The 72,089-nt window shown below is 46.6% G+C and overlaps 2 protein-coding genes across 2 annotated transcripts; one reads left to right on the forward strand and one right to left on the reverse strand.

Moving 5' to 3' along the window:
- Window positions 1-968: 968 nt before the first annotated feature.
- On the forward strand, window positions 969-56,362 carry Dhrs4 (Dehydrogenase/reductase 4). Its single transcript, XM_037431351.2, has 9 exons — window positions 969-1,324; window positions 45,443-45,620; window positions 51,057-51,134; window positions 51,826-51,849; window positions 52,018-52,088; window positions 52,512-52,563; window positions 53,102-53,236; window positions 54,801-54,856; window positions 55,703-56,362. Exons 1-9 carry the CDS (start codon window positions 1,179-1,181, stop codon window positions 55,815-55,817), a joined length of 855 nt encoding a protein of 284 aa, XP_037287248.2. The 5' UTR covers window positions 969-1,178; the 3' UTR covers window positions 55,818-56,362.
- Window positions 56,363-61,606: 5,244 nt separating this feature from the next.
- LOC142767359 (uncharacterized) lies at window positions 61,607-64,908 on the reverse strand. The gene is made up of 2 exons (XM_075868862.1): window positions 64,771-64,908; window positions 61,607-64,101 (listed from the first exon to the last, which is right to left on the reverse strand). Exon 2 carries the CDS (start codon window positions 64,041-64,043, stop codon window positions 61,755-61,757), a length of 2,289 nt encoding a protein of 762 aa, XP_075724977.1. The 5' UTR covers window positions 64,044-64,101; window positions 64,771-64,908; the 3' UTR covers window positions 61,607-61,754.
- Between the last annotated feature and the right edge of the window lie 7,181 nt (window positions 64,909-72,089).

Here is a 72,089-nt window from a genome sequence, read left to right on the forward strand (position 1 = left end):
TTCCCGAGTGTAAAACAAAGTCACACGAACTTAAATTTTAATGAGACCTACTTCAAATATTTGACCGCAAAGTTTATTGCAAAAAGTTTTGTGACCAGGCGGCAAAAGTGAAACCTGGGCATATTCAACCATCAGGGTATGCATCACTCTGCCACTGCGTTCTAGATTTGGCATCAAGATTCATTAAATTATTTTTTACAACACTTGAAAACCAACATGCTTGTTTTCTGTCAAAAGTCTGCATTATCTATTTATAGAAATACCAGTACAGTAGTAAGTGAGAAACACTTACTGTTTCGTCTTCTGCGACGCTAGGTGCGTCTGTCCCAGTGGTCCGTCCCCAAGGCACCCCTGGTTTTGTTGTGAAGCCGAGTAAGCGAAGTCTGACGGTGCGTCTACTTAGCTTCGTCATTGCTTTGCAATCCATTAAATTGATTTCAGGCAAGACGCGCTCGTGAAAAACATGAATTCGAGGCAATATCCTGCACTGGCATGAGACGCTACATCTATGCGCAGCGGTGAGTGGACAACGCTTCATTTAAACTGTCAAAACGACTCGTAAACCTCCAACATCGCAGCAAACTAGGAGATCTAGTGGTCGTCAGCCGCTTCGACCAACAGAGACACTGCTTCAGCCTTTTTCAGCACCCCGCTACTCGCGCTGCGCGCAGAACGAAACTGAAACTGTAGCAAAACGTTTCTAGACAGTTTGCTAGCTAACCTTATCCAATCCGAAGCCTGTACTTCCCATAATTTTTATGAAGGTACATGACTGCAGTGCCAAATTCCTCTATAGAATTATTGCATGAAACTCTATGTACTGCCTCTTCCCAAACGAGGCGCGCTTTCAAACAAAACTAGAACAAGGTTTTCTTTGTCTCGTTAGTTCACAATTTCTCCACGCAAAATTAGAGCGGCGCTGCAAGCGGCAAAGCCTTTCCGACGCCGTTTATCTTGCGCGAATCCAACGCGTTTGTTTCGCGAGTGTATCGAGTGGATCAAGGCGAGCGAGTGGCGGCGAGTTTCTCTCCACTGAACTTGACAAAAAGAAGCCTCGTGACTGCTCCGCCGGCGGCAGGAACAACGAAAGACGTCAGCCAGCGGCGTGTGTCCGTGCAGTCGTGCTACCGGAGCGCTCTGTGATACGCGGTGACTCGATCGTCGACGAAGCTCGCAACATGGGTACCGTACACATGCTGTCGACTCTGACTCGGATTTCTTCGTCCAGTTCGACGCCGATCGTTTCGAGGGCTGCGATGTCGACCGCTTCTAACGCGAAGAAGCTCGCTGGAAAAGTTGCCATTGTGACGGCATCGACGGAAGGGTGAGTTTTCCAACTCTCGATGCAGTACGACTCGCGATAGAATGCGCGCGAAACCCGCTCAGACATCGGATCGGGGAGTCAGCTGATCTCTCCTTATCGCCGGCTTGGTCAGTATTAATAATTGTTAGGCTTTTACGTTCTGAAACAGCGATACGATTATGAGGAACGCCGCAGTGTAGGGCTGTGTAAACTTTTACCGCTTGGGGTTCTTAAATCATACTCGGGTCTCTAGCATTTTCGCCGCCGTCGAAATGGGGCTTGGATGTGATCGAGCGACCTTCGAGCCTAAAGTCGAACGTCATAACCATTACCATCATGGTAATTTAGGGGCATTGTTTGTTGCCTTCGAGTGCCATTAGGATACGTCCGTTAATTAGTTAAAATACACGAAAAGAGAAGTTGCCGCTTGTGGAGACCGAACGTAGCAGCGTCATCAGACACGCTATCCGAAGGTTGTAGGCTCCGTGCCTGCAAGCGGCACCAATGGAGTGCCGACAAGTCCCACCTTTCACGGTAACTATTAGGCTGTAGTACACACCGAAGTTTCTTTCGTACTACTTGGGATAGAAGGCGGGTAAAACCCGAGCAGTCCTTAGATCAGGTGTCAGCTGACATCATAATGCCGGCTATAGGTTTTCCGGCTTGGTTGACGGCGGCCACTTTTTTTTTTTGTATGATCAGCTGACGGGAAAAGAAACGATTGAAGGACGTGTTTCTTGCAGTCGCTGCCTGAACAAACTCGCTACGTCACATACTCAGAAGCCATGTATAGGAGTGGTCGTACTATTCCCGTTTCGTCATACAACGCAGCGATCCGTGCGATTTGGCAGCTGTTTTTGTGGTGCAGGTTTTTGTTCGCGACCGTTGGAGTGCATCATCACTTCGCTTGACTGACGTAGGCGTCGGCTTGCTGGGAAACTTTTTTTTTTTATTTTTGGGGTGTGTGCGTGTTTACTGAGGAGAGGTTCCGAGAGTGAAAAAGTGGGCGCGCGTGTGTCACGGCCGGCGCTTTCTGGCTTAAACGTTTTCGACACGATGGTGTACTGTTCGATCACCGTTTGGTATTGTACAATCGGCGTCAGGATTACGTTACAAGCCATTGAGATAAAGCTCCGGATTTTCGTAGCAGTTGATGCCGGTGTAGATCGTAACTGTGGAGCCCTGCGTTGTTTGCACTTCCGGACATTCGTAGAATTACGAACCGATTTAGAGAAGAGAGACTGTAGCCTTCACTACGAGGCTTACGAATAGATCGCTGCTTTGGTTCTCACTAATGATGTCTAGTTTGATTTAGTGTAACATTGTAACCATTCCCTCCCCGATTACGAGATTAACCACACTTCGTTATTTTCGGTATTATGACATCCTAGTGTGACTCCTTGTACAATGTATACTTCCCTTGTGTATCTCTCGACCCACTACCTGTAATGACGTGGTGCGACTTGCAGAAATCGGTGCCTTTGCTGGTATGACAATTCTTGTGGCACCATACAGCAGTACAGCGACTGTGCCTACAGCATTCACTTAAAGAAGCGAATAAAGAAAAAATACCAGAAAGAAAATGGAACGCCGAGTACCGCGCCAAGCTACGGATGAAAAATAACTGCGGATAGGTGTGTCATCTGCCCCGTCGAACAGTGGTAGCGCTGATGATGATGTTGACGCCTTAAAAATGGCTCATACCCTCTCTGGGGGATCGGTCAAGAGCTGATTGCATAAGTTAGACATTTTTCAGTATTGAATATTCACTAGAAGAATAACGTACGTAAAACGAAAAGAGTGCATTAAGTGTTTTTCTCCCATTCACACCAGACAGTATAGTCATTATCTTGACCACAAATTAACGTGATTAAAAATAATTCATACTAATAATATTAATAGTAAAAAAAGATAACTTTCTTCAAGCTAGGCTTTTGCTGTACTAGTAAGACACAACTAGCCAGTTCCAATCTCGTTTGTTTTGTTTGGCACAGGTAAGCACAAACGGCATCAAAAACGTTCTTGTGGCTGAAGCCCAAAGTCGGAGCATATTCTCACTTGACAATTTCAGTCACAGCCTATAGAACGGGGTAACAAGACGTCTTTTTCTTAGTAACCTGTAGCGGCAGCGCATGTTATCCGCTTCGTCACCGATAAGAAAATCCACAATAACTCGCATAGCATGGCGATCACTAAATAAATTTTGTGCTCAGAAGTACTACGCACAACGCGGAATTCAAATGTTACCCTTCAATTGCGTAGAAAATAGCACTTTATTTTCCAAAAATCCTCGCTTCAAAGCCTTCAAATTTTGAGCTTACTATGCACGGAGCTTCTAGCGAAATTTTTGGCGTCCCCGATGGCAGATTTGAACGGAGCCAGTATGGTACTTCTTTTACTGCCTATTTTTGCGTTCGTTTGGCGATGGGTGAAACTTTTTTCGATGCCTGGGACATCTGAATAGCGAGTCTCGGAGCGACTGCATTCGTTTTACAGTGTGTTCAACGAGTGAGTGCTTCATCCGTTGAATTTGGATAGTGACACTTCAGATACGACGACTTCTGGTGAGGCAGACGACGTTAGTTCAAAGGGGAAGACATTGGGTGAAGCGGAGTGCAGTCGTCCGAATCGTTATCGTGAGCGAGCGGCAACATTTTACACGTGCCTTCGCTGTATGACTGAATTAAGTTCCGAAAAAGGCTCAGGACAAGTGCATGTCCGCATACGACATGCCCACAGAACAATTTTTTTTAGGTACCTCGTTCCATCATGTGGCGCGGACACAGAGAAAAGTTGCCACTGAGAACGATATAGTTAGAAGGTTTGCAGACTGTACTTTCGGCGAAGCAGACGACGATACATATATAGGTTAAACGGGCGACTTTAGGAAAAGACGATCACTTTTTTTCAAAGCAGACGACGTTAGATAAAAGGGGGGACTTTAGGCGAGACGAGATTCTTTCGGTGAAGGAAACGATGTCGGCTAAAACGGGTGATACGGGGTAAAACGGATTACATTCGGAGAAGCAAACGACGTCATGTAAGTCGGGCGACTTTAGATGAGACGACATGCTTGCGGTGAAGTAAACGATGTTAGATAAAACAGACGACTTTATGTAACATGAAATGCTATCGGGGATGCAAAGGACGTCAGGTGTAGGGGTTTACTTTCGGAGAACTAGATGGTACAGTAAAAAGAAGACTATAGAATTGTTTGAAAAGCGTAGTTTGAATCAGCGAACGGGCGCTATAGAATGAACGGACATGGCTCCACAACTGCGCCGGCAGAACCCATGGAGTGTAGCCGTCTCTGGACTCGTCATTGCGACTGTGGTGCTACTATGTTTGTGGCTGGTGATTTAGTGAACCACGTTCATGAAGGTCTAACAACGGACACGCATTAATTGATCAGTCGATGATACGACAGAAAAAAAAAAAAACACTGGCATGCACACATGTGAGCAATCAGCCATTAATGTCAAAATATATGGTACTAACAAGAGTGGAAACTTGGGCTAGTTGGTGCGTAGTCATATTTGCAAGATGTTTCAGCGCGCGAACAAAGGAAAAAGGACAGGGTAGACAGAAAGAACGCAGCGCTCTTTCTGTCTACCCTGTCCTTTTTCCTTTGTTCGCGCGCTGAAACATCTTGCAAATATGGTACTATTTATGATCCAAAACACGTTTACTTACATGACATAAGCAACGCAATAAAAAAAAATAAGTTATCAGTAATTCGTATTTACTTGCGGTACCATCACGGCCCTATGAACATCGTTTGCAGCTTTCCCAAGAGCTCCGGCGCAGTGTCGTGATTCTCACGTGCTGAGAAATGCTGTTGTTTCGTTGTTTTGGATCTCTAGAAATTTTTTTTTTACTTTGGTTTTGTTTTGCAACGCATTGTGATCATTCGGGCCCGACTTCTGCGTGCAGCGATGAAAACCAGGTCCTCCCAGCTGGAATTAACTGTTGTGGATACCCACGCGTTCGAATTATAGGGAGTTTCATTCCATAGATTTAACCTAGTTCTAATTAACGAGCTTTTTACTATATTGGGTAAATCAGGCGATTTTGAATAAGACTGGATGCATTTCGCAAAGCAGACGACAGCAGGATGCAACTTTGCCGAAACCGGATTTCTGTTGGTAAAAACCAGACGGCGTTTGGTAAGAACAAGCGACATTGAGCGATGCTGAATACTCTCGGCAAAGCAGACGACGTTGGGCTAAACGAGTGAGTTCGGGTAAGACGAATTACTTTCAGCTAAGCAAATGACGTCGGGTAAAACGGGTAACTTTGGGTTGCATGCGTAAACTTTCGGTCACAGAGCGGGAATCGGTGCTTTCGGGTGAAGCAGGCGCAGTTGGGGTAAAATTGAATACGTTTGGCGGAGCAGACGACACGAAAGACTGCATCTATCTTACGCGACACGCAAAAGAGAGCGAGCAACGATCTTGCTCGGGGATGTGCAAATCTTGAACGGCAGTTCTTGCGTCATGCTTAACGCCTTCGGCGGTTTGTGAGCTCGCCTAAACTGAACTTGACCTGTTTGGCATTTTTCCCGTCGAGTGTCGGCTTAGCGCGTAAGACAAATCGATAACCGTATTACCGGATTAGAAAAAAAAAGAGAACAAAAGGAAGGACATCGCCTTTTGAGATCTTTGTATAGTGACGAAGCGAACGTATTTGGCCGGCCTTGTTATTCAACCGGTATCAGTTTGACGATCTGAGATCGAAAACGTTTACCAAGTCTCCAGTCGCGCCCCGCCGTGGTGGTCTAGTGGCTAAGGTACTCGGTTGCTGACTTGCAGGTCGCGGGTTCGAATCCCGGCTGCGGCGGCTGCATTTCCGATGGAGGCGGAAATGTTGTAGGCCCGTGTGCTCAGATTTGGGTGCACGTTAAAGAACCCCAGGTGGTCGAAATTTCCGGAGCCCTCCACTACGGCGTCTCTCGTAATCATATGGGGGTTTTGGGACGTTAAACCCCACAAATCAATCAAGTCTCCAGTCGCGCGGCGGCGCGAAAGCGCCGCAGTGGATTTTCTTACATATCAGCTTGGCTGTTTGATATTGAAAACTAAAATGATTGATTGTTATGCGAGGCTTAACGTCCCAGAACCACCATATGATTATTAGAGATGCCGTAGTAAGGGGGGTTTCGGAAATTTCGACCACCTGGGAGTCTTAGAGGCCCGCGTATACTGTGCTACGTCAGCACGCGTTACGGAACACCAGATGGTCCCAATTTCCGGAGCCCTTCCCTATCTATGGTCGTCCTCATATCGTAATCATATCGTGGATTTGGCGCGTCAGAGTCCACATATTGTCATCAGAAACGAAATAAACCTGCAAACGCTGTCGTTGAAATGTTTGATGTTTAATCACATTGGATAGTGACTTACGATCTACAAGCGGCTAATATTTTGCAGAATCGTCGTACAATGACGCTGGTTAGTGCTTGGATACACGACTGGGGAGACAGTACCTTGTCGTAGAATTAATCCCTGCTATACGGTTCATCTTAAAAAGTGTTTTTTAACAATGCTGCATTAACTAATTAACCATTTTAGCAATACATTGCACCTTATGTGATCATACATGTTGTCACTAAAGTATTACAGACTCTCACGTTTTCATTGCTCCCCCTATACACGATTCGGCCCCTAGGTGTTCTTAAATAAATAAACCATAATAGAACAGACCAGCCATTTTCGACACTTTATCGCTTGTTGAGTTAAAACGACCTTACGCGATAAAAAAAAAAGAGTTTCCGACCTTCTTTTGCCAATATCCGCGTGGGCGTCTTTTATAACGGCCTCTAACGTCGCCCTTATCAGTCGAGTGCCTTCGACGGGTCGTGGTCCTCGGTCGAAGTGATAGGGCCTGTATACGCTCTGTACACCGATCTACTAGACGATAACGTAAATGCAGTATTCCTCCCTGTGTGGCCTCGGATGGCATCTTTTGCGGCCCTTTCGCATTTCGCGCTGAACTGTCATCGCCCTTCGACTCGGAGTGTGGTGGTCTATAGATGGTCCGTACACGCCTGGACTATGTATGCCATGTAAAGCTATAGTACCCTCCGTCTCTGACCTCGAAATGCAGGCTCTGACCTTCGATATCTTTTTTAAAGACGATAGTCTTTCTTGGGAACCTATAGGCGGAAAATTTTTGGTCTATCTGTCTGTACATTTGTCTGTTTGTCCGCCCTAACGATACCACAAACGGCCAACCCCATCCGCAGTGCCCACCAATATTGCTCAAGGTTTAGCGTTCATAGTTGTGCGATTGTCAATTACAAAAAAAAAAAACAAATATTGCGCATATCTGAGGTGCCATAACAACATGCCTATGTTCTGTACGTCTGCCTTTATACTAGAAGAGGCGCACACAAGTAACTTTAAGGACTGTAGCGTTTAACGCGCTGCGCTGACAGTGCAACGCGATGCTCAATAAGGTGTTTCCAACGCTTTGCTACGACGGCACGGTGGTGGCACCTGCCCGTCGCTTTCCATTCTACACCTTATCACCTCCGTGACTGGCGCGCATCCTTCTCCGCGGTCGCGCACGCCTTCGTTTTCGAAGATAACTGCCAGATGGCGCGCGTGTCTAACGTGCCTAGATGCGCTTGTTCGCCTCCGTTACACGATTGAGGCACTCTAACGCAGTGCCTTCAGAATACCATTCACCGATGTTCTTGCGCAGAACATAAATAAACGTTTTGTTCACTCTTTTTAGATGCAAGACTGGCGTCTTTCGACGACATTTACAGTGTAACATGTAGATTCGGGCCAATTTTTTTTTCTAGCGATCCAGAGTGTTTTGGTAAATGGATCGTCTTTCGACTGGAGCTTGAATGGTCTGTATGTTATATACAAGGTTTCATGACGGCGTGAATGCAGTGAGTTCTCTGCCACCGACATCGTAAGCGGCCCTCGTGCGCATCGTACTGAACTGCTAATCTGCTTCGGTTGTCGGTGCTGTTCAAGTTGAGGTCTTGCCGCCTGTCCAGGTGTCCTCGCGTCCAGGCAGGCTGTCGGAAACCTCGCCTTCTCGAAGAGCTGCTGTGGGAGGGAACTAAGAGCAGCTCTTCGAGGTGAGCTCTTCATCGGCACTGAAGGGCCGATAAAGAGTGCGAGAGGTTTACTTACATATTTACAGAAAGAGAATTCGAAACGGGAATGTGAATCTCTTCAGGCATTCGCCTGCCGCTTCTTGTCCTTCCGCAGTCCCTATAGACGCCAGGCCCAGCGAAACAGGGTACGACGTTTTCACCCGATCAGGTCGCCATTGCTGAGGGTCCTTTTGCCGGCACCGTCCCTAACACACACACACACGCACACACCGCAAAACATATATTGTATCGGGAACGCTGTTGCACGTGGGAAATCATGCTGCCAGCAAACGGGATGTGCCCACTCCGCCGTGTCGCTGCTCGGGTCGACCACCCACGCTGTCAAACGGTGGTCGCAGGCCGGGCAACTCCAATGCCATGTGCCTGGACATCTGGCGATGCTTTGAGCGTCGGCGGCCTATCAGCCAGAGACGCACAGCGCGGTCATCTGAGGTGCGCCTTCGGCGGAAACTCGGCGTCGATGGATGGATGGATGGATTGATGTGGCTGTACCCTGTAGATCGGGCGGCGGCTAACGCCACCTAGCCGTAGTACTTAGTGAACAAAAACTAAATTTATTTTTTTTTCCTGAAGCACTTGGGCGCCACGTTATAGCCACCATAGCCACGTGTTGCATTTCGGCGCCGGCACAGCAGCGACAGTGCACTGCTTGCCGTGTCGAGTAATTGCAACCATGCACACACCTCCCATTACATGCAAACAGCCGCGGGCGTCTTTCGCGCTCCTCCTTATCGCCACAAAGTGAGCCGGCTTGCCTTCTTCCGTCCCGGCGCCCGCGGCAAAGGGTGTTTCGATGATTGTGGTTATGAAAGAGAAAAGAAGAGGAAAGTGAGCCCCGTAACTGTCTGCATCAGCGTATGACACCTCAACAGTAGCTCACGAGGGATGGGGGTAAGCAGAGATTAAAAGGAGAGTACTATATATATATATATATATATATATATATATATATATATATATATATATATATATATATATATATATATATATATATATATATATATATATATATATATATATATATATATATATATACGACGGAAGAGAAGATAGGAAAGATGAAACACGATCACTGGAGTCGCAACCGAGTGCGTGCCTCGACCCGTGCCGCTAGTGGACGTACGACGGTGCACTTAACATTGGCCGTTTTCAAAGTATATACATTGGTTATCTATTGTAAGCACAGTTAAGTGCCCTTTACGTTATATAGCTATTTGCTTTTTGCGAGTCAGCTAAGGGCGTCACCGCTATACACTCCAGAATGTGATTATAAGGAGGGTAACGCCCCCCAACGGGGAGTGATGCGTCTATTTTGCAATCATCCTTAATGCACTGCACGCACGTCTTACCCCCTCTTTCAGCAACTGTACGTGATTACATAATAGCGCCACAGACGTCTCCGTGGTGCATGAATTCCCATGTCTTTGATTTTATTTATTATTTTTTTTTGGACCTGATGCGCTTTCGCCACCTCACGTGCCCTCCGTTTTTTTTGTTTTGTGTGTGTGCGTGTGTGTGATGAAAGGTCTCACCAAGGAATTTTGCGCATGCGCAACTGCTGCAGTGCATTGCCTAATGAGCTTATATAAGGTGCGCCTTTCAGTGAGCTACAAGGTGCTCGCGCAGTATAACATTGAGGCATGCCCATCCAGTCTGGCTTAGGCGTTCCCGCAACTGGTTGGCAAACCGTGCGCCGCCCCGCACTCGCGTAGAGAAAAATTTGATGTTGTGCTTCATACTACGCGCCGCGCGCTCGGATAAATCCTGATGACCTGTCCTTGATACTGCGGCACAATTGTTACTAATTTTCTGTGACGTCAATACCGCGGTAGTATTGTATTTACTTGGAACTTTTTTTTTGGTTATTAGGCGGTGAGATAGCACTTAAGGAACCGGTGCCCCTTGCTTGGTGTTGCCCTTGTGGATACCTACCTTTTAATATTTTTACACTATGAGCGTGGCGCAGCGTACTGATGTGAATTTTTGAATTTACTTACTGAAAGGAAAAAAAAGCATTTTCAAGGCTGGAAGTGGGGTATAATAGTGAAACAAAGTATAGCTATAAAGACTATCGTTTTGAGCTATAATTGAGGTGAAATGTGTAATCCGACATTGGTTATTCTTCAAAGAAACTACATTAGCTAGCCGTTGCGGGACTTCAGAGTGACATGCCCTTGATCGCACAGTGACCGTTCCTTGATGCTCAACTAGCACCGGCGAATGCACAGTGTCGATTTGTATGAACGGGAACACGGGAGCGCGTGGCCAGCGCGGTGCGGCGGCTGCTGGCAGCGCGTTCAAGCGGGAGCGACAGCAACCACAGTCTCTCTTCGCGTCATCTCGCGGCGAGCAGAACAACCATTCGTTGCTGATATGGAACCAGCGGCAAGAATGCAACCCCCTCCCCCTTTAAGGTGATCATGCGAGAGCCGGTAATCGCCTTGAAGGGGGAGAGGTTGCAAGCAATCTCGCCGTTCTATATCAGCAACGAATGGTTGTTTTGCTCGCCGCGAGATGACGCGAAGAGAGACTGTGGTTGCTCTCGCTGCCGCTGGAGTGCGCTGCCAGCAGCCGCCGGAGCGTGCAGGCCACGCGCTCCCGTGTTCCCGTTCATAAAAATCGACACTTTACAGCCGCGGCCACGTCTGCGTTGAGCATGCGAACAGCCGGTTTTCGCTCTGCGGGGCGAAACCCTAGGACAGTATCTGGTTTCGACGTGGTCAGCCCGACAACTAGGCCGTGCATGCCCCTGATACACCACTCCAGAGCCCAAAACTGCCTCAAGGTTTCGGCTCCGCAGAGCAAAAACTGGCTGCTTGAGCAATTGGCTGCTTGGCCGCAGCTTTGCAGTATAAAGCTCTATCAAGAGAGAACGCTTAGATTGCCTTCTAAGGGGTCAGAACGGCTAAACGCCAGTTTGCAAACGCGGAAACTGTTGGTAACACCATAATGACCAGGTGAAAGGGTATAGGTATATATCGCAGTTCGGTGCGTACCGTTCATATTGGCGCGTCACAGGTGATCGCCGATTAAACGCGACTTCCCCGTTCCCTTTCAAATCGCTCGCGACTGTGTACATGTAAGTGTTGCCTATTGTTGACTTCGCTTATAGCGTAGATCGGTGAGCGTGTTGGCTTATGTCTGCTACGGTGATGGTTGTACACGCTGCCCTGCTGCTGACCCGAATGGTCGCGGGTTCGATTCCGGTCATGGTGGCAGGATTCCGGCCGAGGCCATGCTATATAGAGGTCCGGGTATATCGTGCGATGTCGGCAAACACAAGATTGTTGAAAAAATTTCGGAGCCTTCTGTGCCGTACGGGTGTGCCTGATAATCGCAACCTTGTCTTGGCGTGTAAAACACTGCAAATCGTATTAGTGTCGGCTTGTGTCGGATTATGTTGGATATAACCAAGTGCTCGTCGATGCGTTCGGTGACGTTGTCTGCGCTTGGCGCGGAATAGCCTGACGCGATTGACAGTTCATTTATTTCCTGTGCGAAAATTCGCCGGCACGTTTTTTTTTTTGTCGAACCGCACGAGGGTGTTGCGACCGGTTATGTCGCAGCACGGGTTTCGTAAAACCGCTCAATTGATCGCGTACAACCAACCAACCGATCGCGCAGTAAAGACTGCGCCTGCCGTAATTTTATGCAATATCGCTCCCTGATTTGATTGATTTGGGGGGTTTAAGTCCCAAAACCACCATATATGATTATGAGAGACGCCGTAGCGGAGGACTCCGGAAATTTCGACCACCTGGGGTTCTTCAACGTGCACCCAAATCTGAGCACACGGGCCTACAACAGTTCCGCCTCCATCGGAAATGCAGCCGCCGCAGCCGGGATTTGAGCCCGCGACTTGCGGGTCAGTAGCCCAGTATACCTTAGCCACTAGACCACCGCGGCGGGGCAATATCGCTTCCTGGTATGGTGGTGGTGGTAGTGGTTAGAAGGAAGAGGAAAAAGGCACCTAATTTCTGTCTGCCTTCAGGCGACACGGCGCAGTGCCTTATAGGGGTGGGGGGAAGGAGGGATAAAAAGAATAGAAGGAAAGTAGAAGCAGAAGAAGACAGCCAACGAGAGGAAAAAAGAAGGAGATAGGAAAGTGGGGATCCGGTCGAAGCAGTTCAAGGGCGGGGCACCACAATGCGAGAGCTGCACGGCGTCAGGAGACCGCGGAGGGCGAACCAGTTGGCGGGAGCTACGCTGATGCCGGAGATCGCGAGGGCACAACCGTCCAGCTTGAAATCCTGCGAGCGAATCCCCTGGTTTGGTGGTCGTTTGTTCAAACGTTTCCGCCGGTTCGGTATGTCCCACTCTCCACATCGCATTCGAAACGTCCTCAACTACATCGTTCCGCGGCCTTGCGTAAGCCTTGTGCTGGGCGAACTTCGGCACGTCGCACAAAAGCCCTTGAGCAAAACGTCCCCAAAGTGATATAACAGCCTTCAGGGGTGATTAGGATCGTGGCTGCATCGATTGCTTCGGCCGGGGAGGCAGTCTGAAAACAACTCCGTCATCACCGTGCAGGTACTCCTTTTTTTGCTTATGCAACGATTTGAAAGACGTCCTTGAAAGTGAGATTTGTGAAAGGAGAGGATGAGCATTGCGATGCAACGGCGCCGAGAGAATGTCTGCCGCAGTTTCGCATTCGCTTTTACGATTTTCGCGCGCGCATTTTTTTAATCGTCTCTTTTTTTTTCCCCTTTCTGTGGCAATTTTTTTTTATACACGCGTCGCCTGTAGTGCATTGGGTGTGATGCTTCGGAGGGAAATTTCTTTTCCAGGAAGTTCGGTCAGCGCGCAAAGAGCCGAGAGGTGGGCTGATGGGGGAAGTAAAGTCAAAACGAGCAACAAAAAAAAAAAACACACAAATAAAATTACTTGGTACGCCTCGAGACGGTGAACTGAGAAGAATAGCAGACGACGGGCGGGTGGGCAGACGACAATACCCGCTTGGGACGGACCGTGACTGAATGACACACCGTAGCTACGTTAGACACCGAGAAACCGAGACCGCGCAGGGTTTTTCGCACCCAAAAAACTCGCTGATGTTCTGCGCTTGATATCGATAGAAAAAAACAGCTTCATTAACAACATGCGAGACTGTGCGTTCCCCCAAAAAACACGATATGATCACGAGAGACGCCGTACAGTGGAGGGTCCCCCGGAAATTTCGAACATGTGGTGTTCTTCAGCGTGCACTTACATCGTGCAGTGTACACGGGACTCTATATACCGTTTCGCATCCATCAAAACGGGACGGCCGAAGTCGAACCCGTGACCTACCGGTCTTCTGCCGATGCACCTTACCCCCGTATTCACAAACGATCCTCGACTCGACTTTCGCCTTTCACTTGACAGAGTTGATCACTGCGCCGCCGCTCGGCTGAAATTGACGCTGTGCCGCTCGAGAATCGCGCCACATTATCGCCGACATGCAGTGACTCGCCGTGCCTAGAGAGGGCGCTTTCATCGGCTTTCTCGGGGTTTAGGGACAGGGAAGCACTGGGGTTTACGGACAGGGAGGGCAAAAGAGACTTTAAGCGGGTAGACGTAACTAGAAGGTGGTTATCTGATTTGTGGCTAAAGTCAAGGCACGAGTGAAAATTAAACCCTTCACTGCAAAGTACGAATCCTCAACCTCACTATTTAAAGGAAAAAAAAAGAAGTTAAATCTAATGGTTAGTTCACTAAGTATTACGGCTAGGTGGCGTTAGCCGCCGCCCGATCTAAAGGGTACATCCACATCCATCCATCCATCCATCCATCGGGTGAAAGTGAAGAGTGGAGTGCAGGGACGTTCTAGAATACGGTGGTTAGTCGTCGATCCAAAGAGGCCGGCGGACAACATCTTCATCGATCTCTCTGCGAATCGCACCGTATGGTTTCTGCCGGATATGTCGCAATAGTTTTGTATTTTCGTTCTGAAATCGACTACCGGCTTCACGTGCTTCCTTCCAGCTTGTACTTGTAGATTCCGTAACTCTCTTTACGCCCGAAGCTGTCAAGGTACAAAGCTCGTTTGGTTGAAATAAAATTGCACGCGTCATAGTGACGATAACGATGTACTAGCTTGAAAAAAAGTTTCGAAGGCCGTGGTCGTATGGGTGATTACGTAGCTATTTGCTGAAGGTCTGTATACCATGAGCTACTCGCATTATTGTGCAGTCTTTAGCGTAGCCAAGCTATTTCTGAAGGAACGATTCACCGCTCTACTTTATGTATATCGCCCCCTATTGCCCAGAACCACACGTCACCGTAGGAAAGGTGCATGAACACCTTACTTCGCGAGAACGAACACATTTAATAATTCTGTTTTCCCTCGTACTATTACCGAATGGAATTGCATAATTGAATCGACATTGTAGTCTTCGTTATAATTGATTTATTTTGTATCGTTTTGCCAAAAGTATTAGCTCGAGTTGAACTTGAACTTTATTATGAATAAACAACATACAAGAAAAAACATGTTAGCAACATCTGGATCCTTAGCAGAATGCTAGTATGGATCCATGCAATTATAACATACATTAATTAGAGGCAGGAGAAAAAGTTGTATAATGAACGACATTTTAGTTAAAGATGCAGATTGTTTTGATAAACATATCACTTATACACAGATACCGAACACATTGAAGAGGAAAAATCCAACTTATACACTACACTTTGAACACGTTTTTGGTTTGCATACTTAACGTAATACATCTAATGTTTCTGTACATCCGGTAATAGCATTCCTGGTCAGCATACAAAACATTAGTTTAAAATCATGTCACTTTTCATCATTTCATGAAACTTATCAGTAGTCTAATAGAGCTCTTCGTAATGACGTTTGAGCATTAATGCGAAAGCATTATGTTGTTTCACTTCCACAGGTAGGTTATTCCACCATGACGTTCCAACACTATAAAGTCGTCTTTTGCCATAAACATTTTTAACCAGTGGTTTTAGGAAGTTACCACAATGACGGGCTCTTGTTTGCAATTGTGAGGGAATAAAAAGGGAGCGGTGAAGAGGGATATTGCATGTTAGAGACTTGTACATCATTATTGTTGTTTTATAATTTATTACTAGTTGTAGAGGCATTACCTGGTACTGTCGAAAGAGTGGTTTAGATGAGGCCATATAGTTTGCGTTTGATATAAATCGGATAGCACGTTTTTGCAGGACTATAAGTGGCTTTAGGTATGAATCGTATGTATGGCCCCGTATGTATGTATAGTTCTGTAATGTTTTTGTTTTCTTTATTATTGTTTTTACAAACGTGTCCCATGTTTGTACCAATTTTATTGCACCCCCCCTCCTCCTGTTCTAACTACCTGTCTGTAGTATTGTTCGCCTGGGTGGATTAGCCGCTTCAGCTCGCGAATAGGACCGTTATGAAAGCGTGTGATTCGTGAGGCGAAATGATCGCGGCTACGACTTTTTTTTTGACTTAGTAACCATCACTTATACCCACGTTAGTATAACCATTACTAACTGCTTTTCTAATGACGAGACGAGGCTAGTAACGGTTACTACCCCCCCCCCCCCCCCCGTTGCTAACTGCACTGACTAATCGGTTCGTAACATATGTGACGAGTAGTAGTAAACCGAAGTTTGTAAGTATACTGCAACCTTTGTTTTTTAGGGGCGAAGCTCCTTAGGGCGTGGGCTGTGCGTCCCCTGTATGTAGCCACCTCTCGTTCAGTTCTTGCAGTGTTCACTAGATGGCGGTACTTTAGCTGACGGCATTAAGTATTACGCTAGCCACCGCCCGATCTAAAGGGTACAGCCATATCCGTCCATCCGTCCGTCCGTCCGTCCAAAAGATGCAAGATGTTATAAACTAGACGGCGGTACGTGTAGTTGATTATGAAAGATGCGAGGTGTTATAAAATAGGAATGATGCCACATATGGCGCGTGTCATCGTTCGATATAGTGCGGCGACGTACGCTAGGGGGAGCGTTGCAATAAAATCGAGTGGGCAAAATGTACGGAGGATTCATGGTTTACCAGGTTTACCTCCGGAGCTTCGCCCACTCATCATCATTCACTTCGTGGATATGGCGGCACTTTTTACGAGGGCAGATGGTCAGAATTTCCGGAGCCCTAAGGCGTCTTTCATAATCAGATCGTGGTTTTGAGACGTTAAGCCAAATAATAATAATAATAATAATAATAATAATAATAATAATAATAATAATAATAATAATAATAATAATAATAATAATAATGTCTGGAAGGAAAGTAGTATCTAAATATAAACCAACGGTATTCCCGTCGACAGCCTGGAAAAGTCGCCAGACAAGACTAAACGTAACCACAACGCAGTCGAATGGTGCGCCCGAGTATCTCGGAGGCATTTTGTTTTTGTTTGCTCGTTTTTACCGGTATACGTAAGGAAAGTGCGTTTAAGTCCTTCCTTTTTCATTGTTTAGTGCAGGGTGCGACCAGAATCTCCGAAAGCGCCTTAAACCGTATTGCTGCAACCCTTTTCCTTAGCGGGTGTCATGCCTGGAATGCTGCGGAAAATGCAGTGACGGAAACGTACGAGCTGGCCAGTTCCAAAAAACAATAAAATATAAACGGAGAGCCTTTGCTATACCTAAACCTTTTTCCTGGCTCGTTTAGTTTTACTATTAATAGCGCGGTGGTACAGCCTCGGCTTCTCACCCGGAAGTCGCGGGTTCGATTCCTGCTGTGGTGGTTGCAGGGTGGCGTGGTGTGCGGTGTCAATGCAGGTTAAAGGGCCCCTACACCACACACCGAGTTCAGAGGCAAAGAGCGGTAGTTTCTTTCTCGCCTATCAGCGAGACGACATCATCATCGTCGTCGTCGTAATTAAGCCTAGTTCACACTGGAACATCCGCTTTGTACAGCGACCGAAATTCCCCTGCTGCCGAAACGCAGGGTCGTTCGCACTGGACGCGCCCCGCGCCGCCGAATATGCCATCTACTACGGGGCGAACGCGGGATGGATGCGCTGTCACCCGGTTGTTGTCGCGGCTCGAAAACGCCACTACGCTATCCGGTGGTGTATACTTCGACGATTCTCGTACGCAAGAAGCAAGAAAAGACAGTACTGCTTACTTTGCTGGCAAGTGGCTGTCTTGTAATGCACGAAGAGCAGAAAAACCACCGACGCCAGCGGCGTTGGTGCGTTCGTTTTGCTCTGCAAGACCGCAACAAGCTCGGTCACGCCAACAGCAAGCTCGGTCACCTCTTCCACGAAATATGGACGCGAAGTAGGCACAGAGTAGGTTAAACTCCCGTTGGTTTCAACATTCAGTTACGTGCACTGCGGCATAACAAGTGAGTAGGGCTTGGCCGCCATTTTTCAAAATTCCTTGACTGGCGCTCCTATTGGTCCGCGGTGACCGATTCGGCGGCAGACGCCGCAAAAATCGGTCCGAGAGCGATCGGCGTAGAGAGGGCCCTTTCGGCGGATCTCGCCGCCGCCGAACCGGATTCGGAGCACTTTCGGCGGCTGGAATGCTCAGTGTGAACGGGGCCTTATAGCGGCTTAGGCTTGGACGAGTAAAGACGTATTTTTTTGGCGCCTCGGTATCGTCTCTCTTAAAGTCTTCCATTTTCTTATTCCAAGACATATACATATTATTCGCTTGGTGTGGGCATCTAAAACTGCTGCTTGGGAGAATTCGTTTATGATTAAGGTGGATTTACTGGTGCAAAAAAAAAAAAAAGAGAGACGGAACATTCAGGAAGGGAACACACACACAGCTGGGTACCAGGGCGCAAAGGTATGTATTCCAATGAATAGGCGGATGCACTCGCGCTTGCATCGCATAATGGTCCTATGATGTCTATTTTGCCGACGTCGGGATTCGTAACTGCGGCGTTGATTTGAAGAATTAGCCGCGACAGACAACTTCGCCAAGTCTGCGCTGTCAGCCTCTTGAGTTCCCTCACCTCAATTATCGTTGGAAAGATGGATGGTGCTCCTCCAGAAGGGCCGAGATATCAGCTACCAGAATACGATGCTGAGTTCCCCCCTGCTGAACTTTTACCTGCACACTGGTCTGGTCTAGTGCAGTCACCTTTATTCCTCCTTTGCAATGAGAGTGGATCCCTGGATCATTTCTTTCTGACGTGCATATGATTTACCAATCAACGAAACATACTTCCAGAAGAACCGCTTCCAAGGTTGAGGTTAAATTTATCCTTTCCGGGTACTTCTTTCCTTCGGAGCTACCGTGCTGGCTTTTAGCCGCAGGAGCGTTTGCGAGACCGTATGCGATTTCCTACGAGAGGCGAGACAAATCGAATGCTAAGTTCATCGACATGAAACATATTTTTCTAAAAGAAATAATCTTTCTTTTTTCTTTGTCAAAATCAGTTGAATTTTAAGGTTATCAAAATCAAGCATGTTCAATAAAATCTTTACTATTTTTCTTTTCTTCTTTTTTTCTTGTGAAATAATCTAACAAGTGAGTTCCAGACTATCTGCTTCACATTTTAAAATAGTGAACAAATTATTTTATATAGCAAGGCGCCACTAGTTCGCGGCAAATAGAGGCCTTCTGATTTTGTGGCGATTGCAAAAAGATTGAAGTGTTGGGGTTGATCAGCCCGTTTTCACGGTGCCGTCCTTTTTCTTTTGGCATCTATAAAGTCGCGAAACGCGTTCGGGTCTCCGTGCACACCTGCTTTGATCGGTGGCTTTTGTTACGGCGATCCGTAGGACGTCCCGAATCGCCCAACAACTTTACTTACCCTACCAAAATGGCGGAATACATCAGAACGGGAATGATAAAGGAAAAAAAAGAGAAAAAAAAAGCTGATTACGAACACTATAAAGTCGATCACTCCTGTCATTTTTCGAGCCTTGTACAGGGCGTGAGTCCGTCACGAAAACCAATCTTTACTTAAGCAAGTAGTGTACAGATAACCAAAACATACGGTCCATATAGTTGTTGCTGCTTCGTGTTCTGCGACTAATATCGAAGATGTTTGGGTTATTGCAACGGTAACTATAGGGTGTGTTTCAACGCTCACCGTAGGCGGCTAAATAGACAGCTAAATGGACGTGTGGCCATCTTAAGTCTCATTCCTATTCTCACGTAGCCGGCAAAATATGCAGCCCCCAGAAGCCGGCATCCTATAGACAAATACGATGCAGGCTACTTTGCTTTGCTGTCCAAACAAGATGGCGGCTCGGCGTGCTGCTCGGAAAGCTCAAATGTCGCCCAAGCTGTGTGTCTGCGATGGGGCAGATGCTTCTGCGGACGCTCAGTGTGAGTAACGTTTCATTTTTTTCTGAGATTTGAACGCCAAATGGGCTATGGAAGTAAAAGTTACGTTTGTTTACTATGGCTTTCTCTTCTCGACGCGAGGTGGCGGCTCGTCGCGTAGAAGCCGTTTTAGAGGTTCTATTTCTCGGACAGCATGAGCTCGGTGCTGTCTTTTATGCTGTCTTCGTAGACTGCTTACGAGCTGTCTAAGATTTGGAACACAGCCGTACCACCTCCGTATTCGGAAACGCTACTTGACTTGACTTGAAACCGCCTTCAATGAAGGGCCTTCGCAACGTGTCTGTGCGTTTGTGCTGCCTTGGCACGGCCTAAAGACAGAGCGTTCGAAACGCGTTTGTGCTGCATTGAAGTCGGTGGCAAGTCAAGATCCAAGTCAAGCAGCGTTTCTGAATACGGGGGATAGTCTCGCCTTGTACGTATGCTTTCTTCCTCCCTTGCGTTTCCGGTTTGGTTGCGTGTATATGCTTGTTTTGCTTTCTTGCTCGTGTCGGCGCCGTACCCATTAAAGTATCGTCAAGGTAACGTGACGCCCTCGCTATGCAGCGTCGATACACATCAAGCCCATAGAATGACCTTGTCCGGCAATTGCGTCTCGTATTAGCGTATTGGGCTCCACGGTTAGTTTCGTAATTCGGATCGTGAGCGTTGCCTTCTGATCGTCGTCTCTCTAGTTTCGAATCGTTTTATGTGAGCCGTTGTTGCCATGTGCGTGTTTTTCTTTTGCGGTACGGAGGAATCACTACTCACTTTTACAGTCCGTAATTTGGCGGCTTCCCGGCGACGTTTTGTTGGCGTTCGTGGTTTGTTCTTTCTTGGGGGCTCCAGTACCGAGCAACGTGCTTATATACAGTATTATTGTGTGAAACTCTAGAGGCCTATTTTTTCTTCCAACCACTTTCGTCGGGCATTTACTTCCGGTTTACGGAAAAATCAGAAAAAAGAAAAAGTCTTCCCCGAAATGAAACTGTTGCGAAATCGAAGGTTCTGGTTCAAGATAAAAGCTATATTGGATACACTGGGGACGGCATTGTGCGTAGTAAACGAACAAGAAGTAAAAGAGCACAGACAGCTATTTGTATACGCGTCAAAATCAAAGCAAGATATTTTATGCGTGTTGTTGTCTGGCTACGACGGGCCGAGAGCGTTGACAGTGCATACGATGGAAGCGAAATATGTCCTTTTTTGTGGGGGGGGAGGGGGGGACTTTAAAATCGTGTCACTACATTTTTTTAGGAGATTAGGGTTGCCTCCATTTTTTTTCTCTACTACTGGTGAGCTCAGCATTGTGGATCGTTTAGCTGCATACCGAATTCATCGTATCGTTGTACGTGGCTACTCTATTTGCATATTCAACGTGGCTACACTATTTGCATATTCCTTTCCGGTTCTCTCAAATTATCGCCGTGCACGGAAAACTGTCGAGGACAGAAAGGCCACAGGGGATGACTGCACGGGTCAGGCTAGCTTGAGATGCAGATTTTCGTGAAACTGGCGCGAGATGCACATGTTAAATGAGCGTTTAAACCGTACTGTGGAGCGAGCATTACCTAATCTTTGCACACCTTTCCCCTGCCCTTTGGCCTTTTTGTTGTTTTAAGTCTGTTTTTTTTTGCACGCTTGGAGCATTGAAATCTAGAAGAGGAAACTGGTGCTCTAGATGCCGACGATGAGTTGCTTTGCGAGATTTTTGTTTTTTCTTTTTTGCTATGAACACTAGTTTTCACGTATATGTCTGCATCATGCGTGTGCTTCATAAGTGTGTTCTCTGGTACGAAGAACTTGTAGGGGATGCTGAAAAGCGCCGCCATGAGAAGTAAAAAAAACGATAGCGTTTTTTTTTGTTAGTGGCATTGGCACATTGGCGTCCGTGTTTTCTGGTGCATTTCTTTGTGTTTACCTTTTGTGTTTCAGCGAGCTGCCGAAGTCGATCTCGGAGGCCACGCCAAGATTAGCACGTAGTTGAGATATGCCCCACCAGGTGGCGCAGTGATCCCAGCCGTTTGCAAGAAAACCGCCCACATACGGCGCCTCGGCATGCGCACTCGGGAAACTTTGTATCCTCGTAACGAAGCACAAGACATACATCTTTGCACAACCACGCCTCGTTTTATAAGAAAATAATAAGTAAAAAAAACTATGCTCTCCTGAACGACAAGCGCCTTGCAATAGCGGCACACAAAAATGTGCGCCCGGTTTTGTGCACGTCGGGCATGTTGTAATGCGGTGGTCCGATGCGACGAAACGTCACCGTTCCGGCGCGTCGGACGTCGCATCGCGTGGAAAATCGTACCGCCTGTCTCAGCCTTTACTTCGTGTAACTTACCAATTTGTTGCTATCGTATTTATTGCTTCGCCCTTAAGCAAAACGGAGTTTTTTTGTCCCCCTTATCTCGCGAGAGTGGTTTTAATAGCACACGCGCTCTTCGAATGCAGTGATTCTATCTCGATTCGACGCGCTAACTCTCAGATCTCCTGTAATATGTCGATCAGGCTGCATCCCTAAAGCGGTCAACGACGCATTGCCCCGGGCACTCCTTGAGACAGCGAACGGAAGACAGAAGGGCAAACAACAACCACATAAGAAATAAAAAAAGTGCCGCCATATCCACGAAGTGAATGATGATGAGTGGGCGAAGCTCCGGAGGTAAACCTGGTAAACCATGAATCCTCCGTACATTTTGCCCACTCGATTTTATTGCAACGCTCCCCCTAGCGTACGTCGCCGCACTATATCGAACGATTGCCTTCAACCAATGACACGCGCCATATGTGACATCATTCCTATTTTATAAGATCTCGCGTCTTTCATCAACTACAAGTACCGCTTTCTAGTTTATAACATCTTGCATCTTTTCATCATCAGCTACAAGTACCACCATCTAGTAAACACTACAAGAACTAAACGAGAGGTGGCTACATACAGGAGACGGTACCGCCATCTAGTGAACACTGCAAGAACTAAACTAGAGGTGGCTACATACAGGGGATGGTACCGCCATCTAGTGAACACTGCAAGAACTAAACTAGAGGTGGCTACATACAGGGGACGCACAGCCCACGCCCTAAGGAGCTTCGCCCCTAAAAAGATTCAGGCGGAACGCCCTTCACGTGCATGTAAGCACACGGGAACGATATGGATCACGCGCGTCACAAAACGCCTTGATACGTATAACGCATGCGTCAGGCCGGCAGAGGAAGGCCCCTCAGCTCCACGTGTGGCCTTGCGGGTCGAGTGCGGTAGGGAGTATCGACCTTGCCTGGTCGCTTTGCGATGGGATCGCTTCGTGATTGGAACGGTGTCTTTTCGTTGCCGCGCTGGGTATTGTCGGTGCAGGGGCTGTTGCAACGGGACCGACAGTCGCTCGCTCACTCATTCACTCACTCACTAACTCATTCACTCACACACGCTCACACACACTCACTCGCTCATTCATTCATTCACTCATTTACTCGCTCACTCATTCACTAACACATTCAATCACTAACTCATTCACTCACTCATTCACTCGCTCACTCATTCATTCATTGATTCACTCACTTATTCACTCGCTCACTCATTCTCTCGTTCAGTTATTCACTAACTCATTCACTCACACTAACTCACTCACACACACTCGCTCACTCATTCATTCATTCACTCATTTACTCGCTCACTCATTCACTAACTCATTCAATCACTAACTCATTCACTCGCGCATTCATTCACTCACTTATTCACTTGCTCACACTCATTCACTCTCATTCATTCGCTCACTCATTCATTCACTCACTTCACTCGCTCATTTATTCACTCACTGACTCATGCACTCTCATTAACTCGGTCAGTAACTCACTCACTCACTCGCGAAGTTAATTCATTCAACCACTCACTCAGTTCATTCATCGGTTCATTCATTTAACCACTCAGTCATTCATTCACTGATATAGGGAGCAGTCAGTCGATCACACCTATTTATTCACTCACTCGCGCCGTCATTCACGCGCACTAAACTCATTCACTCACTCTTTACTATTTTGCGCGCTTATTTACTCACTCATTCGTACACTAAGCTAACTCGCTCACTCATACAAGCTCACTCATTCGTTCGCTCGCTCACTTACTTATTCATTCACTCATACTCACACACTAAGCTAAATATCCACTCACTTACTTATTTATGCTTAAGCTAATTCACTCATTCACTAGACCATTGACCTAATAAACCAATCACTCGCTCTCGCTTGTGCACACTCACTCATCGTACTCTTTCTTTAATCGAATCGTGCATGGAGACCGAGATTTTTTTTTTTTTCGTTCGTTCTTCAACTTGCCGAAAAGTCCGAAAGAGATTTGAAATTTCGGACGTTTGTAGAAAATGTCGGAATTACCCTTACTGAGCACGTGACGTGAAGAGTGTTAGGCGTTTTAACTTCGCGTACGCTTTTTTTTTTCATTTCCTATATCTAGTTTTATTGGTAATTAAAAAAAAAGGTGGGGAGGATGGAATGGTATGGAAAACAGCCTTATTGCGTCCTGCGGAACACGACTGGGTCACGCACCCGGCTCAGTCCCACAATAGGACTCGGCTCAATCCCACCTATAGGAACCGGCAAGCCGAGCCCACCGGCCAACTGGCGGGCCTGCTGGGGCTATTAGGTTTGGCTGTTTGGTTTGTTTCTTTTTTGGAAGTGAAGAGGAACGCCCGCCTAATGCGATTCGCGACGGAAAAATGCTGTTTCTTTTTTTTAACTTGTTCAGTATGAACGGAGTCCTTCGATGTTTCGAGAGGCTGTGGTGACCGGGCCCGTGCGATCTCGCACGATCTCGCACGGTCTCGCAAGGCGGAACGTGGCGGCCCACAGCGTAAAGAAAACGCTTCCTTGTCGCGTGGCGAAAATAATAAGACGCCACCACCACCACCAGTCATTTCTCCGAGCGCTCTTTTCGAGTTAACTGCGACGCAGGCGGCCGCCGGCTCCAATAGACCAAGGTTACTGACCGCCTAACATCTCCCGCTTCGAAGGTCTCACACCGGTTTCGCCGTGTGTGTCTGTTTATTTGTGCGCAGTACGTCCGCGTTTTGTCCGGACTCTTTCGTAGTTTTTGTTCTGTTATCATTGTTCTCGTAAATATTCGTGATGTCATTTACTCTTTCGTACCTGGCATAATTTGAGAGTGCTTGCCGAATGTGCTTCACCCCATTCTTATTCTTCTATATTTACTTCAATCTCGTGGTTCGGCTCTGCGGTTATTACCTGTCCTAAGTAGACATAGTCTTTTACAATTTGAAGTGCACTTTCGTAGTTTTTATTCTGTTATCATTGTTCTCATAAATATTCGTGATGTCGTTTACTCTTTCGTACCACGCATATCACACATGTATACATAGCCTTTTGATGGGAACTGCTGTGTCTGTTTTCGTTTAGATTATGTAATTATATTGATTGACATTACCATATTTCTGTATAGTATGTTTTTTTTTATTTGTACGCCAATGCTTTCGACCCATTCATTTTAGGTGGTGGGAGCTAGTCAAGCTGTTTCGATACAGCTTTTACTCCCGCCATTCTTCACGTAGTCTCAAACATGAAAATAAAGATTCATATCAATTCAATTCAAACACGTTCAATATCTTTCGCCCTTCTACGCGATAGCAAGGTTATCACTAGGCTCCCCGGAAGTAAAAACTGTATTTCTTGAATAATATTTCAACGCAACGAAGGTTGTTCGAATTGTTTCAGTGGTTTTCTACTTCGAACATTTATTTTTAGCGCTTGTGACGAAGGCATACGCCTCAGAGAGGGCAAAATTAATCCTAAATGTAGTCACGTTACTGTCCACGTTTTTGAATTTTCTCTAATGTAAATTCAGCTACACTACCTATTACAGATGGCCGAAACCGATGTCATTACATTACCCTTACTTTTGGGAAGTAATAAAAAGGGTTACTTGGAAATTACAATACTGAAACTTCATCTATTCAAAACTCTTGTACACTTTGACTTTTTTTTTTAATGCACCATATGTATTTGAAAAGCTCACAGATCTTTGTTCATTTATCTATGCTTGAGGAACGTCTCTCGGGTTAACTTGCCTTTGTTGCGCCCTTGTTGTATCTCTTTTCTGTCAATTTCTCTGCTATAAACAATGTATGAGGTACGTGGCTATATGCGTTGCAGTAAAGCAGCAATCGGGAAAGGAATCCGTTTTTTGTCAAAACGCTTGTCTAAAGGAACTCGCTACCCCCCCCCCCCCCCGCTAGATTACTGGCCCACAAAATTTTTTTTATTTTTTATTTGTGAAATACTGCAGGCCAAAAAGGCCCAAGCAGGAGGGGCACAAACACAAACACAATATCAGTACATGAGTGACACAGCTTGACTAAAATACATCTGTGTAGGAGAAGAGCGAGTAGAAGAGAAACATCAAAAAAAAAAATCAAGCGATATTGGGGGGGGGGGGGTCAAGATTCACAGAATTAAACATTGGGTTCATCAAGATCGAAGGTTTGGAGGAAATCAGAAGGCAAGTTATTCCATTCTGTTACAGTTCTCGGAAAAAAGGAAAACTTAAATAAATCTGTCCGCGCAAAATACGGAGTTAAAGATCGGACATGAGAATGACGAGTTTGCCTGGTCGAAACTGGGGTAACGTAATGTGATGGGTCTAGCCCAAGTTTATTGTTAATTAGTGAGTCCAAGAATTTTAGACGGAGAAGCTGGCGCCGCGATTGTAGCGTCTGGAATTCGTTATCTCGCATTAGTTCCGTAACTGATGTACCACGACCATACTTTGAGTAAATAAAACGCACTGCTCGTCTTTGAATCTTTTCGAGGGAATATATGTTAGACTTAGTATGCGGATCCCATACAATACAAGCGTATTCAAGCTTTGGACGTATTAAAGTGTTATAAGCTAATAGTTTCACTTGCGACGGGGCGTCTCTGAGTTTGTGCCTTAAAAGACACAGTTTACGGAAAGCCGATGACGAAACATCGGCAATGTGTGCATTCCAGGACAACTTATTCGTTATCGTTATACCTAGGTATTTGTATTGACTGACTTCTTTTAAGGGTTGGCTTTTGGAGGAATAGGAAAACTGAAGGGGATTTTTCTTGTTAGTAATTCGAAGGCAAACATATTTATCGAAATTGAGCACCATGCCCCATTTGTTACACCACGAAAGAATATTGTTAAGGGCAGTGTCGAGAGCAACCTGGTCATCTGGCGATTGTACATCTGTGAAAATAATGCAGTCGTCTGCAAAAAGTCTTATTTTAACCGGATCAGTAATAGCATTAACAATATCATTGCAATAAATTATAAACAGCAGCGGACCTAGAACACTACCCTGCGGTACGCCGGAATCTACTGGGAGATGAGGTGATGTCTGTCCACAGACGTCGACATACTGTTTCCGGCCGTTCAGGTAAGCAGACACCCAGGATACTAGGTAGTTTGGAAGCCCTATAGTCTGCAATTTCTCGATGAGCTTGTTATGGGGAACACGGTCGAATGCTTTACTGAAATCTAAAAACAGTACATCGACCTGACCAGCTTTGTCTAAAATAGAAGCAATGTGATGAATAACTGAGACCAACTGGGTGACTGTGGAAAACCGTTTTCTAAATCCATGCTGAAAGGGAGATAAAATGTGGTTATCATCTAAGAAGCTGTTTATACGAGTGGCAATTATATGTTCTAGCATTTTGCAACATGCGGAAGTCATAGAAATGGGGCGGTAGTTTGGTATGCACTCTGGGTCCCCCTTTTTCACAAAGGGCAGAACACGTGCCAATTTCCAATCGATGGGTAAAGTTGCTGAACTTATTGAGGCTCGGAAGATCACAACAATGTACTTGGCCAATATTTCGGCATATCGCCGGAGAAATGCATTGGGTATGTTGTCTGGTCCAGGGGTTGATTTAACTTTTAATCGCAGCAGTAAATTTAGGACACCGTCGAAAGAAATGAGGTTAGGATCTGAATCAGAAGCGTCAATGCTAATTGAGACAGGCAGGGTAGAAGTTGAAAAAACACTATGAAAATAGTCGTTGAAATTTTTCGCGATAGTTTGGGGATTGTCAATTATAGTGGCGTTAAACTTGATTCGATTTACAGAGCTTTTACGGTCCCTAATAAAATACCAAAATTTTTTAGGGTCCTCTTTGATGAAGTTTTGTAACTTGACAGTAAAATAAAAATTCTTGGCACTTTTAATAGCTTCGGAGAGGGAGTTACGAATTTCCCTGAGAATGTTAGCGGGAGCACCTTTTTTCCGATAGCGCTTGGCTTTACGCTTCATTTGTATTATTGGCCTTGTGATCCATGGTGTGAACTTTGGGGGTTTTTTTGTTTTGTTTGGTACAAACCGTTCAATGCAGTGGAAGCATAGTTTCTTAAACTTATCCCAGAGAACAGCAGCGCCGTCGCCATCAAAATGCACCAATTCACATTCAAGATAATCTTGGATGCTCGTATCGTTAGCACGGGAAAAATTTTTGACCTGTTTAGAGTTAGGTGGGCTATTGGAGCGATTACAATGCAAGGGAAAAGAAACTGTGACCATGTCGTGATCAGATAAGCCGGGTTCAACACAAACACAGCAATAAAGAATAGTGTGATGCAGGAACACAAGATCTAGTAACGTGGACGAAGCATTACCAACACGTGTTGGTTGCTGAACAATTTGGGCCAGATGTAACTCAATAGGTCATTTTCAGCAAACAATTAGTTCATTGCTGCTAGCTGTTTCATTACTGCAGTTAAATTACTGTCAAGTCTCATATAGTGCCTTATTGTTTCCTTGTTTCCCCATGAAGAGCCGCGTCGCGATATGGGCGAAATCGAATGTTTTGTAGCGGGAATTATCTTTCTTGATATATACCTAACGGAGTTTCCTAGTGGCAGATATTAAACGCGCTTCTGCTTAAGGTGCGCCTACCAACCTTGATCTGCCTTCTTAATTTGCACATGTATAAATGTTGAATCAATGCTATACGTAGACCTGTTATTGCCGTTCTGATCGGCAAGCCTTGAAAGGCGGTGTTATTTTTTTTTTCCTTTTTGTTATAGATACATTTAAAGTCGGCCCCTATGAATATTACGTAACCTGTTGCCTGTTCGAAGGTTTCTCGCTTTATCTACAAGGTCTGTCTGTTGCACTGCTTGGTAGCTTGCGTGGAGTGTTCTGTTTTAGCTTCGTTTCCGTCGTTCTGAACGGCCTCGGGTTTACATATGTATCGCCTGATCTCTTATCGCGGTTGCACTCTGCGATTTTTTATTTCTATCGGTTCGACTTGAAACATTCCTTTGCTCGATATGTATCTTGATACGTTGACGAAGTCATCATCTGTCTTCATTTTGCTTTGTTGTTTTATTTTCGTGCCCGATATCCCGGTCTTTCAGAATATAACGAATACAGGAAAGGAGGTGAATGCATTAATTGATTCACCCTTATATTTTTTATCGCTGATCGGTCATTACATTTACGAGCACCGTTTACATCTTCTACGATTCGATCTGATGGAAGTAAAGGTTGATTCGTTGATTGGGCTAAATGTCCGGGCCACTTGGTTTTTAAATGCGGCTGTGTTGGAAGGTTTCGCGCGTGCGCGTTTTTACACTATTTTCAAATTCTTGCGTGTAACTTCTCGGCAGTCAAACTGACTACCTCGCGTTCACTATAACAACGTAGACACAGGGCCCTGGTGATGAGTACTGAACGGATGCGTTACATGTAAGCAATCACTTTGTGTCGTGATGGCGATGACGATAGCCCGCTTCACTGCTCCTTCCTTGTCTATGTCTGCTACGGTGGTACACTCAAACCTCATTATAACAAACTTGTATTTTACATGAAGATAAGTTCGTTACATCAGAAAATTCGTTATAAAGGTTTATTTTTAACACTGTCTATTGCAACACGATTTTTATGTATTTCGTTATAAACGATATTTCGTTATAACGAGGTTTGAGTGCACAGTCGTTGCGGTGCCCGTAGCCCTTCACTATACGCCGTCTCATAATCATGTCGTGGTTTCGGAGCTTAAACCTCAATAATTAATATTACTCAAGGAACACAGTAGGGTCGAAATTTCTGGAGATATATACGGTGTGTCTTGTAATCATGTCGTGGTTTTTGAGCACGTAAAACTTCAGTAATCATCTACTGAGTAAGTTACAGAGTTTGCAGATAAAGTTCCCCTTTTTGTGGGGACTTTGCATTCTTGTCACTTTTGCACGCCGGACAACACGGCAACTGTTGTCAACTACATGTGCAACCCACTGCGTCCCGCATCTATAAATTTCAAATATATACTTGTGCGGTTGCAGATTTTTTTTATTGTAACACTGCGTCGTACTTGAAATAAGAAAAACAAAAGAAAACGCACGATTTTTGGTCGATACGTGCAAGCCGGTATCCTTGACGGTACACACTGCGCTGAATGTTTTATTCTTTTTATTCATACATAAAATACTGGAACAAAATAAGGTCTCCTGCAGATAATACGGTACCATATGGCCATGCTGTCATCACTTCTAGCGTCCTGAGAAGTTCTTTTAACGATGGTCTGAGATTCCAAACGTAGTTTTCATTTTTTTAAACTTGGTCGGTGTTCTTTTCATAGGTCATGTTTTAGTTTGGCATGCTTTAGGCATCGAAATGTTTATGTGCGTTTGTTTTACGTTGGTGTCACGCACGTACCATCAGATTTCTCGTGCGTCTGTATCACGCCTCGGTCACGTCGCTACAACGTCTGTTCAACGTCTGCAATTACGTTCGTAATACACGCTTTGTACCACGTCCTTTCTACGTCTGCTTGACGGCCGTGTACTTCTGCTATCCGAGACGCAGGCGACCTTATGTAGGAAGTGGATTGCGATATCATAAACGGCATCTGTAAAAAACGGCCAGCTCAGTCGAAGCCGCGTTCGATGGCCGGTCGACCTTCGGAGCCGGCGGGGTCAAATTTGCCGTCACGTCCCGCATATATACATTCCCTGGAACTGCGCGAACGTATACTCGTGTGCCTTGAAGTCGCCGAGCTTTTGGTCGTCTGCTATAAGCCCGAGAATAGCAGAAGGCTTGCCGGAAGAAAGATGGCGCAGTCGTTATAATGTGCGGCAGTGTGCATGACTCCCGTTGAATGGCCGTTTCCTGGTTTCTTCTTTCTGAGCCTGTATAGCTCCGCCTTCGGCTATACGAGACGCCTAATTATCTGCCTCGCAGCGACCGCAGGAACTTTGTAGTGCATTCTCGAGTAGTGAACTTTGTGGTGTTGTTGTGTGGTGCATTCTAAATTGTATGTAAATTGATACTCGTGAACGTAGACGTTAATCAAAGTCGTAACACACGATAGGTAATTATGTCAATGCGTAGCGCCGTATGTCGTCTGCTCGCGCTGACAATCCCCGTTTTGCTTAGAGCTGTACAGGACGTCTGGAGTGAATTTTCACGGCTTGCTTCTGGCGTTTTGTCTGCTTGGGTGGTTGACTTCCTGAAGGCGTTTGGCCACCGAGCTAACAAAAAAAACAAACTTCTTGCTGTGGACTTTCCGAAAGCGTCTTGGTGTCTTACAGGACAAACAAGCACACGCACGGGCTGCGACCTGTCCTAACGTTTTGCCACGTTCGTAATCTTTTTCGTGATGCGTCAACGAGGAAGTCTTGTGTACACCCTGTTGTGGTGTGGTGGCCCGTCGTCTGCTTTTTGGCTTACAGCAGACGTAAAAAGAAGCAGGGCTTGCCGGAAGGCTAGTAGTATTCGGTGATTGCATATATGCACGGCTCCAGGCATTTATTAAAGCCGTTTCCTTTTCGTCCAGCCGTTCACTCAAGATCCGGGAAGCTGTCAGACCAGCAGGGTGTAATGCTCGGGTGCTGCTGTTGTTCTACTACGCCCTGTCACCGCGCGCGAAAAAAAAATATTCATCAAAAGTCGCACTGACAGACAGGCTGGAACACGTCCTGTTGCCCTAGTGCGCGTTTTGCGTCGTCTGCTCCAAGTCGATTGAGCCAGCGCAAAAAAAAAAAAAAAAATGACGGTTTCTGGTTTCTGCACCGAGAGCGGACGACGAGAGAAATAAGCGTTGAGAATGGGTGCGATGGTCGAATGCTGGCGTGCCTTCCCGCTGTAACCTGCTATTTTCGTCTCCTAAAGGTTGGTGCACACCGGCGACTAGCAGCGGTCGCGCGACCATTCGCGACTGGCGACCAAAAAGCGACTGATGTTCACACCGACAGAGGCTGCATGCGAGCGACCGGAAGTCGCAAAACCGGAGAGTCACGTCCGGATCTCGTTATGAGCGAGAACTCCTGAGACCGGCGCGATCAGCTGATCGCCGCCAGCTGAGTCCGTTCTCGCACAGCGTTCCCAACAGCGTCAAGTTCGATTCAAGCGAAGAACAAAACAATTTCAAGGTGCTGATGCACTGTGCCATGGTGTCAGCGCTGGCATCACAGATGCCTCCAAAGAAAAAAAAAGCCGGTAGTGGATGTGACCATCCTTTCGATCGCGGGAGTTGACCGGCCATGCAAGCCGCCTGCCTTCAGAGCTGCGCTGACACGACGAGGAGTATTTCCGAGAGTCGTACGTATTCAGAAACCATCCTTGAATTTCCCTTGACTTGCCACAGCCTACAATGCAGCACAAATGCGTCTCGAACGTGGAGTCTTAAGTCGTTGCCAAGGCATGAAGTACAAACGCGTTCCAAACACGCTGCGTTGAATGCGCTGACAAGTCAAGTTCAAGACAAAAAAAAGTTTCCGAATACGGGGAAAAGACAGTGCACAATTTATTTTCTCTTTACTTTGACGGTGTTTAGCTTCTTGCGAATGCCACCACGTAAATTCGACACTTTGCTCGAGTTGCTGCGGCCCGCCATCTCCAAGCCAAGTATTCCGTGGTGGCCATGGTGCCACAAACCCAGAGGAACGCACTCGTTTGTATCTGGCGGCAGGAAGCCAGCGCAATGAAAAAAAAATTGAGCATCGCTGATTGGTTAAGCAGCTTTGCGACTGCAGTCGCGCGACTGAAAAATCGGTCAAGAAGCGACTGGCCAACGCAGTCGCTTTGCGACCGTTTGCGACCGTTCGCGACTGGTTGCGACCAGTCGCAAATGGTCGCGCGACCGCTGCTAGTCGCCGGTGTGCACCAGCCTTTAATAAGGGTCGACCGCTGCCGCATCACCTTCAGTCTCGCCGTTGGGGCCTATGGCGGCTCTATGGCGTCGCGCAGCTGAGCACGATGTGGTGGTGGGCTCGATTCTCGGCCACGTAGTGTGAATTTCGGTGAAAGCGGTTTCCTAGATCGTTCGTGTACTTGGATTTCTGTGCATCTTTATCAACTCCAGCAGTTTTTTCGAAATCAATCCTGAGTGCCCCAGTACGGCGTGTTGTCGTAATCACGTTACGGTCATTGCGCTTGAACAAGCCTCGTATTTTAATCATATTTTTCGTGCTGTTATATATGGTGGAGGATGTGAATATTCTTCAACAGGGATTCGGTCGCTATAGATGCAACGCTCTTCGTGAAGACAAGAGACGACTCGTCGAAACGTTGACACCAGCGAGTATACTCCAGTTGAAGCATAATTGTTCCTTCAAAATTTAATCTTTTCTGAAACTTCTGTCTTGTTTGTAATGTAGGTTTAATTAAGTTTAACTCATTGCTGAAGACAACGTTTTCTAAAAGCGCCTCTGAGGTTAGTTAAATATGTTCAATAGTTCCATGGATGGTGTCTCCTATATATAGACTGAATGCAGATGTTAATGCAAGCAAAAAAAAAAAATGTACGTCTATACAGATGCTTGAAAAATTGAATTGCTGCACAAACTTGAACCAATTAGTCTGCAAAAAGTATTGCTTCAACATATTTATACAGATGCACTTCTCTCTTTGTTGTAGGTCATCACAGTGACGCATGTGCATTAACCTTTCCATAGTTTTATGTCCACCGTCATTTTTATTCGAAAATTTGTTTCCGTCTCTCGGTTGTGTCTGTTTCATTTCCAACTGGGATGTCATGTTGCTGCGTTTCGAGCTAAGTGCAGATGCTGTGTGTTACCGACGTGTTACTGCAGTCCACTTGTCTGTTCTTGGGTAGCAGCTGGGGGTTGGCCGAATAATTACTTTTCTCAGAGCAACAACAACAACAACAACAACAACAACAACAACAACAACAACAACAACAACAACAACAACAACAACAACAACAACAACAACAACAACAACAACAACAAAATGCGGCTTTTTCTGAACCCGCGATACTGAGACTTTTTTTCTTTCTTTCCCGCCTTCTTTCTTTGTTTCTTTTCTTTCTCACTGTAATGGCATTCCACTGCTGCTTTTCCAATTCAGCTCCAGTTGTTGCATCCGCTCTACAATACCAAGTCGCACTGTCCGACCTTCCAATTAAATGGTTTAATAAAAAGATTTAACCACGTCGGTATTCCGTTCGTATTTTCGTTTATTTGTCCTCAAGCAGACGAAAAAAAAAACGCACAGCACGTAGCAGACGACGCTTGAACCAACCGTACATTGTCTACTTAACGCTGTCCTGCTTATAGAATGGAACTTGATCCGCAGTCGTTATTGTAAGGTGAGGGCAAATGCCTCTAGCGAAAGCGTGTCGATGTTAATGGCGCCTGCAGCGCGCCCACGCGGTCAGCTTTCGTAATAGTGGCCGCAGTGAAATAGAGCAATGTGATCCTTTTTCCGTGAAAACAAACTCTTTGAAGGATGAAAACAATTCTGTGCTTGGGCGTAATAAGAGCCCGACCCAATGAGTGGCCGACCCTAAGCAGTATTGCCGCTAAAATTGTGTAGCCGTGAAGGGAAAGTCGGTGTTTGCTCTACTCGGAATGCTTGCTAGTCGTGCGTCGCAGCAGACGATTTTTTTTTTCATTCTGGACGTTGCGATGTTGAGTATATTTGCTTCTCATCATACGTTGCGGATAATTTTTTTTTGATACTGACGCAACACTCTGAAGTACTTCTCGAATGACGCATCTGCAAGCGGAAACAGGTCGTGCACTCATGGTGAATACATTACTATAGTGAATATTGCCCGTATTCTTATATTTTTGCCATATAATGTTTGAAGAGTGTCATTCAATAAGCTGTAAAATGAAGACAACAACCGATGTGGATTTTCTGCTCGCCTTTCTAACCTCGTCTTGGTTGTTGCAGATGACAGATTTTAGCTCGCCCAAGAATACTGGACCATTCCACCATGTCTTCGTTGTTGAAGATGGCATTTTCTAGAGCGCCCTAAAGTATCGGACAACGTATAACCTCCTGTTAGTTGTTTAGGATGTTTTTCTTTTTTTTTCATTGCGTTGAGCCCCGCCGCGGTAGTCTAGTGGCTAAGGTACTCGGCTGCTGACCCGCAGGTCGCGGGTTCGAATCCCGGCTGCGGCGGCTGCATTTCCGATGGAGGCGGAAATGTTGTAGGCTCGTGTACTCAGATTTGGGTGCACGTTAAAGAACCCCAGGAGGTCGAAAATTCCGGAGCCCTCCACTACGGCGTCTATCATAATCATCAGTGGTTTTGGGACGTCAAACCCCACATATCAATCAATCAATCAATCAATCAATCAATCAATCAATTCATTGCGTTGAAATTACAGCGGGCGACGTTTCAACCAGCCTAAAGCGGCCGGACGTTCTCGTCCTTCTTTCTTTTGCAGGCGATGCGCTTCGCTTGATTGATATCGCGTAAAGCTATAACAGACATTTTTCTTAAGCCGATTGCGATAACAGCAGACGACGAATGAGCTCGCCCTTATAGGGTTTTTACTTTTTAAAAGCTCGTCCCGGTTGTTGCGCACCCACTTGTTCACCTGATATTGGTGTACTACTCTTCAACTCTTCCAAAGCTATTGAACTTTCTAGCGTCATGTCACTTGCTGCAGATGACCTTTTTTTTTTCTTTATTCCCCTCCACCGAAATTACGACAGACGATCAGAATTCTTCTCTCACTAGCAGACGACGCGCCGGCGGCATGCCGGTCGCGTGCATGGCCTTGCGCCCAATCGACAGCTCTCTCTCTTTTTTTTTTTTTTTTGCTTATTGTGCCTATATGTGTAATTACTTTCTTCTTTTTTGCGTATGTGCTTCTCAGTTTACCGTGCGGCGCCCTGTTGCGTCAGTTTCTCGGCAACAATCGCCGCCGCCGGTCTGCATGCAAGCGTCGCCGCGCTTGTGTCGAGGATTTCCTCGTCCCGGTCGCTGCCGCCTCCCTGCCTGCAATCGTTTCAACGTGCGGGCACCCGTCCAAAAGAGCCTGCGGCCTGTGCGTTTGTTTATCGTTTGCTTTTTTCTTACTTTCGCGTGGTGAGTCACTCCATACGCGTCGTTAAGTCGCATGTCGGAGTCATCGGGACGTACACTTGGGATCCGAGTGAGGGGGTACGCGAAGTTTGTGCTTGTATAGACCATATCGACGGAGTTGGGTATAGCAACACCTTTCTGATTTGTGGCACAGGAGGAGGAAAATAAATATTGGGGGACCCTGGATGGGTCAGGTGACGGGCGAGGGGGGCAAGGGGTCAGGGGTGAAGAAGACGATGGTCGCTCAGTAGCCGAAAGTCCGTGCGCTTCGGCAACCCTCATGGCCCAGTCCGCGATCTTGGAGTTGTTCTTCCAGTCGTGAGCTGCGCAGAGCAGCATCCCAACGCTCCTGTCGCTCAGCCACCGCAGGGGAGAGGGGGGTGAAGTTTGTTTGGGCTATTTGCATATATACGAGTACAGAGGCTGATGCCACTTCCGCGTCAGTACGTTTTTGGGTGGCGATAGCTATTTACCGCAACCCAGATAGTATTGTGGCGGCGCCTGGGGAGCCTGCGGTGCAACGATGCATAGGCAGCGATTACTTGCGATGTGCTGACGGAAACCCGGCTGTTAACAAGGAGGAAGGATCTTTCTGTATGAGCGTTCAGTGTTATGAGCACTTCTCCTTGGTTCCCGCATTAAGCCTCTGTGACATGTTTTAAGGTAATGTCAGTGTTCCCTTTCATATTGCTGACGACTGTACATCAACTGCCTTGCTACAGTCTGCTCAAAAAGCTGCAACGGGCTGAAACAGAACCAGTCGTGCTCGCCCTTAGTTAAAACACATTTTTCTTGACGCTACCGCCTACACCGGTTACATAACCATGTAGAGGCGGAAGCTTGAAATGTGTCTTTGCCGGGGCCCCTTGAGCGAAACCCGGTGCGCTAATCAAGTGCTACGAAAGCCCACGTGACCAACGTCGCGGTTGGGGTCTTGTTGTAACACCTTCATGGGACGTAATGATCATGTGACATCGCAAAATATGGCACGTCGACGTGTTGCCGTCGCGTGCTGACGTCATCGCATGGCGTCACGTGCTGGCGTCGTCATCACATGGCAATCTCGTTTGGTCGAAGTTGCGCCGACACCGGAGGCGCAACTTCGACCAAACTTCGACCAAACTTCGACCAAACTTCGACCAAACTTCGACCAAACTTCGACCAAACTTCGACCAAACTTCGACCAAACTTCGACCAAACTTCGACCAAATTTCGACCAGACTTCGACCAGACTTCGACCAGACTTCGACCAAACTTCGACCAAACTTTGACCAAACTTCGACCAAACTTTGACCAAACTTTGATAAACTTCGTCGTACAGAAAGCTTAAGGGGGGAGATGACAGTGCAGTTCACTGAGAACGTAGAGGCAACTTAATGGTTGTCTCTCCCGAACTGCGGCATGTTATGTCCCGCAAGAAGTCTGATGCCCGATTGTATAACTCTGTGCATCATCGAGGGGGATGCAGCCTTATGGCTTCTGCTGTTGCAGTGCGTGACAGATTACCGAACTTTTTTTGCGCCAGTTGTCAAACCTCTACAACGTCTCCCCCCCCCACCTCTTTCATTACCGGGCCTACTTCGCTCTTTTTGAATGTGATGAACGCGTGTTTATGTCGTCGATGAGGAACTTTCGTGCGATCGTCGTACGAATCGAGAAAGCGCCCGTGTGTACCTATTATTGGATTTCGCGTTGGCCTATCGTCACTGCCGGCTAATTTTACGGCCGTGCACCGAGAATATATGCTTCCCTGAACATGTCGCGCTGACGGCTTCGTTTGCCTGATTCGGCGAAAAGAGCGCCACTTTTCCTCGTCACGTCTCAAAGTGTCTTGCGTGAGCAAGCAGGGCGGGGCTTCCACGAATCCAAATGCGCTGAAATCGAGGTGCAGCAGTAGCAGCGAGGGAAGGCGACTTACCCTGCACAAATTTGCAACGTCGTCCATAACCCATTGTGCAGCTGCATTGGTGCTCAATGGTGGTGGATGTAGGACCCTCGTTTCGATACACGCCAAATCATTTTGATTTAAGTACGCGTAGTTATTCAGTCACATTTAACCCTTATCCGCAGAATCGCTTTCACTGACTCAATCAATTGTTCGCAGTACCATGCTTGTCTGTTCGCTTGTAAATCGTTGCGACTTTTCGCATTGTTACAGACAATGCATTTTTTCCCATGCTGCATCGTCGCTTGGACGATTAATCATTTGATCAATCGATAATTTTATTATTGTAATTTTTGTCCTGCACCGATATGTTATATCACAGCTCTTTAATAAACACTTTGTTAATGTATGATGTGGTGGTATAGACCCTTTCACTGTTTACAAACCCAGGCCCTTGATGACATCCGGTTGCTTCCACCGATGTGCCTAATATGTGCCTTTTATCTGAAAAACTAAAGAGAGACTTTCCTTACCCTTGCAAAAAACTTGAGAATGTGCTTTCAGTTTCGAAGTTGGGAGTTGGAAAATGAGGTGACCGGAAGCTTTTTTGGGGTACAACGCTTGCAATCTTGAAACCGTCTATAGCCAAGCCATCGCCTTTTATAACCACAAAGTGTCACGCCACAGTGGCGGGGCTATATATGGTAACGGTCATGCCATTTATTCGGCTAACTGTTGCCCCTTTCCATCTTGGTGGACCAGTGTCTTGAGTAGTCTCGCACAACCGTGTCTCAATGTCCGTGGCGCCTACCGGTTTGATTCTCGCAAGCGTTTATTGGGAATTCAGTACATGAGAGGTTCCACCAGGCGCAGCTTCGTTGTTAAAATGAAGCTCACACGTTTGTCTCCTTTCCATGAAATTTGTTCGACGAACTTGAGTGAAAGAGGCGCCCTTTTCGAACCCCCCCGTTTACGCATCAACGCGAATTCACCATTGCTTTAAGAGGAGGCAAGCGGGTTAGGGGGAGGCAGAAAGTTAGGTGGGCAGGTGAGATTAAGAAGTGTGCGGGTATAAAGTGGCAGCAGCGAGCACAGGACCGAGTTGATTGGGAGGAACATGGCAGAGGCCTTTGTCTTGCAGTGGACGTAGTGAGGCTGATGATGATTATGAAAGTACAAGTGCCTAGTTGCCAGAGGAACGTCTTTTTTTTTTTTTGCTTCAAATATTTCATACCAAAGACAGCACATGAACGGAACCGCCTCTGTTTTCAACTACCCCGACCATTATTTTAGGGGCCCAAGCTCCTTAGGCCGTGGGTTGTTCCCTCCTCTGTATGTAGTATGTAGCCACCTCTGGATTATGACTTGCTCAATAGATGACGTTGTGTATATATGTCCTTGGGAATAATATAACAAGATGGCGTTAGTGGTTTTCACAGCATATCCACAGAGTGAATAATGATGAGTGGGGTGAAGCGTCCGCCCGTCCGTCCGTGCATTCATCCGTCTCTGCTTCCGTCCGTCTGTCCGTCCATGCTTCCGTTCGTCCGGCCGAGTGTGCGTCCGTACCACTGTCCGACCGTCTGTCCGTCCAACCGTGTGATGGACACATGGAGGGAGGATGTATGCTTCGCACCACCACTCATCATCATTCGCTCAGTGGATATGCTGCGATTTTTTTTGCTAACCGCCGTTCATAATGTTGTATAACGTACATGTGTTGTCCACTCCTTTCTTCAACGTGGTTCGGCATCGACATTATTGTAAATAAGTAAACGAAACGAAACTAGGTTTTTCTTTCACGAGTCACAGTTCTCGCTCGAAGATTGGACGTGCCCACTCTCACGGACCATGATATAGTGTAAGCTGTTATACTTTTTTTTTTGGAAATGCTGGTAATACTGCACTCGCATACGTTTGCTTACGTTTCCGCAATTCCACATGTTATACGAGATGTCTCGTGCGAGGGATGTATGCATACGAATGACTTTACGTGCGCGTTATAAACAATGACCCTGCTTCTTTATTCTTGACGCGAGATTGTCCGTTGCACGAGCAGCCCGTGTAATTGGTAGGTAGCCCTTTCGCGAGTAAATTATACACCAGTGAATAGTCTGTCGGACGACCATTGTCTACATTGTTCTATATGGACTGCTTTGAATGCTGTACGGTTTCGCTTTAACAATTGACTCTTCCGGGGGGGGGGGGGGGGTTACAGTCGCCTCTGTGACACGGCAGCTTTGTAACGGCAGCTTCTTTCGCAAGTAAATTAAGTGCTTGTCTACGGGACATCTGTTTTCAACGCACTTCTAGACTACGTTGTGGAGGCCAGGTAGTTCTCTTGGAACAGGTGATTCTTTTCGGGCAGAGTGTCGATAAAATTGTAACAGTTGACACTTTTAGATAGGGTGTAACGGAGGAGGAGGAAAAAAACCTTTATTGATGCTGGCTGTGCCAGGTAGCCCTTATCCCCACCGGGCTGGTTGACATCCCTAGTCCGGAACGTCATTAGTCGAGGCCGCCACCCGAGCCCGCTGCACTAGAGTTCGCTGTTCCTCTAGTGTGGAGCTATGGAGTAGGGTCGTCTCCCAGTCCTCTTTGGTGGGGTTGGGAAAGGGGGTTAATTTTGGGTTCATTTGGCAGGCCCAGACCATGTGGTAAGTGTTGGCCACTTCCCCACAGTACTGGCACTGCCCACTTATTTTAGGGTCGTAATATCTTAGTATGGCTGGACAGAGCAGCGTGTTTGTCTGTAGGCGCCGCAGGATGCGCTCCTCCGTTTTCGAGGTGTAACGGAGACTTCTATTGATTGCATGGCTGTGTTATACTTTCGAACGGCAGCTGCTTCCGCGAATGAATCTGGCACATCTTGTCCGCAGGAAGACTCGCATCTCAAGACTAAGCTTTTGGGGCCAGACTGCTCTAGCCCCCCAGCTGACTCCTTCGGGGAAGGAGGCTGTAAGTCACTCGTTTGGAAAGGTGTTACGGTGACATGCAGTGCTCCTGTGACCGAGTCTCGCTAACTGCAGCCCCTATCGCGAATGTCTTGAGGGTGACTATTGTGTATACGAATTTCTAAACTGCTGGGGCGGGCAGACAGTCGACTCATTTGGGGAAGGGTTGCTGTAGGTCTCTCTTTTGGAAAGGTGCTATGCATGACTTCTATTGGTTCTGTATCCCTGAAGCCTACTAACTGCAGCCCTTTTGACGAGTAAATTGCCCACTTGTTGGCTATACGACGGCTGTTGCCTATGAATTCTTAAGGCATGCTGTGAAGCCAGGCAGCTTTGGTAGTAGTTGGCTCCTTTGGGGAAGAAGCTTATAGATAAGGCGGCTTCTATTGTTTAACCTGTGAGTGCAGCTTACTAACTGCCGCCTCCTTCACAAGCAGATTAGGCACTTGTCTGTAGGGCCGCATATCTTATAGCATGTATACTTTATTTGTCACACGGCTACTGTAACAACAATTTTTAAAGGATGCTACAGTCGCCTATAGGTGACAGAGTAGCTTACTAATGCTAGCATCGTTTCGCGAGTGAATTAGTCATTTATTGTCTGTAGAACGGCTACACTATAAAAAAAGAGCGAGTAAAAAGGGTGTCTTTTTGCCCCACAACAATAATCGTCATCTATATTGCGTTCCATCCTTGCGCTATCGCCCCGCGCCTGGTACATTCCGGTCACGATCGACATGGCCGTTATCAGGGTTACATTGGATTCTCGATAGGAAAGTGGCCAGCGCCGAGTTTTCAAGAAAGGAAGCGCACGCAAGTCGACGATTATTGTTGTGGGTCAGAAAGACACCCTTTTTACTCGATATTTTTTTAGAGTGTATTGTCTGCGCTGTTAGAGACTTTGGAGGCCGCTCGGCTTCAGTGACAATTGGGCTGTCGGGAAGGGTATTATTGTTGACTCTTTCAGGAAGGGTGTTTTCCGCAGTTGCTTACCTCTGGCATTTTTTGTTGAAAATGGCTCGCTAATAACAGATTCTTGAACAGGAAGTAAGTGGGGATATCAAGTTGAGCTATGTATAAACTATAATAAAGCGGGGGGAAAACGGTAAACAGTCCCTTTGGCGAAGAAGAGAAGACTTAAAATGGAAGGTTTTAGCTCGGGACCGATACACTGCTATGACGCGCATTAGAAGTTCCTGTAGAGTGAGAGAGAGAGGTAGACTTTATTACTTTCCGGCAGATCGCTGGCTGGCTGGGCTCACACCTAGGAGCCAACGGAGAGACCGTGTCTCCCGGCATGCTTCCTTGGCCTGCTGGATCGCCCAGTGTTGCTTGTCCAGGCCCGAACTGAGCAGCGCAGTCTGCCAACACGCCCGAAGGTCCTCGTTGGATGCCGCGACTCCAGAATTTCTTATTAATGCTGGATGTGGTCAAGAGTGGCTCTGGTGGTATTCGTGTAGAACGCTGAAAAAGTTTTGCGAGACAACCGTTAGGACTCGCATGAACTAATTTGTCGCATTAAAAAAAAATGATCCAGAACAAAACAGAAAAGGAAGTTCGACGCTATATAGTGACTGTAGCAAGCAGGTGTTCGATTTGGGCTACAGTGTTCTTTTTTTTTATTTTTTTTTCAAAGTTTTGCGAAAACAAGTTACCTTAAACAGGCATTCGCGCAGATTTCGGCGGCAAGACGTGCCTATTTCGTCAAAAATACACGTCGCAGTTTTGTATTCTGCATCCTGGCCGCCTGGTACAGCGGTTATGGAGCCGGGCGGCTATCCCAACGTTCGCGTTGCGCTTGCTGCTCTTACTACTGCTGCGCTTGCTTGCGATTCCTGCTACGGTAGTCGCTTTTTCGTTTGGAGGCACAATGCAGTGGTGGGGGTAAACCTGCGTCGATTGCTGCAGTTGGAAAGTACAGCGCCATATACTGCTTCAAAGGTGTAATTTTTTTGTGTCTAGTTTGCGCCATTGCTGCGCCACAAGGTGGTTTTGGAACCGAAAGTAATGCTGATCACCATGCATCGCGAGCGGATATATTACGCGATGGTCGCCATCTTGTACTACTTGCGCTGCTGCAAAAGCTTGGAATGGGCCGATCAAGTATTCCGCCCTCCGCGCGATTGCAGCGGTGTCTTCTGGTAATCCATTGGCAAAGAACGAAAGCGATGTGGCGAAAACCGGAAAGCGCGCCAGTATGACGTATCGCCGACAAAATGCCTACGTGTGTGGCGTATATAGCGCCGCTTTGAGCCTATACTGCACGCTTTTAATGGCCGGCAAATACCCGAGAGTGCCGATAGAGTGTACTAGAAGCTTTTAGTACACTCTAGTGCCGAGGCGCCGATCGCTGCCACCTCAATCGTTGATAGGGACGGTGTCCAGTTGAAACGAAAGCCGCTCGCTGTTGCGGAGTCGAGCGTTGTGGATCGCGGGCACCTTCAGACGGCAAGCGTAGCACGCGCTTTCATGAAGCGACAGTCCAAACGTGCCTCCGTATGTGGCCGGGACGCGTGTTTGGCAACCGTATGCTGGAGAACGCACGAGAGAGAAGGGAGACGCCTGTGTCGTCTGCTACGGCGCTCATTGGCAGCGGTGGTCGCCAATGAGCGCCGTAGCAGACGACATGAGCGTCTCCCCTCTCCCTCGTGCGTTCTCCAGCATACGGTTGCCAAACACGCTGCCGGGACCGCTAGAGCTTCCCTTCCAGAATGCTCTCATCGCCACGTTAGTGCAACGGGCTTCTCGCCGCATCTGTGCACGGTCTGCAGCGGAGTGGGTTCAAGCGGCGGCGTGTACGCGAAGTAGGCGAAGCGCTGCACGCAACTAGCCAGTAGACGATCGGCTCCTTGCGACCATATTGCGCCTTAATAAAAAAAAAAAAAATGTCAGTTTTCGCTAAGTAACAGATCGCAGTACACACTTATCGCGCACTGCCGATTATGTGCTTTTCGTCGCTATGTCAGTCGCTGCGTATCCTGGACTCCGCACTATAGCATCGAAATGCTCTTTGGTGTCGTCACCGCGTGCCATCGGACGGTTGGGCGAAAATGCCATTCATTTCTGAACACTGGCTAAACGAAAGTGGTGGCTTCGTGGTGGGTACTTTATAGGCAATATTTCCTGTGGCACTGTATGTATTTCTTTTTTAGCGGTGAAGGGGCGTTAAAGAAATGCGAATTGATACTTGGTCATAGGAATGCGCACGGGGGGCTCAAAGCCAGCCTTATACATTGACATAATAGGTTAGGGGGTCGCAAAGTCCCTTCCATACATTAACATGATAGGAAGAGGGGGTGGTGCTGCGACAAGCCTGTGCGCCCCCCCCCCCTCCCGAAGGAGAACCCTGCGCATGCTTATGTACTTCGTACTTTGTGGTTAATGCACTCTACGTTTAGTGTGTAGTTAGCCGCGTTCCCAGTAGGTTCTCGCCAGTTCTCGCCATGCACGTACATAATAACCAGGTTTTAGTTCAGCGAGCTTTGAATGTCTGTCCGTGCATGTGTTTGTGTGTGCACTGCTATGAACTTCATGCTGCAGCTAGCTTGTTGGCGCAATATCCTTCACTATCTTATGTCACCGCTTCTGCACATAATCTTACTACCGTTTATTTTTTGGTGGTTGCAGCTTTTGTATAAATGAATATGTAAACTGAGGGAACAGTAAACTAAATTGAAGCTAAATTTTCTTCCTGGGAGTGTATCAAAAAAAAAAGCTCGTGCCTGCTCCAAACACTGAGGTAGCTTTTCCAAAAGCTGGATTTGCCTGCTCCAATGGCTGTCCCAAAATGCTGGAAGACATTGCCACCAATGTTAGGGGCCGATGCTATGCGATTACGGTGCAGGTTTAAAAAAAAACCCAGGTGGAATAATTTAATCCATTGTCCGCCAGTAAGGTGGGCCTCGTAAGCCTATCCTGGTTTTGGCAGGTAAAACCCCAGAAACTGTTACTGTTAGAATCTTGACAGCCAGGGAGGCGCCTACAGCACCTCGGTCGCAGTATGCGATTTGTTCTATGCATTATATCCTAGCCAGGGGGCGCACGAAAATTTTTCAGTCTTGCTTATGTTATATACTTGCGCACATACAAACACAGACGAACATGCATAAAGAATAGTTGACACCCCAACCCCACCCCAGGCCCATAGCGAGAAAGTTCTTTTCGGAGGGGGGGGGGGGGCACTTGTGTGAAGGTTTAAATAAGCGCCCATTTTCATGTTTATTCTCGGTAAAACACCCCCCCCCCCCATACGCATTTCGGGGGGAGGGGCCTTGGGCAACCCCTTGGCGACGGGCTTCCCCCTTTCCCCCTCACTTCCTTCCAGAAATATTTCTGGCACACCCCTGATGCCATATCAACCGCGTTGCACCTCCGTTGTGTGCTTGGATGGGTACCTGAACCGTGCAAAATTAGGTTATAGTACGAGCCCTGTGACTCAACCAAGGTTTCTTCTCTGTGTTACGTACATTACTCATTTGCAACCAATCCAGCCGAATAGACGTTGTCTTTCACTCTGTGGCAGTTGTTGTCAATAATTCCCTGCTGGCGATCGTCCACTAAAAGCTTGTTCACTTGTGTTGCTCGCCCAGGATTGGTTACGCCATCGCCGAACGTCTGGCGCAAGATGGCGCCAAGGTTGTCGTCAGCAGTCGCAAGGAGGACAAGGTCAACCAGGCTGCCTCTCGACTGGCCGCTCAGGGTCTGGATGTCATCGGGGCGCCGTGTCACGTGGGCAAGGCCGAAGACCGGGCCAACCTCATCAAGCTGGTGAGTGGTGGCGGCGTGTTTGCGGACGCTGTGTACAGAAATGGATGGTCCAGCCTCAAGAGGCAGCACTGAAGCAGAAATATAAGAATGGTGACTCATCTGTACTCGTGGATGGTGGGTTCAGGCACGCTACTGGGCTGCAAAAGGCTGAAATCGCCCATACCGGTGTGGCTACAACATGTCCGACCCGGGAGTCGATTGGCGGCAATAAAGCGTGCAACGGGATGTGAGACGCCACTCAAAACTGCGGCGGCTGCATTTCCGATGGAGGCGGAAATGTTGTAGGCCCGTGTGCTCAGATTTGGGTGCACGTTAAAGAACCCCAGGTGGTCGAAATTTCAGGAGCCCTCCACTACGGCGTCTCTCATAATCATATGGTGGTTTTGCGATGTTAAACCCCACAAATCAATCAATCAAGAGTAGAAACAGATATATGATTGTGTAATTGATCCGTTTTTAAAATGACAGCGTTAAAGAGCTAGCTTTGCGGAAATTCTGGCGTCAGCGTGGTTGGTTCTGAGCTCAAAAAGCATCGTCTTGTACGTGACTGGAAAGTCGAGAAAGTTGCGAATAAAATAAACAACAGAAACTTCTGGGTTCGAGTAAGTGTTGAATCTAGGCCGTCTGCGTTGTAAGCAAGTGTTCTAGCACAGATCCTTAATATTTGTTGAAACTGCGTTGGAAAAAAAAAACAAACCCTATATGAATGTGATGTAGGGGAAGGAGTCTCCTTAACGCATCACATATTGCGTAGCAGTACACTCGCAGCTATGTGTTAAACGTTGTTTATTGAGCAACAAAAGGATGTTTTAAATGCCCACCCGTTACCAAGTGATCAGACATGCTTGATCATCATCATCAGCAGCAGAACCACGAACAAAGTGAGCAGCTGCGTAGGGTCGCGTGTTGCCCTACGGAGGCATGGTGGGTCATTTGCTAGTGGGCCTTTCACATTATTCACGAAGGAATAATGACGGCGTATAGTGGGCGCTTGACAACTCTGCTTGCAATGGGCATTGCTGGATAGTTTGAAACGGTTACGCACAAACTTGTTCGTTTCTTTGCGGCACAGTTGTGGTGGTGGTGGTGGTGGTGGTAGTGGTTAGAGTAGGAGAAAGGCACCTAATTTCTGCAGCCCGGTCCGGAGCACGGCGCAGTGGCTAAAATTTTACCCTCATTGCATATTCAACCCAAGCAGGCTAGCACGTCAAAAGGCGAGACAAACGAGGTCCGATTATCCTATCGTGATCTGCTCTTCAAGGCCAGCTCGAGCTAATTTTTTCTAGATGTTAAAAAGATCTTTTTATTTTTTTGCCCAGCTTTCCTTGAGTTCAGCCATGTAGCACGCAGTAGTGTTCGGTACACTACCACTGAGGCAATTAGGCTGTTTGCATGGTAGCTACACTATTGTTGTGCTGTAAGTCAACTATATATTCACGTAATGGAAACTTACTTATAGCATGTGTTAATTAATTTGTAAAATATATTGGTAGTGATGGCCTGAATGGCCATAGCTACTAATTGAAGGCAAAAAATTACAAGGATTATAATAAAAAGTATATGCAGTAGGTACTTGTGCAATGCAAGCAGCTTCATGATTATCGCCAAAAAGAAAGCCAGGTTTTTCTTTTTGAAAGCATTGGTAGGCACACGAAAGTATTGGACAACTGAACCAAGCCAGTCCTCACATGCAGGCCCCATTGTATATATCATGAAATGCACAGACGCAGACTTAAAGAAATGCAGGGTAATTGGTTTACTTGCAGAATCCAGCGGAGGCAAGAGAGATTGTGTGCTTTGGCAGGGAAGGTCGTGTCCCGAAGTTAGATAGCAGGACAGTTTAATTTGTTTCACCTCTACCAATTGTGAAGCGATTCAGTGAATTATTTCGGCAAACCTCTACATAGATTGCTTTGTAAATGCCCCCCCCCTCAACTTCCCTCCCTATTTGTCCTTTACTTGTTCAGGTGGCTGCTGCTCGAGACAGACACAGTGTTGGCATCAGTACATTCATTTTTACATTCCTGAACAGGAGACAGAAAGAAAAAAAATTCCACGCATAAGCTTTTCTTGCATGTGTGCACTTGGCAAAGCAGGCTTGCCAAGTGCACACATGTAATTCACTATACTCTGTGTGTGTGCACACACACAGAGTATAGTGAATTTCGGTTCCTCATAACGTGAAGTGCCATTGAAGAGTAAACAAGTACGGTGCATTTCGCCTGCAAACGTACGGCTGCTAGTGAAGGTTGTTTGCGTGTGACCTGATGTTTGTAGCGGTCGTTTTCCTGAAGGCTCAACATAGTTGAGGAAATTGACATGGGCACGCCTTTCTTTCCTCTTGTGCAGCTGGTAGCTGTTTTGTATTTGCGACTCCTACTATAAACAAGTAGTAGCTTGCAAAAAAGAAACTACCTTGCTGCTCGAAGTGGCCTGTTGATCTTCTGATGAATACCTCACTTTTTGTGATGCGAGTGGAACTTCGTGTTGGAGAAAGTTGGCGAATAAGGTAGAACTACACGCCAGTAAAAGAATCTGCAAATATATATGCCATGAAAAGACGGGTTTTTGTTGACCTGCGTGTTTTTTCTATGCGCTTATAGATTTGCACTTGCGTGTGTTAGAACTTAGAACCTTATGTGATGTAGTATTTCCTGTGATACGGGATGTTTGATAAGCATGTTACAGTGATTTTGGGCAAATTGAGATGTGTGGGATGAGCTGTCGTGATCACTTCTGGAATTCATGTCCGTTTCTGATGCTATTGATGCAGAACAGCCGCCGAAGCCTTGCTGCAAAAGAGAAAGACGACGATGGTTGCTGGTTTTTGATGAACCGAATCTAAATTTCTACAAGCACAGGTCTGCTCAAGCACCTTCGCCATTGTGCGCGTTCTGTGGTGAACTTGAAACAATTAATCATTTCTTTTTGACCTGCAGGTGATTTAACACAATACGAAAAACGCTTTTAAAAATACCTTTACGGGGTATTGGTATGGATTTATCTGTGCCTGTCATTCTGTCTTTTCGAGTTTACATTTCTGGGTTCTCTAGTGCAACAGTATGCACGGCCGTTCGGGACTATAATAATGAAACTAATAGGTTGACTAATTAATCTGTATTATTATTCTATAATGTGTCTACAAGATTATATACGTATAAAAATCAAAGTATTGCTCTACTTTAAGAATAAATTCCTTTCTTTAATTTAATAATTATATGCATAAGATTAAGCACCACAATTTCCTAAGTCAACGGTAATCTTTCTATTATATGATCTCCATTGTTCTAAAGCTACACAACATTTCATAAAACCACTCAATTCTTGCCCAATCCCCCACAGTGGGTATGCGCCACGGACAATAGGTGAATAAGAACAAGAACTGGCGCCAGTTCATCAACAACCAGCAACCATCGTTGTCTTGAGATTTTCCAACTTAGAATACATTAACAACACTTATTGACGCTGTTTTTGAGATGCCTGAAATTTCCGGGCTTGAAAACATGCTAGTCGAACAACGCCAGTTTTCATAACATCATCGGCACAGTTGCATAGCATGTAGTGAAACTTCAAATTTTCTCTTTTGAACGACGCGTCATCACTCAATAGACCTAACATAGTACCGTTAAATCCGGAGCAAGCGTCCCTTGTACTCCCCCACCTCAGGAACTTGAAATTATCGGCAAATTGTGGAATGGGGGCTACCTTCCCGGAATGGCGCCGAAATTCACGATGGTGGCAGTGAAGTTATCCGGTTAGAAAAAACTGGAAGGTGTGCGAAATCTCTCAAATGTCTTTTCGTCATGTTCATGGCTTCGTCATGTTCATGGCTTAACACAGTGCAACGACAATTCGTAAGCGGAAGAAATACAATGGCCACGCTATCGGACCGCGGAAACCGTTGCGTGGAAGCGCCACCGACAGATGAGCCAACGTTACAGCTTTAGGCGACAAACGTAGATCTCGGAGGCCTTACTTTTCGTGACTGTCGTCATAGGTAGCATGTTGGAATACAGATCTCGATGGTCATGCTTTCGCACGCGAGACCCAGAAGTCTGCTGAAGATTTCGTTCTGTTTTCTCGACAAATGATGCTACAGGATTAAAATCACTGTCTCAGGCCAATTATCGGCCTGAAAGTGCTGATACGCTTTGTACGCATGAATTAATTTTGTGTGATTTGTAAAACTTCACCAATTACCCCCCTTACTCAATGCCCTGTAAAGGGCCTGTAAGGAATTTTAAATAAATAAATAAATAAAAGGAATCTTGACGGGATGTGAAGCAGCAGGGGTGCGCACGGCGTTGACCCGGGCGTCGAGGTGGGTGCTGGAAGAACCGTTTGAAGCGAAACTCGGTGTAGCGTTTACTCGAATAAACGTTTGTTTGAAACGCAGACATGGGAGGCGGGACGTGTTGCAGACGCTTGCATTCGGCTTCCCTGTCTCGAGCGTCGTCAGTGTTGACGTCGCCATTCGCGAACACACGGCATTGCTAAACGTTGCAACGCTGGCGAGAGCCAGGAAACATACGCGCACATTAGATGGAAGCATGCAGTGATGGCGTCTCGATCGTCGGCGCGCGGCGCGCTGCCCACATTGTCGGTGCCGCGAGACTCTAGAGGCGCGCGCAGCGCGCGCAGTGGCTCATGGCTTCTTCTCGCCGACAGATTGAAAGAGGTGGCGCGGGTGAGATGATGCCCACGTGAGGAGCGCTCGAGCGTTGCGAGAGGTGGATAGGGTGAAGCGAGGGAGAGCTGACATGTGGTGAGCGCGCGCAAGGTGAGGGAGAGAGACATCACCGCGCATTGCTAGGAGGCAGTGAGCTACTTAACACCCCTCCAACACCTGCAGTGAGGGAAGCGGGGCGGACATAGCGACAATGTTACACAGGCTAGTCAAGGAGCTGCTTCGTATCTAAAAGTGCTCAAGGTCACGAAGTGGTGTGACGCATTTTCTTCCTTCGTACCATCCCTCCCTGCTTAGCTTCCAGCAGTTTCATTGGGACCAGAGAGGAGAGAATGCAATTGCAACGTGCGACAAATTTTTGTAACTCCGCTCGTGCTGGCCGGATGCTTAAAAGTCTTGTGGTGGTGAATTCATGAGGCAGTAAGCATTTTTAGTGAAGATGTTCCATAGCTACTTGGTAAAATGATGCACAGCTCTTTTTGGGGAATACATCGTTGTTAAAAAGTAGTTAAATAAATGTGTGTGTATTGTTTGGTTTGTACCGACCGTGTCTGCTGTGTTCTTTCACTCCAAGAGTGCGCCGTGGCGTGTCGCTCGCCATTTCGAGGCCCCACATCCTTCAAGCACTTGTTTTTGTATGTGCATTTTAAGAATCTTTTGTAGTGTTTCTCACATCTTAGCTGTCAATATAGTTAAAGTTTTTGCCATGTTCTTACTTTGCATGCATTCCTTTTCATGTGTACATGCAGGTCATCGATAAACTGGGAGGCATCGATATCCTTGTGTCAAATGCAGGCATGAATCCCGTGATGGCACCTGTCTTAGATGTGAGTGGTTCTTAAGTTGAATTTAACTTCGTTTTTTTCAATGGGAGCAGAGCAGAAAAAAAAAGCCGTGAACACGTCATGATATAGGCTCTGCTGCCTTACAATACAGCAGCTGCAACATTGTCAATACAAGTTAAAATTATCCTTAATGTTTCTGTGTAGAAATTTCAGTGCTCTGTGGCCAGATTACAAAAGTTCAGATTACTATCTGTGTGCAAAGCAAGAATGCTTGCATATTTTGATTGTCATAGAGAAATATCATGCATGTAAAAATAAAGTGCAGTTCCAATCCACACATTCATGTCTCTTAGTCCATCTAATACTTTGCAACGATTACTCTGTTCAATTTGACCAATTATTATGTGAATCAACAAGTCAATTGCTAACTTCCATGAAGCCTCACATTAAATCAGCATCCAATTACTATACCTGCTGTAGTCAAGAGAACATAGATGGTAAGACATTATCCTATATCTTCATCTTCTCTGTCACTTTGTAGGCTTCATTAGTGCATCTGACATAATGAAAAATTAACTGGGCAATCAGTCTGTTTTATTAAGCAGTTGGTCAGAGAATAAATTTGCTTATTGAGCTTAAGATCAATTAAATTTGCTTTGTTTCTAACTGTATTTTCTGTTTGTGATGGTCACATTTAATTTTTGTTCTTTCATCACGTTTGCTTCTGGTCCAGACGCCGGAGGCTGCCTGGGACAAAGTGAGTTTGTCTTCATTGTTTGATTTCACTTGAGAATGGCTCCCATCGCATGCTAGTTTTGATTGTTGCCTTACAATGTTGCAACTACCCTTTAAATGTGGTCTCGAAAGCTTTCAGTCAAGAAATACCTTGGATAACAAATGTCTTATTTGTCTCTTGCTTCCCAAGATTTTTGACATCAACGTGAAGAGTGCGTTCCTGCTCACGAAAGAAATTGTGCCTCATTTAGAGAAGCGAGGGTAAGGAAACATCTCAATGTTTTGCATGCGCTTGTTTCTCATCTGGTGATGCCTGTAGCCATGCACACTTGCGAAATATTCATAAATGTAAAACTGGTCTTCCATCACAGAAGTTTGCCCATATTACAGTCAAAGCGATAGCTTGCACAAAATGTGTGAAAGCAGTGTTTTACTTGTGTATATTGGACAACGGAAATAGCTCTTCTTACTAAAAGCACCTGGTGGAAGCACTTAGAAGCAAAATCGACAAATAGCCCCTTGGTCTACCTTTAAATGGTGACTACAGTACTGTCGTTAGCGAGTCAAATGTTTATTACAAAGAGGCACACTGGAAAACTATGTAAAAAGAGTGTACGTGGCGGTGTTGTCGCTGTTGTGGAAGAAAGAGTGAAATACCTTATTTTCGCATGTGCATTTTTCCAGGGGTGGTTCCATAGTCTATGTTTCATCCATAGCTGCTTACCAGTCGTTCCCGGTGAGTTCTGCCACTGTCCCAACCAGAATTTTCGCTGAGGCAATCTGTTCGATGCTTTCCTTGCACAATTGTAAATCTTCGTGTGTTTTGACACCTTACTCGTAACCTTTCGTGAGAAAAGCTAAAAGTGAATGTATCAGGATTGTAAGTCAACATACAGGGCCAAATCAGTTGGATTTGACAGGGCATTGGGTCTTTTTGACGGCCTTCAGCTCAGGTGCTCTTTTCCCTTTTGTTTTTTATTCCTTTGCCTCCTTTTTTGTGCAGTGTGCTGTTGAAGTGTCTTTCGTAACAAATAGTGACAGCAGTGCGCTCTGCGAGAGTGCACTTGAAAAATAAGGTAGTGGTACTAACTAATGCGAGTTTTGTGTAGGAGCCTGTATTTACAGGAGTATCAAGTAGCACGACAGTGCTGCAGTCTGTAAAGATTGCACCACTGTTGGCTTGTGAAGTGGATCTAGTCTTTTGAATTGTGTCACGAATGCTTCTACGTCCTGTGTTTTCTTGTCTTAACCTGCTTTCATTTCTGTGCAAACAGCTTCTCGGCGCATACTCGGTGTCCAAGACAGCGTTGTTGGGCCTCACACGAGCAGTTGCCGAGCAGGTGGCCCCACTCAACATCCGAGTAAACTGTATTGCCCCAGGCATCATTAAGACCAAGTTCAGCGAACAGGTAAGTGTTCAGAATACCTGACACTCTGCTGCAATGAAACCTGTGACAAGCTTTACCCACTGTTAAATCCAGGAAGAAGGGGTGTGGTCCGGGGTAAATCATTTTCCCACACTACCAAGAGCACATTTGGGTGGTTGTTTGAGAACACTGTGACTGTGTTTGAAAGCGGTGAATTCAACAGCTTTAAAGCACTTAAATGAGAAGAAACAGTTATGCAAGTAATGTGCCTCCTTCCTTTTAGCTGCTATTTTACATAATATTTAGTGCCTCCAGAGCACTCAAGCTACCATTCGAATGTACGATTGAAAATACTTTCACCACTTCGCTATTGCAGTACCGCTTGCCATCTGTACCCCACATATGTACAGCCACGGCCGCGTCTGTGTATAGCACGTGAGCAGCTGGTTTTTCCTCTGTGGGGTGACACTTTGAGGCACTTCCAGGCTCTGACGTGGTCAGCCTGACTACTAGGCCATGCATGCTCTTGACACAATGGGTCAGAGTCCGGAGCTGCCTCAAAGTGTCACCCACAGAGCGAAAATCGGCTGCTCACGTGCTATACACCAACGCGGCCGTGGCTGTACTAGTATATTGTACTCCATATTTCCCTGATTTGGGTTTTTGAAAAATGGGCGGGGTTTCAAGTAGCAGTGCTTCGATGCTATCACATATAAGAGACAAACAACTGTCCACAACGCCGGTTGAGACAGCCATTATGATGAAAAGATTTTGTCTTCTGTTAATTGTATGAGCACTGTTTTACTTAGTGTGTGAAGATTGATACTCTTGGTTGTAAAAATGTTTGCATGGTGCTTCTAGAGCAAAAAATATGATCCATTATAAGAAATTCTGTTATGTGACTTTCCTTATGTGACAGTTTAGGTTGCCTAGCTGGGCCTTCTTAATGAAGAAAGTAGGACAAGGAGTGCTACAACATGCTCTGTCAGCAAAGAAACATGGCTGGGTCTATCTCACTGGTTCATGTTCCGTGCACAATGATAATGTCATGGAATTAGTTGAAAGTAATGCAATAAGAAGTTATGTGGTCAGTTCAATTGTGCCTAGTAAAGCCTCTTAGGCTTTATAACAAGTTCTGCACATTGCACATGAAAAATGGTGCAGGGATTTTCGCAACTGGTCGCTTGTTGAGAGTTGGGTAGGGCAAGGGGCAGGGCATGACGCTTCTTTTTCATGTCGTGTTCAAAAGTTTACTACATTATACTTTCTAGTGCTTCAAAGGAGCTTGTACTGAAGCTAAGGGTCACGGTCAGAAAAACTTTTGGTGGGGTATCTGGTATCCTGCCTTCGCCCTTCACAGACCTTTCCCTGGCTATTTCATGAAGTCAGCATATGAAACTAACTCAGGGAGTTAATTTGTCGGGTCTTCCTTATATACCCTGCCAAAAATTTTGAAATGTGAGAACTTGCATTTCGCTTTCTATGAGTCCTCGCATTGACGTGTTGCTGTAATTTACATGAAATGGCTCTTGTGATGTCATGAGTGAATGGAAGTTATCAACTGACTTTTAATTCTTGCTCTCTCTTCTTCCTTCTCATGCTGTAGCTATGGAAAGAGCCATCTATAGAAGCTGCCATCCTTCCACAAGTCCCACAGAAAAGGTGAGCAACATAATCATGCACAAATGCTGTTTTTGTTTCATGCCAACTGTGTGCAGCCTTGAATCAAAATTGCAACCACATGCACATATTAATCTTCACTGATGATTATAGCAACAGTTAATGTATTGTAGCATAAATTGTTTGATGATCGTTTGTGTCAAATATAGTGCATACATAGCTAGTGTTTGACTTATTCTGTACAACTGTTGCAGCTCGATTCACGGTTCTCTTCTGAGTCTGCGTCTCACCTGAACTAATGCAGTGTTTCGTTGTGCAACTAAGCGAATATTGCTGCAGTACACTGTGTAGGAATGTGCTTAGAAACAAACAGAACACAGGAACTTACAAGGAGCACACACAGGTGCTATTAACACACTCAGCAGTGCATGCACTGCAACCAAATGCAAGCACTATGGACACAGTGCCATAGATGCAGTGGGTGAACACACTTATAGTACATTGTACTGGGCGTGATTGCGCCGTAGCTTAGATTACAACACTGCAGAGCCCACATTTCATGCAAATCGCAGAATAGGTGTCCCAGTCGAAGATGCAATTGCTTGCCAGGTTATGGTGGCCAGAAGAAGGAAACACATCACTGCATACCTTTGTATGTATTATACATTAACGGCTTCACATTGAAGCAATAGGCATCACCAAAACTGCTTCTCTGCCTAGAGTAGCCGTATTTTCTTACGCCATTATTTTGTAGAGTTATGCCTGACCTGAGACATATTCCAATTTGTTGCCATCACGCTCATTGGTTCACCCATGCTGCAAAAAACTTTATAAAATGTCGCCAGTGGTCAAGTCCTTTGTTGTTAATGCAATCCTCATTCCCCTCAGGCTTGGAACTCCAGAAGACTGCGCCGGCGTTGTCTCTTTTCTAGTCTCTGACGATGCCCGCTATGTTACCGGCGAAAACGTTCCCGTGGCTGGAGGCTTCTTTTGCAAGCTCTGAGACTGGCACCCAAAGCCCCGCGCCCCACGTTGCACGACAACATGGCCCAGAAGATTCCATAAAACGTTTTCTTTGTTAGTTTACCCAAATTTCATATCCTGTATTCATATATTTAGAACACTGTGCCTGAGACACATCACTGGTTTTCTGTTGTCCTGCAGAAGAACTGTAAAACGTGGCAACGTCATACATTCTTCATCGAAATATGAACGTAATGGACCTACATCTAAACACTATATTTTCAACTTCAACATGAAATGAGTGCACATTTATATGAAAGATCTAATCACAATACTGATGCTTGCTTATGTACACTTCCAGTTTCACTTTCAGGTTGTAAATCCACGATATTGCAAAAAATTAGTATAGCGACTTACCACTTATTGCGATGCAAGTGTTAAATATGCTGCTATTATTGGCATTGAATGGATGTATGTTTAAGAAAGACTACAAGTACAAAGGTGTTTTCTTGTCATGAGACCTCATTGTTACCTAGGGTGGATTATTATATTGACTTGCAGGTCAAGTGTATGTATTATGAAAAAGACGTTTGATTGGCAAAGACCTTTGAAGGCGGTAAGTTGAGTGACGTTTGTGTAGCACGGATGCTTTGTGGTCTCCAATCAGTGGATGTTAGGTTAAACTGGTTAACCTTTCGAGAATGAACAGGATGGTTAATTGTAAAATAACCATGCCTGCTCATTATTTTGCTACAAGTTAAAGCAGTGATGTGTCATGGGTGCTCTCTTAATACAGAAATTGGAGCATGTTGCATCCTGCAGGCTGTTTTCTTATTTTTTTTTTCGAGGCAATCTAAAATCATTCAAGTTACTTCTTTTTGTTAAATGTTGATTATTTTCTTCATTTGTTGACTTCAACATATGTTCAGACAGCTCAATCTTACTGCAGCTGACAAGGGCCTGTTGGGCTGCAACCATGGCGTAATTCATTGTTGTTGTAACACTAAAGCAACATCTGCGCTTCTAAGGCAACGTTAACTATGATAGGGACCTCTGTACCATTTAGCATGATAAAATGTTTCTTCTGAGCTGTAGCAGATGGATCTGTTCTTGCTGCACAGTGTTAACCTTGAGGAACTGCAAACGCGTGACTTCTCAAGCTAAGAGTAAATTCTTGTTCCTAATGGCCCGAGTGTGTACTCCAGCCCAGAGTTCTTGGAAGGAAGTTTGGGAGTTCCGCGTTAGAAACTCTCACATGGGCGTGTCACAGTTGCTAATGCATCTTCTCTGTGCAAGCATCAATCTGAACTGGGCTCCTGTTTTTAAGATGCCGAGGCTTAGAAAGTACATGAAATCTTGGGAAATTGTGCCGTAAACGAAGCGAATATGTGTTACTAGATCTGGACCAAGCAAGTGGCTATGAAGGAGCCAAATGTTGACACCGTCTCTATGAGCAACAAGGCGTTTATGCATTGTGCGCTGCAACACACGATGTTTATGCTCCAATCTTGACAGATAGATGAAGACAGCTATTCTGAAAGGTATGACAAAGTAATTTCACAACGTTCTTGCATGAGCTGTTGTCAGCGGCCATTTTTACGAAGATGGCGCTCTTGCCGTGCACGTAGCATGAGAGTGGCATGGGTAATGTTGCTATATCTGTAAAATTCACGAGTTCACGGTGTGCCATCCGTCAGCAAGTTTTTGTTAGCCTTGTTTAAGTTTGAGTTTCAGCTATGCACGTTGATTTTCTGTTGGACACATAAAAAAATAAAGCCGTTGCTGTTCACACGACTTTTTTGTCATTGTGTTTGATATTTTGCTATCGCTAATTGGTAGGCTTTCCTACCATGCAAAGCTGGAGTTTTGTGTGAGCATACAAGAGTGATTGTTAGTGAATCTAAGTCAGACAATAATAAATATGATATGGGCAAGATCTCTTCTGCGCTTCCAGTGTGTGTGCAGGGCACATCTGACTGATTGTTCCCCGAGTTATTGAGGTGTGAAGGTGAGCAAGGCGGGCACGACTGCCTGGGGGCTCACTGTCCTGTCGATCGCCGCCCCGCCGACTTGCCAACTCCACTCGAGAAACCTCTCTCTCTGGGAAATGAACTAAGAATGTTTCAGGAAATCACTTTACCTTGTAGATTCCATTGTAACGTTTATCCAGAGGCAGCACAATCTATGAGAAGAAATTCCGCAGTGAAAAATTTGCAACCGGAATGTTTTGTCCTACAAAAGTCGTCTAGTGACTTGCAGCCGCAATGTGTGCTTAATTGAGGACATGCCAATGTTCCCTGCCTGTTTCACAGAAGGCGATAGTGATTATGTATTTTGAAGTGCCAGGTTCTTATGAAGAGTAGGCTTGTTTGAGGTCGCTGAATGTAAAATAAAAAGAATTTCTCGACAGGCTGCGGTGCTTTTCAGCTATAAAGATATGTTTGTGCGAGCAACAAATCACGAATAACACCAGCTTGTCTTGTCCTTTTTTTTCTTTGCGGGCTGTACAGAAGGAACAGAATGGGTGTCCTCAAAAGTGGGGACCCCCCATTTGCACGAAAAATGTCGCCTTGCCCGCTGCGCCACCAAATGGAAACCTACGCTCAGAAATTCAGGCCTCAGCTGAAAACACTTCTGTTTCACTGCGTTTTATATGAGTGGTTATGCAAGTCTCGTGCTTGGTGAGATCGTCGAAAAAGGGACGCTTTTCTGGGATATCTTCTATGTGGGAACCATCCGACCTAATGTCACAATGACCCAACTTTGTACAACTGTAGACACATGTGTAATTATAAGCTGTTCTACTTCCTTCAGCTAGTCTCGTATCTCTCTGGCCGGGATTGTCCAATGACTAGCAGAGCAATATGATTGCTTGCTGTTCGATATATAGAGTGCCCCAGGTATCTCTAGCCGGGGTTGAAAAATATGCCATAGCACATTAAGACGGTGGGACCAAAGGCTTATTGCCTGCTATCGTCTCGTACGTGTGCGTCACTTTTGTTCCTAATTACCAAAATAGACATGTTTTATTACCTAAATTTTGGAGAAGTGAACGTGTGCAGAAAATTACAATGAGAAAGTTGTAAATCACTTTTCAAAACGTGCGATTGAATAGTTTCAAACTTTCTATGCCCCGCTGCGGTGGTCTAGTGGCTAAGGTACTTGGCTTCTGACCCGTAGGTCGCGGGATCGAATCCCGGCTGTGGCGGCTGCATTTTCGATGGAGGCGAAAATGCTCGGTGTGCTCCAATTAGGGTGCACGTTCGAGACCCCCAGGTGGTCGAAATTTCCGGAGCCCTCCACTACGGCGTCTCTCATAATCATATGATGACTTGGGGACGTTAAACTCTGCATATCAATCAGGCGAACTTTTCATGTATTAAGCATTCACTTTGATCATTTTTTTTCTGCTTACTACAAACGTCCGCGAAATAAAAAAAAAAGTGCCACACGAAATGACTGTCTGTGCACTGGAGTTACTGTATATGCTACCTTTAGGTAGCATATACACTAACTCTACTGTGCACATGATTGCATCGCTGCCAAACGTTCAATGCGAGAATAAGCTCAATATTTGGCCGAGTGAGCTGCATCGGCATGGCGGTGGTGATGGTAGTGGCTATGCGCAGCGGTTATCGACCACTCGCTGGATAACCGCTGCCTCTGCATACTGCTGTCACGAACCGTCGTGAGGGAAACGCATCGTTTGTAACCGTAACGTTGGGGGCGCACTGCAAGGATGGCGTGGCTAGGTGCGCAATTAGGTATATCACGGAATATTTTTCTTTTTCATACTTCACAAGGCCCTCTAACTAGCATAAAAACGGTAATTAGCAACAGATTTAATGTTATAAACTGTCTAGTCTGGCGTTTTGCGAATTTATGTACCGTCTGCTTTAAATGAAACGCCAACGGCGCTAAGCCTTCGTGGTGGTATAGAGCGCGCCGTCCTCTCATCACCATGGACAGGCACTCGTGTAAGCGTAGAGCTGCCGAACAGGAAGCGCTTGCCTGTCAATGGAGATAGCCGGATGGCGCGCACTATACCATCGTGAAAGCTTGCCGTCGTTCTGGTTTAATTTGACGCTGACGGTACATCTCTTCATAAAGTTACTGTCCAGCTTCGCTGCTTCAAAACTTAATCACATAATTGGGCAATTAAGCGGAAGATAAGCGTCACATAACTCCAGACAGTACTAAGTATTGGTCAAATCATGATGCAGTACGTTGGCGTGCTTTTCAATCTAGGCTAAAGTTGGCCCAAACACACTGCATACAGCAGCTCCCTTGGCAAAGACTACTCGGGATACATGCCACTTACAGGAAGGATCGCCGTTAGGTGGAACTGAAAAGGCGACAGCTTAACTGAAGCCAAAGTAGCCACGTCACTTAATATTATCGCATAAATGACAGCCAAATGGAAGAGGAGTGGTATTATGAACAGAGTCTTTACTATTGATGAATAAGTGAAACTATTTCGAATAAGTAAAAGCGGCAGTTTAAAAGTAGCCAGTGAATTGCCATGGCGCCGATTGGAAATTTTTGTCGTCAAACGGGTGGAAAAGTAGTCGATGTGGCGCGAAGTATCCACCAACGGCAACCCTGCAGACAGGACCTAATGTTATCACAGGAGACATTCGTACACGGTGAAATAAACACAAGCTACAATGGCATGCTGCAGCGAAGTAATGTCTCGTGGTTGCTGGTATAGTATGTTCGAGTGCTCAAGAGGTTCGTTGGTGTACGACGTATTGGGGTATCGACCGTCAGTATCGTGTAAGACAAGTTGTATCCCAGGAAAACAGGCATTTATTTGCGTCCGCAACAAAGCGCGAGTTGGTTATGCTTGCACGTTCATTCAGTCGGACAGATTTGCTTTATAAAGTACAACTGGTAAAATAATGAGCTTTTTTATTATTGGGAAAATTCAGGCCCAGGATATATTCAAAATCTTGATGGCTTTATTATTGTATACCTTATTCTGCAACACTATCTGTCTTTGGCTTCATGCCCATACCTGTGGCAATACAGTTTAAAGTATTCCTTGCAGCATTCAAATATATACAGCCAAAAATTCGTTACGTGCAGATTGCGTTACCCTACAACCGAGGTGTACGTTTAAATTCACCTTGGTTGAACGCAGGTGCAAGCCAGAATATCGGGAGACAAGCTGTAAGCACTGCTCAAGAAGACGCATGGTGCCGTCTTGTCCAACTAAAACATCGAGGTTACCGCAGCTAGTAGCTATTTCGTCTATCTATTATCCATAATTTTATAAAAAAAGTTATCGTGGCCAATGTATCAAGTAGTGATCTTTAATTGCCAGTATATGATATCGTAAGATAAAATTCTCTTGTATTCGGGTGTACATATACGCTGGCGTCAGTTATGATAAAATTCTGCACCGAAAAATACATGCAGGTTTATAGTATACATGCAGGTTACATGCAGGTTTTATAATAAAAAGATACGATAGCGACATGCAGACATTGTCTTCCTTCCCCGCGAAGACAGGGTGGTCACGTGTTGGAATAAAGTGACATACAATATTTCAGCATACCATAAAGCTCGGTGCAATTGGATGATAGTGCATATCGTAAACACGTGGTGATGATAAAATTTCATGCTTGGCTGTAATAGGACACAGAAACTTCAGCAAAGATCACACCAGGGATGCTGCTCTGTCTTTGGCCATCTTTGTCGTCGTTCCTTGCAGATTGTTTCCTGAAAAAATGTCCGTAGGTCGACTAACAGGTAGGCGGAAATTCGAGCACATCAAGTTACACGTATTAAAATCACTCACTTAATTGTCAGTCAATCACATGCCTCGTCTCGGGTGCCGCCAGCTGTCCGAGAAAGATCACACCAATATTGCTTCGGCACCTCTTCTCATATTTTGTCGTAGTTCTTTACACACTGATGCAGCCAGTGTCCGTAGGATAAGAAATGGGGAGGTAGGACTCCTAGAACACGTAAATTACAGAGGAGGGTGAAAGTCACTGTCCAAGATGTCGGCCAGTCTGATGTACCGCCTCACGTGCCGCCAGCTGTCTGCGTCCAGTTGATCCAGCTGCAAACGTGGGCCCCCTCTCAAGTTTTCTCCGCTGACCGTATGGCAGACGAGGGTCTCTCTTACCACACCCGCTATCTTCATAAATGTGGTCATGTCGGCCAGTCGCCCCATGGCCTGCTGGACAAGTTCAGCTGCCGTCGTCTCATCCACAGAGGCGAATCCGGCTACCGTCCTAACTACACCTTGACCATTGGACACTTGTTCTAATGCCCTGGCGCACCTCTTGCTGACGTTCACGCCCAGGACGAAGTGCGAAGCCTGCACGGCCAGCGCCATGTTGCGTCTTGGGATTCGCTGGACGCTAAGGTATTTAGGACAGTCGTCGACGCGACTGTGGCTGAGCTCCAGTATGGAGTAGTTGCAGGAGAACCACGGTTCCAACTCCCAGAGAAAAGTCTTGAGCGTTGCGCACTCGTTGTCTTCGACGAAAAATCCGAACTCGCATAGAGTGGAGCTGTCCGCTACCGTCGTGGCCAGCAGTTGGATTTCGGGATCGGCGATGCGCATCTTGTGTATCCGCAGCGTCCGAATACTCCTGTTCTGCCCGAGTACGTGCAGGATTGGTTCGAGATTTCCAGGTTCGCTCGTGGGAATTGACAGGTCTAGCCTCCTGAGCGACGTTGTCGTTTTCAGAAATGTAGCGACGTCACCGAACAGCTCCTGAGAGATGTCCACGTTCAGGGAAAGCGAGTTGACCTGGTCGAATCGTGGCAGCGACCGCAGAGCTTCGTCCATCAGCTGTGGTTCGCGAAAGTTGCTCCGGTCCAGGACCACCTTTTTGATCAAGGCGGGGTACTGAACCACGTCGTTGCAGGAGCCCTCCTTGAGGATGTAACCGTGGTCCAGGCGGACGCGATGTTCGGTTTTTGTCTTCCGAATGACATCACAAAAGGGGCCCAGGTCCTCGTTCTGCACGCGGGCAAGCGTAACAGCGCTGAGTAACTTGTTGGCATGAACAGCCTCGCAGAGGGCGAAGCATTGTTGCACCGTGAACGTCGAAACATCGACGGTGAGCTGCTCCAGTGACCGATGCCCTGCAAGGGCCTGAAGGCATCGGGGAAAGCTGTTGGGTGCCTCGGACTCGCGTCTCTTCCACTGATCGCGCGACTTGAAGCTGCCCTGGAAGACTTCAAACCAAGACGTCCCGATGAGCGTGAGTCGCCGCAGCGTCCTGTTCTCACTAAGCAGCTTAGCGACGACTCCAAAGTTCCAACGGCCCAGGAAGAAACCCGCGACGCTCAAGTCCTGTAGCGTCCGGTTTTCACAGACGCCGTCTACGATGGCGCTTAGGGACGGCGGGTGACTTGTACAGCTCTTTCGCACCGTGAGAGACAGCAAGTGGTCGCAGTGCCCTCTGCTCAAGTAGTCTCGGAGCAGGCCACTAGTCTCGTCAGGTTCGGTGATCACGAGGCAAGCGCTGAGCGTTAATTTTATGAGGCTGGAGTTCTTCTTGAGGGCGCTGAAGAGTTTCTCGGCGTTCGGGAATGGCATGTGGATCTCAGTTAGGTCGAGAGACGTCAAAGATGACGTCGTCCGAAAGAAAGTCAGCAGCCTGCCGGAGAGAGGTTTCTGCAGTTTGTCATACGTCCAGGTGAGCTCTCGAAGGTGGCTCAGGGCACCCACGGCATCGCCCAGGTCGTCAACGAGAGGCCGACTGAAGCGATAGACGTCGCGAACCCTGAACGCCCTCAGAGACGAGCCGGCGCTCGTTATGGCGTCCCGTAGCAGGTCTTCGTGACCGCAGAACGTGCGACCTTCGACTTCGACGACGGCGATGCAGCGGTGAGTCGCGAGAATGTCTTGCACGAGTCTCAGGGCTCGCGTTCTCTCCTCCATCTCCAACGCTGTGGCCCGCTCGAGGTTGCTGTCTCTGGTGGCGAGGTCCTCCCGGACGTCTCCGAGGACAGGCGAATGACGGGGGCCGTACTGAGACGTGGCGGCGAGCTCCAGTTTGCTCGACTCCCATGGCGACTCGTACCATGACAGGGACAACCGTCCAGGCAGGATTTCCACTAGTTCGAGTCGCACCACTCTCAAGCGATCGTTGAGCGTTGCCAGCTTGTCAAAGGTGAGGCAAGGACATTCCGGATCTGTGGTGCCTTTGCAGGGATCTACGCAGTCATCGACCGACGTGACCGAAAGAGGCGGCTCTCGTCGACTGGTGCGACAATGGCGGCTGAGTGTTTTCCCCATGATTCAACTGCACTTGTGGTTTTGTGCAGCGCCTATTCACAGGAAAGCTGGTGAGAACCTGCGCATGTAAAAACCAAGAAAGAGCATGACAACACTAAAGGTGCAGATGTGAATGAGGGTGGGTTGTTAAGCTTCCAGAAATGTTTAAAAAATTTCTTTTTGTCTTATGCATCCATATATCGCTTGACAAAACACGTATGACGCGGGGTTAGTTGGTGATATGTTCCAACTTAAGAAAATTGTAGCGTTACCTTTCACGAGGGCAAGATAGGAAGTCCTGTCATGTACTTCTCGTGTCCTCGTGAAATGTAGCGCCACAATTTTGTACGCTAGAACGACGCAGGTCGCGACGCAGGTATAGATATATCTATTTGAAATAATTCAACATCTTAATTACGACTTCGTTAATACACGCACAAAACTCTGTAGGCCGTGATGTAACATTTTGGTAATTTGGGAAAACTGAGCACTACGGTTTCAGCGCTTTGCCTCAAAATGTATGATAACACGTGCGCTAAGCGATATAAATTCCACTGGTGGAATGGCGAGATGGATGCAAGTATCGGTGACGTGGTGTACCCGTCAGCCTGGTTGATCGCTTGGCTTGCTACAAGTACGTGTCGCTGAACTGTGCATGGCAGACAACAGGACTACAAACACGCGAACAGTCACAGATAAGCTCTCATCATTAGCAACAGCAGCTTCTGTGCTCAACTGCGTAACTTACCCGTTGACGCCGTGCAAGTCCGAGACGTTCAAGAGAACGGTGTCCGCTGGTCCGTACGTCGGCTGAGCTTTTCTGGCGTCGTCTTGGTCTTGTTTCCGCACAAACTAGCCGAAGAAGGCACGATTGAGCAGCTACACACAGCTCTTCTACATCTGCCACTTGGGAACAGTAGACTGAGGGCTTCGTACAACCCACAAATGTTCGAACACACACTCTAAGTGCGACATTAGGCCTAACGTTGATGAAAGAGCGCGCAAGAGTCGGTGTACGCTAGGACGTGTGTGTTCAGACTATCGTCGGATTAAACTGCGGGCCGGTTATCGATAGCGGTTAGCAGCGCCAGTTACCGATAGCGGTCAACCTTGGTGTTATTGGTTGCCGATTGTTAGTCATCTCCTTCACCTCACCCCACCTACCCCATTTTTCACTTGGTCATCACTCTTTCCCTGGCAGTTTCTTGAGTTGTAGTCTGGTCGTGACGACTGTATCTCATGCAGCCAGCGGTGCCGATTCTGCTTATCGCCGTCGGCAATCACTGCCAACCCTACGTCCATTTCAGACTGCCCAAAAGAAAGACAGAAAGAAAAGAATATAGAAAGCCACAGGGACCGCCAAAGGCTGCTTGGAACCGATGTTGAACTTGACTGCAAACCGAGGCTGCGATAGCTAAGAATCACCGAATCAGCCTCAGGGCAGTGCATGCGTGCTAGCGACTCCCGTTCTGAGACCTGCACTCCATATCTATTCCTTTCGTTGCGTTATCGCAGCTTGAATAGCGAACTTATCATATCGCTTCTCTTTCTTTTAGGCCGAGTACCTCGAAATACTTCGTTAACTCTTTGGCATCCACCGTCTACAGCGACCGGAAGGATATAACCGAAAAGCGCTTGCCAACAAGCTATCGCTTGATATCCCGCAAGCTGCTGCGGCTGCTGTACGCAGCAGCAACAGAGCACAGCGGCGCCCCGCTCGCCTTGAGTTAGCGTGTTTCCCGCTGGTGTAGAGGCATCGTACACCTATGCAGGCCCGCTGCGAAGCGATCTTTCGGCATCGAATACTGAGCAGGAAAAAGCAATCGCCGAAGTAACGACGGTGGTGGCGGTAGAGTGCGTTCGTCCCGCTGTGCAGAGGCGCGAGATGCCTGGTCACACCGAGGAGTTTGGACCCACGCTTGCAACTCTTCAAGACGTGGAGTGCCTTGAAAACAGTGAGTCGAGATAGATGGCTGTTCGTGTCAACAGTCATTATGTTTCACTTGGCAAAACGTTGACGTGCCGCACAAGCAGGAAGAAAGTACGACAGGATAGGCAGCAGTATACGGTCGGCTCAACTTTATGCTGCCTCCCTTTTAATGCAAGAGCGCCGAGAGCTCTTTTATGCTGAAATTCCGGTCTTGCCGTCGTTGTTTGTGGACGAAAATTATTCTTGAGTGACCGAAAAATTGAGAAAGATGCAAATAAAAAAATCGGCCCGAATCTACATGTTACACTAAATGTCGTCGAAAGACGATAGTCTTGCGTCTGGAGAGAACGAACAAAACGTTTGCTTGATGTTCTGCGCAAGAAAATCGGTGAATAGTATTCTGCAGGCGCTGCGTTAGAGTGCCTCGAGCGTGTGGCGGAGGCGAACGAGCGCATCTAGGCGGTAGGTGTTCTGTGTCTAGGCACGTTAGACACAAGTGTCATCTGGCAGTTATCTTCGAAAACGAAGGCGCGCAGCCCGCAGAGAAAGATGCGCGCCAGTCTCGGAGGTGATAAGGTGTAGAACGCAAAGCGACGGGCAGGTGCCACCACCGTGACGTCGTAGCGAAGCGTTGGAAACACTTTTTTGAGCATCGCGTTGCACTGTGAGCGTAGCGCGATTAAAAGCTACATTGCTTAGAGTTACTTGTGTGTGCCTCTTCTAGTATAAAGGCAGACATTAAAAACATCGAGGCGTTGTTGTGGCGCCTCAGATATGCAGAATAACTGCTTTTTAATTGACAATCGCATAACTATGGACGCTAAACCTTGAGCAATATTGGTGGGCGCTGCGGATGGGGTTGGCCGTTTGGTGCAGTTTGAAATATCGTTAGGGCGGACAAACGTACAGACAGACAAACCAAATTTTTTTTTTGTCGAAGGTCCCCGAAAAAAGACTATCGTCTGTAATAATGAAACAAAAAACTTAAGTTCGAGGGTGCATCTAATCGATGCAGTATACGTGGCAGGGCGACGTTTTACCATTGAGACACGCCAGTGCTTAGCCACGCCACTGCTCGAAACTGCTTTAGAAAAAAATATAGTATACGAATGACAAACAGTGGAAGTTGTCTACTTGACGCATGTAATATTGCTTGGCGGGAAGTGCAGAATCGCGCCAGGCGTCGAAACGCGTGGATTGTGCAATGAGTAGTGGGCCGTTTTCTGAATCGCAAAAATAGAATTGTGGCGTAGTCGGCACTTGCAGTTGTAGTACTTGAAGTAGGCATTCTAATGGAGTGTGAAATTGGTCAATCTCACGCGCACGGTCGCTCATTTCCCCGAGGCCCGGTTGAGGCATGCATGCCCTGAGAACCGAAGCGAGTCTAGCAGGATATGCACGCAAGGCCCCCAATTGCGCCATCGCGTACCACTCTTGGAGGCGAACCGGAAGCGTCCTTCGAGGCTTCTTCTTTCTGCTTGCGCAGCACGTCCAGATTTCAGTAAGAACACAATAGCCTGTAAAGAAGTATCGCTTCACTTGGTGCCTGTCGAAGCCAACAGGGTTTGGCTGTCACGAATAGCTTATAAATAATTGAAAAAAAAAAAAAACAGAACTTCACATGGCAATCTTGAAGCCAAGTGACTAAAAATTTAAGAGAGAAATAGGTCGCGTGAAAGTGAAGCGCTATTATTGGTCGGCTCGTTTAGGTTCTATGTAGGTAGCGGGCGCCTACTCCTGCCCGAGAGGCCCCGCACACTTCTTGGGAGGGGTGCGCCCAGAAGAGGATGGCTTGCCGTGGCTATAGGGGATTCGCACGACACTTTCTCGTGCTTCTTTTTAGGGGCGAAGCTTCTTATAGCGGCACCCGTTCGTACCTCGTAGCCGTACTAGTAGTGTGTAAGAAGTATACCATTTTGACTTCCAAGGTGGTGCCGGTGAGAGATTTCGCCTGTGCGTCGTTGAACAATAAAAGATAGTGCTCAATGTACATGCCAATGGCTGCTAAGGGGGGAATGAGAGACAGGAAGATTCGGCTTTTAGTTTACGCACACGCTGCGAATTTTTTTATTGTTCAACAACGCACAGGAGACAAGAGAGGGTTGCTACGTTATACTCGCTGGGAGTAACCTCCTAGGTTTTAGAAAGGTTTAGCGAGCGTTGGGCCGCAGTGCCATGAATGCAGTGAACTGGTATATACCATGAACTCGAGGTGGTTAAAGATGGGAAGTAGACACGAAGCGCAAGCCGTAAGAAAGTGTGTGTGTGCCAACTCTCGTTTAGTCCTTGGAATGTCCGCTGGATGGCGGTGCTTCTATATGAGGAATATATGATGAAAAGATGCGAGATGGTAGTACTTGGAGTGTTGAATAGGTGGACGAATGGACACACAGACAGATGCATGGACGGACGCACGCATGGCTGCACGGACGGATGGACGCATGGGCGGACGCAGGAGCGGATGCATGAACGAAAGCAGGGACGGACGCACAGATGAACGTGCGGACGCACGAACAGACGCACGGACGGGCGGATGGACGCTCGGGCGGCCACACAGACGCACACATGGACGGACGGATGCTTCGCCCCACTATCCATCATTCACTCCATGGATATGCTGCCATTTTTTTCTTCCTTCATGAACGTACTTATAACGACTGTGATATGAGAAGCGTGTGGGATCTCGGCCGCCGTTTTTCGACATTACGCCTGGCGCTCCTGATTGATATGTGGGGTTTTAACGTCCCACAACTGCCATATGATTATGAGAGACGCCGTATTGGGAGGGCTCCGGAAGTTTTGACTACTTTGGGTTCTTTAATGTGGCTCCAACTCTGAGCGCACGGGTCTACTGCATTCTCTCCTACATCGAGCATGCAGCCACCGGGCGCTCCTATTGGTCTGCGTGGACAAACTGTACCGCACAATAAAACATCGAACGAGTTGGTTTTGACCCCAGATGTGGGAGGGGGCGACTAAAAAAAAAACACGAAAGAATGTGGTATAGGATGGCACTCTCGTCTTCTGTCCTTCTATTGCTGTGTGCCGTGTTAGTCCCGCTGCCTCACGTAAGGAATGTTCCAGGCATATTCAGCCCGGCACTCCCGGTTGTAACAATATTTATGGACGGTTCTGGTTCAAGCTAAGTTTCATTGAGTGGCGAAATCAGCTCGTAACATCAATTAAGAGAGGTAGTAGTTACCTGTCAGAATAAGGAAGCGTAATTGATTGAGTTCACTGAAATGGTGAGCAGCTGGTATCGGGGGGTTGGGGGGGTTACGCACTGCGTGGAGCGGACTTGAACAACACTCTTTTTTTTACCCTTGCCTCTCAGATACGCTTATACAGCTTGCGGAGCACAGTTAACTGAAAAAAAGATACACCTGAGCAGAAGAATGCCTCGGCATTCTTGTGGTCTTTCCTAGCTCCATTACTAGACAGCGAAGTCAAGAATTAGGGTGGACTACAAAGTTTCTTTATGATAACTCGAATATACACAATCACATGACGGTATGTTTATTAAAAAAAACAGCTATTAGGCTCCCTTCCCTACGTTAAACTGCATCGCTGTAGCCGATAGAGCGATTCAGGCTGACAGGGTAAACGCGAACCGCAGCGAAAGATGAAAGATAGTGACCACTATAGGATAGTGTGACGACGAGGGAAGGACAGAGACGATACGACAGGTTTCGTGGTGGCCGCCCACAGTGCCACAGTAGTGAGGATATCCAGTTAACTACTTGGACGAGGACAGAAGGTGACACATACCGCTGCACTATCAGCGGACGTTTGTTGAAACGTGCCTTGCAGCATTTTTACAGCATTTGATAGCGAATCCATTGGTCACTAATTCCCAAAGTGTTTTTTTGTGTGTGTGTGTGGGCATAAACTTTTTCTTTTTTTTCTTAGTAGTATGAAGGGTGTGCTGATGCATGATTGTCCACTTTCATCGGTGGCCACGGCTTTTAAAAGTTCGTGCGTTAGCTTGTCTTTGCGTCTCGCTGACATGCAGACGTCGTGCAGTATGACCCGTGTACTCAGGTTTGGGTGCTCGTTAAAGAACCCCAAGTGGTCAAAATTTCCGGAGCCCTCCACTACGGCGTCTTTCATAATCAAATAGTGGTTTTTGGACGTTAAACCCCACAAATCAATCAATCAATCGTGCAGTATGACAGTGCACTTGCATTTGCGCTTGTGAAAGGCGAGATGTCCAACATCGGTTTTCTCTAATGATGCGGGTTTTCCCGCATGCTTCGTTGTCATATATCGCCGAGGCATCTGCCCGTTCGTCCTACCTATCTTTGGCCGCGTGATAGTTGAATAATATAAATGAACCCGGTTAAACACGGTCTGTATTTTTTTTCTTCGTGATCTATGCTACGTTGATTTCTTGCACGGATATCATTTTCCGGGCCCACTTCTGTAGAAGCCGCAGTATAGCGCACGCCGTTTTGCGCCGGTTGTTGTGGAACGCTGTCAGGCAGTTGTGGAACGCTGTCACGCGCTGCCTTCGGTGGTCTCCTGGTCAGCGGGGTATAACCACGCTACGCTCTGTATGCGATGGCTGATGTGGAATCCGGGCTGCGCAAAGTTGTGTGCTCAGGGTCACGATACTCGCGGTGTGTGCGCTTCCCGGTGTAAACTGCGTACCTACATGCCACTTTCAGCCGGTTGTTTCTGAATAACGATTGACGTGACTGGTGGAAGAGCCCCGTCTTCCACTGCTTCTAAACGAGGTTGCTGAGCAGGGACAACGTCGCCGTCGCCAGAATTCAGAGGTGCGCGTCGGCGAAGCAGACGCATTTCGCCTCAACTTATCACAAAATCAAAATGCCTCAGAGGCAGTGTCGTTCTATGATTGATTGATATGTGGGGTTTAACGTCCCAAAACCACTATATGATTATGAGAGACGCCGTAGTGGAGGGCTCCGGAAATTGACCACATGGGGTTCTTTAACGTGCTCCCAAATCTGAGCACACGGGCCTACAACATTTCCGCCTCCATCGGAAATGCAGCCGCCGCAGCCGGAATTTGAACTCGCGACCTGCGGGTCAGCAGCCAAATACCTTAGCCAATAGACCACCGCGGTGGCGCTGTGTCGTTCTATGAGTGATTTGTTTTATTTCACAACAGTACTGCTGACCTCATTTCATATCACCCATGGAAGAACACATCCTGAAATGCCGTTGCGAAAAAAAAAGTTTTTTACGTATACATTATCGACATGGATACCGTTTGCGTTAAACAATGCGCCATGCCAACGCTTAAAATGAAAAAAAGAAAGGCGAGAAACCACTGATTTACTATATCAATCAAGACAGAGGTTCTGAAGTAGAGCAGTTTAAAAAAAACACACAAAAAGTTCTTCATCAGGGGCTGCTGCTGGAACTGAAGTTTCAGCAAGCGGTCTCCGACTTTGCTTCCTCGAACAAGAAACCAGTTGTCGAAACGTCGGCTTCAGCCACACCCCACAGAGTTTTCACACCATGTAAACCAAGGTTGTTTACGATTCGATATAGTGGTGTCGTAAACGTTGTGCGAATAAGTTAAGCATAATTAACGAAAAAAAATATACGTCGACATAAATGGAACCGCTGATGTAGATCTGAGTAGCTATTGACAAATCTGAGTGCGAAACAAATATGCGCACTGTAACGTTCAAGCGGAGTCCTATCAGTGTAATAACATCGCAGATAAGTCCATCGAAAACACGCGGATGGCTCGCGTGTCAAGCAAATCGCGTGCAGTCCGGGTTTGTAGAACAGTCCACTGTCGCTGCGGTTCAGTCTGGGGGTCTCTGTGGACGAATCGCGTCGGCGCTGAGGCCGGAGATCTTCTTCAGGACGTGGGACCCTGCAACAGAACCGATTAAGCCGTCATAAAAGAGCAGAATTGTCACTCAAGGTTTTTTTTTTGTTTTTGCATGTGCGTACGCAAATGTGCGCTGTTTCTTGTGGATGCTTGATCGAAACCGCGGGAATGGTTCAGTTGTACGTCATCTAACAGTTTGTTTATCGGGAAACAAGAACAACAAGAACAACAAGAACAACAACAACAACAACAACAACAACAACAACAACAACAACAAGGAGGAGGAGGAGGAGGAGGGGAAGGAGGAGGAGAAGGAGAAGGAGGA

Source organism: Rhipicephalus microplus, chromosome 7, assembly GCF_043290135.1.
Source record: "Rhipicephalus microplus isolate Deutch F79 chromosome 7, USDA_Rmic, whole genome shotgun sequence".
In the NCBI taxonomy this organism is placed as follows: Eukaryota; Metazoa; Arthropoda; class Arachnida; order Ixodida; family Ixodidae; genus Rhipicephalus; species Rhipicephalus microplus.

Coding starts and splice junctions, on each gene's coding strand:
- LOC142767359 (XM_075868862.1), bottom strand. CDS start 64,043: ATGGGGAAAACACTCAGCCGCCATTGTCGCACCAGTCGACGAGAGCCG.
- Dhrs4 (XM_037431351.2), top strand. CDS start 1,179: ATGGGTACCGTACACATGCTGTCGACTCTGACTCGGATTTCTTCGTCC. Junction 51,135..51,825: donor TGATGGCACCTGTCTTAGAT/GTGAGTGGTTCT, acceptor CTTCTGGTCCAG/ACGCCGGAGGCTGCCTGGGA. Junction 52,564..53,101: donor CTGCTTACCAGTCGTTCCCG/GTGAGTTCTGCC, acceptor CTGTGCAAACAG/CTTCTCGGCGCATACTCGGT.